Source organism: Suncus etruscus, chromosome 2 (genome assembly GCF_024139225.1).
Source record: "Suncus etruscus isolate mSunEtr1 chromosome 2, mSunEtr1.pri.cur, whole genome shotgun sequence".
NCBI classification, from domain to species: Eukaryota; Metazoa; Chordata; class Mammalia; order Eulipotyphla; family Soricidae; genus Suncus; species Suncus etruscus.
Genome location: NC_064849.1, coordinates 44510546 through 44582634, shown reverse-complemented (window position 1 = coordinate 44582634; position 72089 = coordinate 44510546). Strand labels below are relative to the sequence as shown.

Genomic DNA, 72089 nt, shown 5'->3' with positions numbered 1-72089 from the left:
GCCATGCACAGCTCTCCTTCCTTTAGGAGGAGTAGGTCCAGTTCTCAACTGTTGTGGAGAGCAACTTTAGCTAGGGATGCAACATGCTCTTCTAAGATCTCGATATATCATCTTAGATCAGCATCTACTTGTTGGGAGAGCTGTTTAAGTTGCATGTTTCCCTTGAGAAGGGAAACCACCCCCACACCAGTTGCTACAAGGGCTGGAATAAGAAGGGAAATAGCTTTATTCCTATAGGAATGAAAACTCTTCTCAACATGTTCCCATGCACCTCTCTTGCCAGGTATGACACCTCGGGTAGGCATATTACCATGATCCCAAACTAATCCGAGTTTGCAAAAACAGTGGCAAACACACAGGGGATCAGTCCTTTGGTACATGCTAACCATGTCCCACTTGGTCCCGAAAGGGGATTACTTCCCCATGCATCTGTATTTCAAATTTTATTCTATAGATAAACAGGTTATCATAAAATACATTTTCTCAAGAAGGAAAGGGGCAACTTAGGATAGAATAGATAGGTCAACTCTTCCAGTTTGATTAAAAATGATCTAAGAAAAAAGGTTACTTTGCAGTGTCCTTAAAGCAGGAATGAAGATTCATTCCTTTTAGCAGCATATAAACAGAACAATTTTTTGCCCATGAAAATATATATTCTACAGTTTTTTTGCCACACCCATTTGATGCTCAGGGGTTACTCCTGGCTATGCGCTCAGAAATCGCCCTTGGCTTGTGAGGACCATATAGGAAGCCAGAGGATCAAACTGTGGTCCATCCTAGGCTAGCACTTGCAAGGCAGATGCCTTACCTCTAGCGTTACCTCTCTGGCCCAATTCTACACTATTTTTATAGAAAAGTTGTAATTTTTCTTTAATATAAATATTGTTTTGTGGAATGTGTTTTAATTGAATAATATTTGCTTTTAAAAAGAATGATTTCTGTATGCATTGTTAAAAATAAACAAGAGAAAGAATACTAACTCTAGCAGATGCTCAAAGGTTTAAGATTAAAAACACATGTAAATATGATTTATTGTTGGTATTCTTAGCATCTGACAGTATTCCCAAATCACAGCTACAAAAATTTAGGAGTAAATGGATTAAACTGAGGAAAAAAAAACAATGTGCTTTCCCTGAAAATGAAGGGGGAATAGACAGCAAGAAGAAAATTTAGTTGACAAGACTTCACTAAGAAAAACAACACATAAGTAAGTGATGGGATTTCTACTGTTGCAAAATTAAACAGCCTTTAGCAAGGTGAAGTAAACTTCAACTGTCAGGAAGTTTATTTTAAAATGTAAAAGAGAGAAAAAGGGCCTGGGCTTTCAAATTACGGAAAGACATATTACCAACAGGATGAAAAGAAAAAAAAAATAACAGTGAACATGTTCCCTCAATTGAAAGAAAGAAAGCAACTTAATATACACCGATCAAGAGGTTACTTTTTTAATCCTTACTAATAGGACTTGTAGAGATGGTTCTGGAAATTAGATGAATGTAGGTAATGAATCATGATAGACATTGGTGAAGCACTTCTCTTATGTTTATCCTGGTTCTGTGCTTGTTATTTGATTTTACTGGGAAGTTTATGGTTAGTTTATTCTTCAGATAGTTTATTTTTAACTTCTCTTGTTATGAGGTAGAACAAACAATGAGAAAGGAGGCATTGATTCATGTTGTCTTTCTCTAGCACAGAAGTTCCAAAACTTAAGTGGCCATCTTCCCCTTTCCAGGCAAACTGAGTCAGTGCTTTCTTGGAAATCTACCTTTTTTTTTTTTTTTGGGCCACACCCGGCGGTGCTCAGGGATTACTCCTGGCTGTCTGCTCAGAAATAGCTCCTGGCAGGCATGGGGGATCATATGGGACACCGGGATTTGAACCAACCACCTTTGGTCCTGGATCAGCTACTTGCAAGGCAAACACCGCTGGGCTATATCTCCGGGCCCTGGAAATCTACCTTCGTTAAGAAAAACAGAGTATCTCAGATGCACCAGTGGCTACACTACTGCCCCTACTCCATTATCTAATTATTACTTCAGCACCCACCCACGAGGGGGTATTATTATCCATATAGTTAATGTTGCTTGAAAAAAATCGGCTTATCAATGGTAGCATAACATGAGCAACTTGAACCACTGCTCTGATTAGAATATGGTGGCTGCTATTATCTTCGTGATCATCACCATATTCTCTAATAATCTCTGAACATGCATTTTTCTGTTAGTTGGTCATAATATGCACAAAGAAAAAGAGTATTTACTATCCTAAAATGTTCTATTGTTCATAGTTCTTTATTTTTTGTCTTTAATGGTAATTTGAAAAAAGTGTTGCTTTTCTTAATAATATTACTGATATCATTCTGTGTTTATTCCTCTTCTGGCTGACTTTAATCAACATATCTTCTAGTTCCAACCAGATTGCGGCAAATTGAATGATTTCATTATTCCTTGCAGCTGCATAGTGTTATCTGTGTATATACTCCACATCTTCATAATCCATTCATCTATTGTTGGTTCCATATCATAGCTATTGTACTAAGTGCTTCAATGAATAATGGTGTGCATGTCTTTTTGAATGGATTTTAAAAAATTTGTATATTTTGGGGCTATACCCAGCAATGCTCAGGGCTAACTCCTGCCTTTGCACTCAGGGCCTACTCCTAGGGGGACCAGGTGACCATATGTGGTACTGGGGATTGAACCTGGGTCAGCCATTTACAAGATAGATACACTACCTATCCTGGCCCTTGAATGAATGTTTTTATTTGGTCTTGTATTGGGGTAAATTCTCTAAAGTGGAATTTTTAGGTCATACAGCAGCTTAATTTAAGTTACTGAGAACTCTCCATATTGTTTTTCACAGGGGTTGAACCAAACATTACCAACAGTAGTGGAAGAGAGTTCTTTTTTTATATATCCCTGGTAACATAGATTGTTCCTATTGTTTTTGATATGTGCAAGTCTCCCTGGCATGAGATGATATCTCATTGTTGTCTTAATTTGGAATTACCTCATGATAAGGAAATCTGAGCACTTTTTCATATGCCTACTGACAATCCACCTATTGATCTATGAGAAGTGTCTGTTCATTTCCTCACCCCATTTTCTTGATAGGGTTTTTGAAAAAATTGTTTTGAATAGCTTATATTCCTAATATTAAGTCTATATCTGTCCTGTCAAATGTAACCTACAATAGAAACCATAAAACTATCCCCTATTGCATAAATTATGTATAAGTGAGTCCAAATGAGCTATGTTGATTTGCTACCAGACATATATATATATATATATATATATATATATATATATAAAACTTACCTCTAATGAGATAAGGGCCTCACTATAAGACATAAAACTTTCTATGTATTTTGCATTATTGAAGCATTCAAAGAAGGAAAGTAGAACTATATAATTCATCCAAAAATAAAAAGCAATTTCCAGGAGTATTTTTTATTGTTTGACTAACAAAACATACAAAATTATGAGAGAAGACCCCGGGGAAATGATGGCCTTCACTGCTGTTTTCCCTTTAGTCCTTTCCTTTATCTTCTAATGACTTAACATATTTTATTTTTAATAATTGAACATTTATTGTATTACAAATGCAATTCAAAAATGAATAACTAAATGCATTATTATTATTATTTGTTTTAGGGTCACACCTTCCTGTGCTTGGGCTTTCTCCAGGCTCTGAGGGTCGGGATTACTCCTCATGTGTCTTGGAGGACTTTCACTTGTTTGGAGAGTACTGTTTCCTCTTTAAAGATACCTTTAGTCTCAATGTCATGGAGTGTTTGACCTACATGTTGTTCTATATACTTTATGGTTTCAGGTCTGATATCTAGGTTTTTAATCCATTTGGATTTTACCTTTGTACATGATGTTAAGTGGAGGTCTAAGTTTGTTTTTTTACAAGTGGCTAGCCAGTTGTGCCAACACCACTATTGAAGAGGGCTTCTCTGTTCTATTTAGGATTTCTTGCACCTTTATCAAAAATTAGGTGACAGTATATCTGGGGAACATTCTCTGAGTACTTAAGTCTGGAGGACTATATGCAGTGTGGGATTGAACTCTGCTTGGCTGTGTGCTAAGCAAGAGTCTATTGTACTATCTCTCTGGCCCAGTATACATATATTTTTATCTTTATTTTTTTCCTGTCACACCCAGTGGTAGTCAGGGCTTATTCCTGGCTCTCCATTTAAGGATCACTCCTAATGAGGTCTGGGGACTGGGGATCAAACTTAGGTTGCCACGTGCACAGCAGCTACTTTATCATATTGTCACCACTTACTCCCATATATTTTTCTTTTAACACACTCCACTTAATGTTTCCTTTAGTAGAAAAAAACAGTCCTTAAATGTTACTTCATAATTTATTTTGCCACAGTTATCTACTTATGTTTTTAAAATAGTCTAATTGTACCTTTCTGTCTTTTTTTAAAAATCTATAGTACATTATATTATGGAAAAAATTCTATTGATATTGTTGATAGTCTTCAAAAGCATGAATGATAACTAAGTTAAAGGCAACTCAATTCATTGGAAAATTGTTCAAAGGTAAATCTTGTCAATAATATATCAGATCTTTTATCAAAGTGAGATGAATTTCATCCACTAAAATATTTTTGTATGTTTTGGGGATACATTTTACAATGTTCTGAGGTAACTGTACTCATGAATCACTACCGTAGTGCTTGTGGGACCATATGGTATTCTGGAGGTCAAATCTGGGTCATTTGTATGCAAGGCAAACACCCTATTTGATCTACTATTGCTTTGACCCTCCATCCACTGTAATTAATTCAACTATGGCCACTGGTTCATTTATTGCTCTCAATGTGCTTCTGCTAAAGTACTGCTTCCTGGTAAAGTTTACAAGATCTTTTCCCTTTAATTTGAATGATACTTCAGTCAGTGCAAAAAAAACCAAAAAACAAAAAAAAAAACACACAAAAAATCACAGACCTCCCAAAAATGCATAGCTACCTCATAACTATGGGATACTGTAACTATTTTTATTTTCAGACTCAAAAGCTAGAAAATAGAAAAATTTATTGGAAAGTAGAAGAGAAAGGAAAAGGAATTCCTTATATGTGGAGGGACTTAGTATAGGACTAAGTTCCCTGTAGCTTTAATTTAATTTAATTAAAAATATTTTTGAATTCGACACCAGGTATCAGTCAAGGTCATCTGCTTCAGCTGTGTGTTAGGAGGGACTTCAGAGCATAAAAACCGGCTAACCTTTGCAAAAGCTGGCTCCCTGTGTGTGACACCAGGCGGGGAAAATCCGCAAAAGCACACCGGCCCAGTGGGGCTCAGCTGTGAAAGACTGTGAGTGTGACCTGTCTATGTCTGTCTACTGTCCTCTTGCGTGAAACTCTTGCGAGTGGGGCAAAAAGAGGCTCCAGCGGAGCACGGCCGCTCCGCTTCGCTACGCGGCCATGCACTCTTTCTAAGGAAAGAACACCATTGCAACAAAAAGGAAAAATCACACTAAGAACGGCGCTATATCACAGAAGCAAACATTTCTCTCTGGACTGTCTTCTCTGTTGCATGCTCGGGCCTAAGATTTGACCCAGTGTGAGGCTTCATCCACGGAGGACTCCCCTCCCTTAGAGGCAAGTCAGCCCATCCAGAAAGGGAGGAGCCAGAGGAGTGTGCTGCCTACATCATATAGACAATGAATACCACTACAACACGTAGAAAAACCCACAATACAAGTGTGACAATGGGGAAACAACGCAGGCCAGCATCAGACATAGAGAATGAAGATGACAATTCTGAGGACCAGATAATGACTGAACAACTAATCAACCTCTCAGATAAGGACTTTAGACTAGCAATATGGAAGGTGCTCAACAGACTCCAAGAAACCATGGATCGAGTTGAACAGAACACTAATAAGAACCAAGAAAATATGAAGGCAGAAATGACAAAACTCCAAACTGAAATAACATGTCAAATAACAGGACTGAAAAAGTCAGTAAACGAAGTGAATGACAAAATGGATAAGCTCTGGGACAGGGTATCAGAAGCTGAGAATAGACTTGGTGCTGTGGAAGATGAGATACATAACAATTCCATAGAGCAGGAGAGATTGGACAAAAAACTTAAAGCAAATGAGCAGACAATGGAAAAATTAGTCAAAGAATGGGAACAGACGAAAATAGAAGTCTATGATAAGATCAACAGAAACAACTTAAGAATCATTGGAGTCCCAGAGACCCAGGAAGAAAATTTCCAGGAAGAATCAATGGTCAAGAACATCATTAAAGAGAAACATCCAGAGCTAAAGAATATATGTGATCAAATCCTGCATGCCCGAAGAGTACCAACCAAAAGAGACCCCAGAAAAACCACCCCAAGACACATCCTAGTCACAATGACAAATCCCACAGATAGAGACAGAATTCTGAAAACAGCAAGATCAAAAGGGGAAATCATGTTCAAGCAAGCTTCCCTGAGATTTACAGCAGACCTGTCACCAGAAACGCTCAATGCCAGAAAGCAGTGGTGGGATATTGTGACAAGACTGAATGAAATGAATGCTTCACCCAGAATACTATACCCAGCAAAACTCACTTTCCGGTTTGATGGAAGAATACATGGTTTCACAGACAAAAAACAGCTCAGAAACTTCACAGACACAAAACCAGTCTTAAGAGAAAAACTGAAAGACCTAATCTAAGACAAGACTACCCAAAAGACACACCAAATTTTGAAATAAAGATGGCGTTAAATCCCAGGACAATTCTTTCTCTCAACGTCAATGGACTAAATGCACCAGTTAAGAGACACAGAGTGGCTAAATGGATCAAAAAACTCAATCCAACCTTCTGCTGCCTACAAGAAACGCACCTGAATAGTCAGAACAAACATAGACTCAAAATAAAAGGCTGGAGAAAAGTTATCCAAGCAAACAACACCCATAAAAAAGCTGGAGTGGCCATACTAATATCAGATAATGCAAACTTTATACTCAGGAAGGTTGTAAGGGACAAAGACGGACATTTTATATTAATCAAGGGGTACGTAGAGCAGGAAGAATTCACTCTCCTAAACATATATGCACCGAATGAGGGGCCAGCAAAATATTTAATACAACTGTTGACAAATCTGAAAAATAATATCAACAACAACACAATCATTGTGGGGGACCTTAACACGGCTTTGTCAACACTGGACAGGTCAACCAGACTGAAACCCAACAAGAATATACTAGACCTGAGGAGAGAAATGGAAGAAAGAGGCCTAGTGGATATATATAGGACACTCCATCCCCAGAAACCTGGATACACATTCTTCTCCAATGTACATGGGACATTCTCCAGGATAGACTACATGCTGGCACATAAAACATACCTCCATAAGATCAAGAGGATAGAAATTTTGCAGACTACCTTCGCTGACCACAAGGCTCTGAAATTATTTGTGAACTCCAAAGGGACTCAGAAGAAACACTTTAACACCTGGAAGTTAAACAGCCTCATGCTCAATAACCAGTGGGTCCGAGATGAAATCAAGGAGGAAATCAAAAGGTTCCTGGAAACAAATGACAATAAAGACACAAACTCTCAGAACTTATGGGACACAGCAAAAGCAGTACTGAGAGGAAAATTTATAGCTTTGCAAGCACACATCAGGAAGGAAGAAGGAGCTTACCTGAGTAGCTTAATGACACAGCTAATAGAACTAGAAAATGCTCAACAAAAGGACCCAAGAATAGGAAGACAGAAGGAAATAACAAAGCTGAGAGCAGAAATCAACGAAGTGGAAACTCAAAAAACAATCCGAAAGATCAACGAAAGCAGAAGTTGGTTCTTTGAAAAAATAAACAAGATTGATAGACCACTGGCAAACCTAACAAAGAAAGAGAGAGAGAGAGAAACTTGATAACTCGTATCAGGAATGAAAAAGGAGAGATCACTACTGATATGACAGAGATTCAAAGGGTAATCAGAAACTACTTTGAAAAACTCTACGCCACTAAAAATGAGAACCTGGAAGAAATGGATAAATTCTTGGACTCTTATAATCTTCCACGGTTGAAGGAAGAGGATGTAGCATATCTAAACACCACCATCACCATTGATGAAATTAAAACAGTAATCAAATGTCTGCCGAAAAACAAAAGCCCAGGTCCAGATGGATTCACTAATGAATTCTATCAAACTTTCCAAGAGGAACTACTGCCAATCTTGGCAAGACTCTTTCATGAAATTGAACAAACAGAAACACTTCCAAATAGCTTTTATGAAGCCAACATCACCTTGATACCTAAACCAGACAGAGACGCTACCAAAAAAGAAAATTACAGACCAATATCACTGATGAATGCAGATGCAAAGATCCTCAACAAAATCCTGGCAAATAGGATTCAATGCCTCGTTAAGAAGATCATCCACTACGATCAAGTAGGTTTCATCCCAGGAATGCAAGGCTGGTTTAACATCCGTAAATCTATCAACATAATACACAACATCAATAACAAGAAAAATAAAAACCACATGATCATATCAATAGATGCAGAGAAAGCATTTGATAAGGTCCAACACCCATTCTTGATCAAAACTCTCAGCAAGATGGGAATGGAGGGAACCTTTCTCAATATAGTGAAGGCCATCTACCACAAGCCAGTGGCAAATATTATCCTCAATGGAGAAAAACTGAAAGCCTTCCCTCTAAATTCTGGCACAAGACAAGGCTGTCCTCTCTCACCACTCCTATTCAACATAGCACTGGAAGTACTTGCTATAGCGATTAGGCAAGAAAAGGATATCAAGGGAATCCAGATAGGAAAGGAAGAAGTCAAGCTCTCACTGTTTGCAGATGACATGATACTCTACTTAGAAAACCCTAAAGACTCTATCAAAAAGCTTCTAGAAACAATAGACTCATATAGCAAGGTGGCAGGCTACAAAATTAACACACAAAAATCAATGGCCTTTCTATATACCAATAGTAATAAGGATAAAATGGACATTAAGAAAACAACCCCATTCACAATAGTACCACACAAACTCAAATATCTTGGAATCAACTTGACTAAATATGTGAAGGACCTATACAAAGAAAACTATAAAACTCTGCTCCAAGAAATAAGAGAGGACACACGGAAATGGAAACACATACCCTGCTCATGGATTGGCAGGATTAACATCATCAAAATGTCAATACTCCCCAAGGCATTATACAGATTTAATGCCATCCCTCTAAAGATACCCATGACATTCTTCAAAGAAGTGGATCAGACACTTTTGAAATTCATTTGGAACAATAAACACCCTCGAATAGCTAAAGCAATCATTGGGAAAAAGAATATGGGAGGAATTACTTTTCCCAACTTTAAACTGTACTACAAAGCAACAGTTATCAAAACAGCATGGTATTGGAATAAGGATAGGTCCTCAGATCAGTGGAATAGGCTTGAATACTCAGAAAATGTTCCCCAGAGATACAACCATCTAATTTTTGATAAAGGAGCAGGAAATCCTAAATGGAGCAGGGAAAGCCTCTTCAACAAGTGGTGTTGGCACAATTGGATAGCCACTTGCAAAAAATTAAACTTAGACCCCCAGCTAACATCATGTACAAAGGTAAAATCCAAATGGATTAAAGACCTCGATATCAGCCCCAAAACCATAAGATATATAGAACAGCACATAGGCAAAACACTACAGGACATTACAGGCATCTTCAAGGAGGAAACTGCACTCTCCAAGCAAGTGAAAGCAGAGATTAACAGATGGGAATATATTAAGCTGAGAAGCTTCTGCACCTCAAAGGAAATAGTGCCCAGGATACAAGAGCCACCCACTGAGTGGGAGAAACTATTCACCCAATACCCATCAGATAAGGGGCTAATCTCCAAAATATACAAGGCACTGACAGAACTTTACAAGAAAAAAACATCTAACCCCATCAAAAAATGGGGAGAAGAAATGAACAGACACTTTGACAAAGAAGAAATACGCATGGCCAAAAGACACATGAAAAAATGTTCCACATCACTAATCATCAGGGAGATGCAAATCAAAACAACGATGAGATACCACCTCACACCCCAGAGAATGGCACACATCACAAAGAATGAGAATAAACAGTGTTGGCGGGGATGTGGAGAGAAAGGAACTCTTATCCACTGCTGGTGGGAATGCTGTCTAGTTCAACCTTTATGGAAAGCGATATGGAGATTCCTCCAAAAACTGGAAATCGAGCTCCCATACGATCCAGCTATACCACTCCTAGGAATATACCCTAGGAACACAAAAATACAATACAAAAACCCCTTCCTTACACCTATATTCATTGCAGCTCTATTTACCATAGCAAGACTCTGGAAACAACCAAGATGCCCTTCAACAGACGAATGGCTAAAGAAACTGTGGTACATATACACAATGGAATATTATGCAGCTGTCAGGAGAGATGAAGTCATGAAATTTTCCTATACATGGATGTACATGGAATCTATTATGCTGAGTGAAATAAGTCAGAGAGAGAGAGAATAACGCAGAATGGTCTCACTCATCTATGGGTTTTAAGAAAAATGAAAGACACCCTTGTAATAATAATTTTCAGACACAAAAGAGAAAAGAGCTGGAAGTTCCAGCTCACCTCAGGAAGCTCACCACAAAGAGTGATGAGTTTAGTTAGAGAAATAACTACATTTTGAACTGTCCTAATATTGAGAATGTATGAGGGAAATGTAGAGCCTGTTTAGGGTACAGGCGGGGGTTGGGTGGGGAGGAGGGAGATTTGGGACTTGGGTGATGGGAATGTTGCACTGGTGATGGGTGGTGTTCCTTTTATGACTGAAACCCAAACACAATCATGTATGTAATCAAGGTGTTTAAATAAAAAAAAAATTAAAAAAAATATTTTTGGTTTATGGGTCACATCTGGCAGTACTCACATATTACTTCTGGCTCTGAGCTCAAAATTTACTCCTGGCAGTCTTGAGAGGACCATATGAGATGCTGCTGCGGATCAATTCTGGGTCAAGCCATGTGTAAGGCAAGTGCCCTACTCACTATGCTATCTCTCCCTCTGCCCCTCCCATAGCTTTTAAAAATTTTTTTAAATAAATTTTTATTTAAGCACCATGCTTACAAGAATGTTTGTAATAGGGTTTCAGTTACAAACAAAATACCCTCCTTCACCAGCGCAACCTTCCCACCATCAATGCCTCTCCCCCACCCTTTAACTGCAAGATAGCCTGTATTTATTCTCATTGAAGAATCTTAAAAATCTTTGCTTGAAAGATAGCACTCCTATAGTAACCATTATAAAAACACCACCCAATTATACACAGAATTCCAGAGGCCCGGCTCTGGCATATGTTCCTTTATCTTAATTTCATGATACTTCTTTAAGAGCAAGATAATGAATAGTTTTTTTACCTTGAATTTTTTCACTTATCTATAAAATTGAGAAAAATAAAAGAGGATGGGGGCCACGAGCCAAGTGGTTTCAGATGCATTGGTGGAGATAAAAAAAAAAAAAGGAAAGAATTAAATACTTAAGCCAAAGTCATCAACAATAGTATCAAGAGACCCGAACTGTAACAATCTAAACTTAAAATGGACCTGTTATATTGGCAGGCCAGGGGCTATGGGTGGAGGTATAGGATGCACGCTAGGAACTTTGGTGGAGGGAGGTAAACACGAGTGGAGGCAATGGCCCTAACTCACTGTCGCTGTATGCCTGAAATTTAACTAAAAAGAACTTGTAATTTGCAATGGTCTTAGTAAAAAAATTACTTAGAAAAAAAGTGAGAAAATTTAATTAAAATATTTTGTCAAAGTCATTGACTACTAAGACTCTATTTATGTTCACAGTAAAGAAAGTCAATCACTAGAGATTTATTTAAAATTTTTTTTAAATGTGGGGCCAGAGCAATAACACAGTGGCAGTGTGTTTGCCTTTCATGCTCTGACCTGAGATGAACTCGGGTTCAATACCCGGCATCCCATATGGTTCCTGAGCCTTCCAGGAGTGGTTTCTGAGTGCAGAACCAGGAGTAACCACTGAGCACCATCAGATGTGGCCCCAAAACAAAAGCAAAACAAATATTTTTAAAAAGAGCTCTCTAAGTTGTGAGTTTTATTAACCTGGGAAAAAATGAATAGTTTTTTTTTTTTTAAATCTGTGATAGTTCTTGTGCTAAAGAAAATATTGTAAATATTTTTTCTTTTCTTGGGTAGGTGGTTGGGTAGTTTTTGAACCTCACCTGATTGTGCAGTTTACTCCTGGATCTGTGCTCAATGATTCCTCCTATTGGTGCGGGAGAATCATATGTGGTGCCAGATATAGAAGATTGGTTGGCCTCATTGAAGGCAAATGTCTTAACTGCTGTACTATCTCTTCTACTATGTTGCAGATTTTTACTTGGGGCTGTACTGTTTTAATCTTTCCAGATAATTAATAACCACTTAACAAAATCTTAAAGTTCATGTGTCTGTGTATACATTTCTTTTTTTGTGAATCAATTTTTTTGTTTTTTACAAATTAACATTAAATAAATTTTTATTTTGCTAAAAGATAGTTAATATACTTCAAAGTTTTTCTTTGTTAAGCCTAACAAAGACAAAATGTAGGAAAATATAATGTTCATTCAATGGAATGATTTAATTTTCTGAGTAAATTATTTTTAAAGTCTCTAATATGTATTTCAACCATATCAAATTAAGTTTGTTATTTTCCCTGAAAGAGGAGAAAATAATTTAAATAACAAATTCTGTATCTAAAATAAAACAAATTCTACAAGACAGGTAATTTCTATTTAAATTATTTGACTTATCAAAATTATAATTTATACTAGTCTCATTAACCAAATTGCTTTGCTTTGGGACTACACGTGGTGATGCTCAAAGGTTACTTTTGACTCTGCACTCAGGAATTACTCCTGGTGATGCTCAAGGACCATTTGGGGTGATGTGGATTGAACTGGCGTCCAATGTATGTAGGACAAGAGCCCTAACTGCTGCAGTATAGTTCTGTGTCAAAGAATGAGGGTTTATTTATTGGAAAAATTTCACAATCTTAACTTTTCAATCTTGTTAATTATAATTATATAATAAGATGATATTTTCATCACATTAATTTTATCTTGAAAACTATCATTATCTGATAATCTGATATTTCAACAACATATAATTTTTGGGGGTGGAGGTTCACATATGGCTATCTACTCCTGGCTTGGCAGTTAGAAATTACTTTTAGCAGACTCTAGAGACCATATGAGATGCTGAGGATTGAACCTTTTCACATGCAAGGCAAATGCCCTACTCACTGTATTCGCTCTGGCCATTAAATACTTTTATCTATACTAAAAACTTTGATAACAAAACTAGATACTCTTCTTTCGAAAGTTAGTGTGTTGAAGCAAATCCTTTAAGGCAGAAGTATCAGTGAAGTAATGCTTTAGTGCCTGACCAGTTGATTGTTTGTCATGATGACTTTATCCTAAAAATAAGTCCAAGTGTTTGAGTTATATATTTCCAGTTCACTTAGATGTAAAAAGTAGTTGCCTTACTGAAGTCTTGTTGCCATGATATAAATTTGTTTTGAGGAAAAATGATAGTATACTGAAAGTTCATGTAATCTTTCACAACAGTTTTCTTTGGCGTCTGTTTGAAGACTGTATTGATCTGTGTAGTTTTAGGTTCTTATTTTTTTTTAGGTTCTTATTTTTTTTCATTTCTAAGGGATGTGGCATTGCAGGAAAAAAAGTTTGTGGCATTGCAGAAAAAATTTATTTTTATTTTTATTTATTTATTTATTTATTTTTACCAATTTTACAAGTTTATAAAAATTTACTTTATTATAAGGGCATGTATCACATTATTAACATAGTTGATCATAATACATTTGTTTCCAGATAAGTGAGAGAAAATTGTTAAAACGAAGAAGAGAAAGAAAAAAGAAGAGTAGAAGAAAATAAAGAAGTGCAGTGACAGACAAATTTGTGAAAATTATTATATCTTCAATGAGATCATTAAGTCATTGTCAGAAGGTTTAGTAAGCTCTTGTTGCTAGTTGATTATTCTGTTATTTAGTTTCTGAACATTAAGTGACATTAGCTACACACTGGCATCTAAACTAGTGTGAGATGACAATATTAAACAAATGAAGTTATTGAGACCATGCAACCCAGGACTTCCAACCACTATTTCTGATACTATGGATATTTTTGGGTGTGGTTATGACTGCCAGGTCTCCTGGAAGTACAAGAAGTCAGGGAGGGCAGGAAAGGTGCCTGCACTCACTCCAAAAACATCCTGGTGATATCAGTCCAAATACTGGCATACATGGAGTTTTGGTCAAATTGATATTTCTGAGAGAATCATAGAAAAGTGCAGAATCAGGGACATAGGCAAAGTAGTGATTTTGGGTGGTGGGTGCAACAAGTATTGCTTCTACAGGGTGAGGACTTAGCCCACCCTTTCCTCCTGAGATGGCCAGCTTCCAGCTGTGGACTGGTATATCAATTTTACATCTTGGTTTATATCTCTTTCAAAGATAAGAGTGAGTCTGTGGAGTTGGCCCAGTACAAACATGGCTACTGTGTTTTCCAATATTACAAGGTTTATGACAAAGTTTTGTGAATGATAGTTCCTTGATTAATAAGGAAAATCTTTGCTCTATTTTCTAATAGATATTCACCATATTTGATATACTTTCAATTGTATACTAGAATATAAACAAAGAATATGTGGATTTTTTTTGTCATTTTTCTGCTTTCTATTCATCTATTTAATTTTTCTAGTCACTAAAGGTAAGAAATAGATTTTTAAATGCTATGACAAATGACAAATTTGAGTTAGTCTAAAATGAATCAGTGGGTATCCTTAGAGACAGTCACTAGAAGAAACAGGAAGAAATGAGTGCCATTTGATAATGAAGGGAAGGTTCCTATGTGATGTATTTTCAATGAGAAAATGAATGACATCTTTATTCAATAAATGAAAGCTCTCACCTGGAAATATTTTTCATGTTGAGTAGTATAATGCAAAATTATCTGTTACAATTGTGATGTAGTTTGAGAATAGGTTATGATGTTCATTGAAGAACACCTCACTTATGGGTTCATATTATATAAAATATAAAGAAACCTGGTGCCCTAGAGTTTTAAAAGTCATTAATCATAGTGAGTTAAGACAGTTAATCAAGTCTTAGACATTGACAAAAAGATTGTCCCTGAAGATTTCTACCTTGAAAATCTTTAGAAAACGATGGTTTCTGCTTCTTCTTGACTGCCTCAGTAAGCCAATTCATTTTCTTCAAGGTCAATGATACAACTATGTCAGTTTTAAGTGATGGTCTCCCTCACACATGTAAGCTAGATTTTCATTGTCTTGATTGATGCTGAGAGTAGTACTGTCAAGAAAAAGACATCAGCACTCTAGGTGAAGAGAAAACTACTAATTTTACAAATAAATTTTTTCAAGTAAAAATATTTAATCAAACATATATCAATATGCAATTAAGTATTTAAAAATGACAAATACTAATTTCTACAAATAATGCATAAGAACTAGGTTAGACTATAGTGTATTAACTGGGGGAACCAAAGACTCTATCATGAAGTTATTTTCTGAACATTTTTTAACTTCTGTAGTTAGTTTCAAATAAAATTAATTTTTAATATAAAAATTCTTTATTTAAAGACCATCTATTACATAGTTGATCATAATAATTGTGTTTACAGGTAGGTGGGAGTGAAACAATTACAAAAAAGAAAAGAAAAGAAGGATAGGGCCTGGAGAGATAGCACAGCGGTGTTTGCCTTGCAAGCAGCCGATCTAGGACCAAAAGGTGGTTGGTTCGAATCCCGGTGTCCCATATGGTTCCCTGTGCCTGCCAGGAGCTATTTCTGAGCAGACAGCCAGGAGTAACCCTTGAGCACCACCGGGTGTGGCCTAAAAACCAAAAAAAAAAAAAAAAAAAGAAGGCTAATAAAAAGGAAGAAAGAAAAGTGCCAGCAACAAGAAAATTTGTGAAAAATATTGTAACTCACAATGACATTATTAACTCATTGTCAGATGGCTCTTGTTGCTAGTTGATCATTCTGTTCTTTTCTGCACATTAGGTGGCTTCAAATACACTTTGGTATCTAAATTGATGTGTTCCTATGGGATGACAGTATTAAAAAATTAAAAATGCCATGTGCCTGCATTTGCAGGATTTCCAAGCATTCTTACTGATACTATGGTTTTAATGGGGCACGGTTTTTCTTTCTAGGACTTCTGGAATTACAAGGCAGAGTAAGGGTGCCTGCACTCACTCCAGAAAAGTCCTGGTAATGTCAACCCAAATACTAGCATACCTGGAGTTTTGGTCAGATTGATGTCTCTGTAGATAGATGAGTGGTAAAATTGGGCCATTGTTGGAGTGGCAGTGTGGGTGGTAGGTCCAGCTGGTGTGGCTTTAGCAGGGCAGAGACTTGGCTCACCCTGCCCTTTCAATATTGCTGTTTCAGCGTGTAGCTAGCATACCCAGGATTTTTCATGCCTTGGCATATAATACGTTTCTGTCTAGAATAGTCTATGGATCTGGCCAAATGCAGACATGGCAAGTGAGTTTGTCTCAAATGAAATTTCTTTTTTTTTTTTTTTTTTTTTGGTTTTTGGGCCACACCCGGTTGACGCTCAGGGGTTACTCCTGGCTATGTGCTCAGAAATCGCCCCTGGCTTGGGGGGGGGGACCATATGGGACGCCGGGGGATCGAACCACGGTCCTTCCTTGGCTAGCGCTTGCAAGGCAGACACCTTACCTCCAGCGCCACCTACCCGGCCCCTCAAATGAAATTTCTTAATAGTTTTTCTCCTTTAATTCCTGAAGAATTCTTGGTAAAAATTAATTCTTCCCAAGTCACAAAAATGGATTTTTGAAGTCCTGGAAGAGGCAAATGTCTCATTAATGTTGATCTGAGAGACATCTATGATGATTTTGTATATCAGGCTAATTTCAGAGCCAATTTGAAACTGATTAAGTTCTTCTGAAGTAAGAAAGGTTGGAATGAAGGCTCCACGAGAATGAGGTGAACACATCTCAGTTTTCAGAAAATGACTGTATAATTCCAGAATTATAATAAAAATTTCAAGGCTTAAATAAAAAATATTCTTCCTATATAAATATATATGCCTTTAAATTTGAAGGTAAATTGGAAGTTTGAGTCAACTATTATTAAAATTCAAGTTCTTTTCTTTGGAGGGGGGTCACACCCGGCAGCACTCAGGGGTCACTCCTGACTCTATGTTCAGAAATTGCTCCTGGCAGGCTCGGGGGACCATATGGAATGTTGGGACTCAAACCACTGTCCCTCTGCATGCAAGGCAAACATTCTACCTCCATGCTATCTCCCCAGCCCCTACTGAATTTAGATAATTATAAAGTTTATTTTAATTTTTTATTTAGTTTTAAAGATATTTTCTCTGTCCTCTGATACAATATAGGCAAGTTATCTTTCCTAAGATGTTTTCCTATTTAAGGAAAAAAATTCTTGGAATTTGAAGTCAGATCATATTCAAAGAGAAATTTAAAATAGCCATCATTCTCCAGAAATATATGCTTAGAACAATATATATCAGAGCTTATTAATGGAATACATTTTACAACTAGTGGCAAAATAGAAAAGGGATAAAACTTTGCAGGTATTAACATAAAGTATTAAATAGAGTATTAAAATAGTGATATTTTGCTTTCATGATTACTTTTCTAAAGAATGATTGAAAGAAGATTCTTCTTTTTAAAATGAATTTTAAAAATTAAGCTGAGAAAAGAAAAACAACATATTGTTATTGAAAAAATAAATGATATTTTCTTATGAAGAATTCGAATTAGCTAGGATGAACTTTTCAGCTATTAACTTATTTTTTATTTTTATTATTTTTGGTTTTTGGGCCACACCCGCCAGTGCTCAGGGGTTACTCCTGGCTGTCTGCTCAGAAATAGCTCCTGGCAGGCATGGGGGACCATATAGGACACCGGGATTCGAACCAACCACCTTAGGTCCTGGATCGGCTGCTTGCAAGGCAAACGCCGCTGTGCTATCTTTCCAGGCCCAGCTATTAACTTATTTAATATCGAGATATTTCTCTGCCTTTCTCACTATACCTTGCTATAAGATAGACATTAATCCATATGCTTATTTTTATTCTTATATTTGTGGCAGTAATAAAAAAGTGTTAAGAACTACTTGAAATAAAATTTTAAAAAGGTGAAAAGTAAATTAACATGTATGTCCAATGAATAATATAAACCAAATTGTCAAATAGATTAGTTTTGGCTTTTATAATTTTGATTTTGTTGTATTAAAATTAACATGTAGAGAAATAAATTGATATTTAGTTACCATCAAGATCCAGACTAATAATAATTTAAGTATTCATACAAAAATATGTTGTGATCTTTCTATTTTGAAACTGAAGCAAGATAATTTATCTTACAAATTAGTAATATATTACAACAGTGCTAATTATGCTTATGCTGCTATAATTAAGCCATGCTATGATTAAGAATCTGTCTGCCTTCCCAATTATAAATAAATATTTTAAGCCATTATCTTAGGATTTCATGCTGTTTTCAGGGAAGAATGTTTTTCCATCTTACACTTTTCCATCTTAAACTTAAAATCAAACTTTATATTCTATGAACCAAAAATGTGTTATTTTCTGCAGTTTCTATTCTGGTGGTGCATGGAAATTAAGATGAGTGCTTATGTTCTTAATACCCTGTGTTAATCAGAATGTGACATAAATAAACATTTAAAGTAGTTTTTAAGATTATAAAATAACTTTAGGGACTGATTTTACTATTTATATTCCTTCATATTTAGTAAGCCTACTCTGCTTATTTTCTTTAACTTAGTTGTAAGGTTGATCTGCAAATACACTGAAACAAGAATTTCTGGCCAGAGCAATAGTGCACTCACATAGATGAGAGTAGTCTATATAAAAACTTTGGAAATAGTTCATGAGAAGGAGCCAGAGCGTCCTCTCCTGAGCGTGAAGCCGGTTCTAGGTGTCACTTCTGCTACTGCCTTTGGCCATTGATGATCATTAAAAAAAAAACCACAACAACAACAACAACAACAACAACAAAACTTTGGAAATAGAAAATAATGGTGAAGATGAGGAGAAAAGAATCTTTGGTACATTGTTGGTGGGAATATAAATTGGTGCATTATCTATGGAAAATAATATGGCTCTTTTGAAATCTTGCTCTATTTAAGATACACATTTTTGGTATAGAAGGGCTATAAAATTTTCCCTAGAGGGAAATATAATGCTCAGCATATAGGTTTTAGTCTTTCTGGTGAGTGGGTTATTTACAGATGAGTTCAGTCTCTCAAAATTTTGGGACCTTCTAATATTGATCCAAATGTTCTCTACCTAAAACTGCTCTCTTACAATAGTTACAATCTTCAAGTCTCTCTGTGTGTGTTTCATTCAATCATAAGTTTATCTGCAAATATATACTGAGAAGCTAATCTTTTTACTCTCAGAGTATAGATAAAGTGATCTTTTTTGTTATGACTCCTCAGCAGATATGTTTCTGCTGCAGATCCATAAACATATCTCAGGACTACCTATTTTTTCCTTTAACATTTACTGTCATATAAATTTTACATACATAGCCATTACCTAGATTTTTATCCTTTGCTAACTTTTCATTTCTGTGGTAATTACTTACCCAGTTTGAGAAGAACTCAAAAGGTTGAATGACTTTTTTTCTTTGGGTTCCAACAGTAAGTCTTGATTTTGTATTGCATCTTCACTGCTGGCTTTTGATTTTCAGATATCTAGACCTTTAGATTTGTAAGTACTAACACATGATGAGACCATGTATGTGACAATTTGACAATCAAGTCTATTCATTAGTGATGTATTGTATGAATACCATGGCAAATTTTTATTTTCTGTCTTAGATAATAATATCTTTCATCTTACTTGCTAATGTAGGTATATTTTCCCATGTTTGACATCTTATCTAAATGTCTAACATTTAGATGGATTTTCCTTCTGGCAGGCTCAGGAGACCATATGGAACATGGAGGATCTAATCCAGGTTAACTGCTTGCAAGACAAATGCCCTACCCACTGTGCTATCACTCCTGCCCCAAGTGGTGGAGTTTATATCTTCTGCCTTTGAATATAGTTTCATATTTGTGAATTACTTAACCAATGAAATATATAAAAAGACTTATGCAATAAAAATATGACACAAATATTTGCCTTTTGCAAATGTTTGCTGATAGAATGAGGCTGTGAAAAATCTCATACAGAAATGAAGAAGCTCTGTGGAGAAAATTAATTTCAAATCTGATTTCAAAGGCAGAAGACAGATCTCCATCTTAAAAACATGCATAGACTGCAAATGATCGCTTATTGTCATTCATTATTTTATTCAGATCTTAGTTTACTGAGACAAATTTACATTAGGAAGGTTTTCATCCAAAAGCAGATTTGCTTTTCTTAGTCTGCTGATTCAAATGTTAATCTCATGTAAAATTATTTTTACAGAGTAATGTTTAACCAAATATCTGAGCATTCTATGGCTCAGTCAAGCTAGCAAATAAAATTAACCATCATAGGGCCAGAGAGACAGTCAGCAGGCTGAGAACAAACTTTGTATTTAGAAACTCTTGATTTGTTTCCTTCACTAAATGATTCCTTGAGCACTTCCAGGAATGACCCTGAGAGCACAGAGTTGTGAACACTGAACACTGTTACATGAAGCCTCAAAATTTCAAAAAGAGAACTATAAAAAATAAAGAACTATTATAGACAATATTTGGGGTAAATTTGTAAGAGGGGGGAAGTGGACACTGGTGAAAGGTGTGGTGTTAGAATAATGTATGCTTGACCATTAGCTCTATTTTAAACCATCATACTTCAAATTAAAATATTAAATAAAAAATAGATCACTGAAATAGATGTCTACCTCTCTGATATTAAAAACTGTGAATTTTGTAAATGTAGTATTTGAAGTATAACAATGTTTATCTGTAAACTTAAAAACATCATTTCTCTGTCCATTTTATAGTATATTAATTCATTCATATTAATTACATTTTTGTATTTGAATTTCTCATGTAGAGAGAAAAGTGAGATAAAAGAATCAGAATGAATTTGTTCTTCCACAATGAAAGTCAAACTGGATGACAGAGAAGATATATTTCTATTGAATATTCTCAATATTTTTGGTCAAGCCACATCTCTACCCACTTTGCTCATTTTAATGATCTGTGTATGTGAGTGAGACCAATGGAGAAGCCAAATGATCCCTCATAGAATAATCTATATTCTCTCAACCCCTGTGATAGAGTCAGGTGACCATTTCTTAGCTGTAAAGGGCACTGATACAGGCCAGTCTTTGGTGGTAAGAACAGAACTTGTGTGCTACCACAAAAAATTGAAGCTTGGGAGTAGCCATGATGGCACAGCCATCCTGAGGAACATGGCTGCCCTCTAGACCTCTACATTGTACAGAGAACCCAAATGTGTTGAGTTAGGGAGACTTTGGTAATTTTTTTTTGTTGTACATAAATTATTCTGACTGTTGTAAATACTACCATTTAGACTTTCCAACTGGAGACCAATGGCCTCCAGGTTATACTTTGCTAGTGGACAAGCCCAACAATGGTGTGTCTTTATGTTTCTTTGTTTATACATACCATATTTTTCATACCATAAATGCACTGCCCCCCAAAAAAAAAGATGGGGGAAAATGTGTGTGTCTTATGGAGTGAATGCTGACTCTAGCAATGAGGAGTTCTTGGGGTTCTCAGAAAATTAGAAGAGTAATCGAAACTTAAACTTTCTCCATTTGCTAATGACAGTCATAATGATTTGTTTTGTTTTGTTTTGGTTTTTGTTTTTTGTTTTTGGTTACACACGGAGACACTCAGGGGCTACTCCTGGCTCTGCTCAGAAATAGCTCCTGACAGGCACAGGGGACCATATCGGATGCTGGGATTCTAACCACCATCCTTCTTGGATTGGCAAGACAAACGTCTGGCCCGTCATAATGATTCTTTATGTCACTTTGATTGCTGTTCACTTAACATGGTTTAAATATTATTCTGTTATAACTATTAAATATTTTAATACACCATTTGCTTTAGAGTTTTTTTTTCTTGTTTTCCTCTTCTAAAAACTATGTGCTTCTTATGGTCAGGTGCATCTTACAAAGTGAAAACTACGGTAAATGGAGGTTGCTATGTTAGAACCGTGTCAGCTCCATAGACTCATTCTTTTCTTGAATGAGATGTAAACCGACTTGTAATTTATGGCTGTGGTTTATGTGGTTAAGATTATGGCTACATCAGCCCACGTACCAGGAAGCTAGCCATCTTGGGGGTACAGTGTGGGCCAAGCCCCGCCCAGCCAAAGCCACACTTGATGCCTTCATCTTTCAGAATCACCATTTCCCCATGGCCTACCTCATCATGGACCCTTTGCTCTTCCCTTAGGGACACCCATCTGACCACACTTTAGGTGTGCCATTTTTTATGTTGGTATCAGCAGGGCTTTTTGGAGCAAGTGTGGGCACCCTCCCTCTTTATCTTCCTTGTTCTGGGAAGCCTGGCAGCTGTAATCATGACCACAAATGCAGTCATCATGATCAAATCAGGCCAGCTTCATAGACTCAGTCTTTTCTTGAATTAGATGTAAACTGAGATGTGAAAGATTATGGCTATGCCAGCCCATGCAACACAAAACTGGCCATCTCAGAAGGACAGGGAAGGCCAAGCCCCCATCCTGCTGAAGCCACACTTGTTACCTCCATCTCCCAGAGTCATCATTTCCCTGATGGCCCTGCTTCATCACTGACCCTCTATGATTCCCTTTGAGGACACCAACCTGACCACACTTCAGGTAAGATTTTTGGGCTTGTATCACCAGGGCTATTTGGAGCGAGTGCGGGCACCTTCCCCCATATCTTCTCTATTCTAGAAAGCCTGGCAGCTGAGTACCTGGCCTTAAAAGTCATAGTATCAACACTAATGCTTTGAATTTCTGGATAACTATTTGTTTGATGCTGTCATCCCTAAAGGAACACCCAATTTAAAAGAATAGACAGCTAACAACAAGAGCCTACTAAATCTTTTATCATTGTATTAACAAATTCATTGGATTTACAATAATTTTCACAAATATGCTACTTTATTTTTTCTTTTATATTTCTATATATTTTTTAATTCTCTTCTGTTTTATTTTATTTTATTTTTTTGGTTTTTGGGTTACACCTGGTGACACTCAGGGGTTACTCCTGGCTATGCGCTCAGAAGTTGCTCCTGACTTGGGGGACCATATGGGACGCCAGAGGGATCGAACCGTGGTCCATCCTAGGCTAGTGCTGGCAAGGCAGACACCTTACCTCTAGCACCACCGCACCAGCCCCCTGTTTTAATTTTTATTTCTATTTTCCCCAATAACTTTACTTCCACTTATCTGAAAACAAATATTTATGATCAACTGAGTCAACTAAGTGGAGCATTTTCTTTAAATAAGAAAAATCATAAATGGATAATCAGAGTAGTAAATGTTCCTGTGCTAAAGAGAGAGATCATGTCAAACAAAAAAATCAATCTCAGATGAAATAGTAATAGAAACGAGTAAAGAAAAATTAAAAAGTAAAGTTTTTCTTTTAAGCAAGGTCAATATGGTTTAATAATGAGAGACAGTGTTAACTACATCAACATTTATTTAATCTTTGCTGAAACTGACTTAAAACTGAACAAGCAAATTTCTCACCATAAGAGCCAAAAAAAGCATGTATAGGAGATTGATAGACAAATGAGAAACCCCAATCCAAGGTAGGAAAACAAGTTGCATTGGAGAGATTTTTAAGGTGCAGAACTATACCTTAACTTATTTACATTTAGGATATTCCTGGGATACTCCATACTAACAAAAGAAAACAATACCCATACTATCATATCAGTAGACTCAGAGAAAGCTTTGGACAAGACAACAACTCTCGAGATGCCATTTTCAGGGAGGGACTTCAGAGCATAAAAACCGGCTAACCTTTGCAAAAGCTGGCTCCCTGTGTGTGACACCAGGCGGGGAAAATCCGCGAAAGTACACCGGCCCAGTGGGGCTCAGCTGTGAAAGACTGTGAGTGTGACCTGTCTATGTCTGTCTACTGTCCTCTTGTGTGAAACTCTTGCGAGTGGGGCAAAAAGAGCCTCCAGAAACCTCGCTCGCCCAGACGCCATTTTCAGGGAGGGACTTCAGAGCATAAAAACCGGCTAACCTTTGCAAAAGCTGGCTCCCTGTGGGTGACACCAGGCGGGGAAAATCTGCGAAAGTACACCGGCCCAGTGGGGCTCAGCTGTGAAAGACTGTGAGTGTGACCTGTCTATGTCTGTCTACTGTCCTCTTGCGTGAAACTCTTGCGAGTGGGGCAAAAAGAGGCTCAGAGGAGCACGGCCGCTCCGCTTCGCTACACGGCCGTGCACTCTTTCTAAGGAAAGAACTCCATTGCAACAAGAAGGAAAAAGCACACTAAGAACGGCGCTATATCACAGAAGCAAACATTTCTCTCTGGACTGTCTTCTCTGTTGCATGCTCGGGCCTAAGATTTGACCCAGTGTGAGGCTTCATCCACGGAGGACTCCCCTCCCTTAGAGGCAAGTCAGCCCATCCAGAAAGGGAGGAGCCAGAGGAGTGTGCTGCCTACATCATATAGACAATGAATACCACTACAACACGTAGAAAAACCCACAATACAAGTGTGACAATGGGGAAACAACGCAGGCCAGCATCAGAGATAGAGAATGAAGATGACAATTCTGAGGACCAGATAATGACTGAACAACTAATCAATCTCTCAGATAAGGACTTTAGACTAGCAATATGGAAGGTGCTCAACAGACTCCAAGAAACCATGGATCGAGTTGAACAGAACACTAATAAGAACCAAGAAAATATGAAGGCAGAAATGACAAAACTCCAAACTGAAATAACATGTCAACTAACAGGACTGAAAAAGTCAGTAAACGAAGTGAATGACAAAATGGATAAGCTCTGGGACAGGGTATCAGAAGCTGAGAATAGACTTGGTGCTGTGGAAGATGAGATACATAACAATTCCATAGAGCAGGAGAGATTGGACAAAAAACTTAAAGCAAATGAGCAGACAATGGAAAAATTAGTCAAAGAATGGGAACAGACGAAAATAGAAGTCTATGATAAGATCAACAGAAACAACTTAAGAATCATTGGAGTCCCAGAGACCCAGGAAGAAAATTTCCAGGAAGAATCAATGGTCAAGAACATCATTAAAGAGAAACTTCCAGAGCTAAAGAATATATGTGATCAAATCCTGCATGCCCGAAGAGTACCAACCAAAAGAGACCCCAGAAAAACCACCCCAAGACACATCCTAGTCACAATGACAAATCCCACAGATAGAGACAGAATTCTGAAAACAGCAAGATCAAAAGGGGAAATCATGTTCAAGCAAGCTTCCCTGAGATTTACAGCAGACCTGTCACCAGAAACGCTCAATGCCAGAAAGCAGTGGTGGGATATTGTGACAAGACTGAATGAAATGAATGCTTCACCCAGAATACTATACCCAGCAAAACTCACTTTCCGGTTTGATGGAAGAATACATGGTTTCACAGACAAAAAACAGCTCAGAAACTTCACAGACACAAAACCAGTCTTAAGAGAAAAACTGAAAGACCTAATCTAAGACAAGACTACCCAAAAGACACACCAAATTTTGAAATAAAGATGGCGTTAAATCCCAGGACAATTCTTTCTCTCAACGTCAATGGACTAAATGCACCAGTTAAGAGACACAGAGTGGCTAAATGGATCAAAAAACTCAATCCAACCTTCTGCTGCCTACAAGAAACGCACCTGAATAGTCAGAACAAACATAGACTCAAAATAAAAGGCTGGAGAAAAGTTATCCAAGCAAACAACACCCATAAAAAAGCTGGAGTGGCCATACTAATATCAGATAATGCAAACTTTATACTCAGGAAGGTTGTAAGGGACAAAGACGGACATTTTATATTAATCAAGGGGTACGTAGAGCAGGAAGAATTCACTCTCCTAAACATATATGCACCGAATGAGGGGCCAGCAAAATATTTAATACAACTGTTGACAAATCTGAAAAATAATATCAACAACAACACAATCATTGTGGGGGACCTTAACACGGCTTTGTCAACACTGGACAGGTCAACCAGACTGAAACCCAACAAGAATATACTAGACCTGAGGAGAGAAATGGAAGAAAGAGGCCTAGTGGATATATATAGGACACTCCATCCCCAGAAACCTGGATACACATTCTTCTCCAATGTACATGGGACATTCTCCAGGATAAACTACATGCTGGCACATAAAGCATACCTCCATAAGATCAAGAGGATAGAAATTTTGCAGACTACCTTCGCTGACCACAAGGCTCTGAAATTATTTGTGAACTCCAAAGGGACTCAGAAGAAACACTTTAACACCTGGAAGTTAAACAGCCTCATGCTCAATAACCAGTGGGTCCGAGATGAAATCAAGGAGGAAATCAAAAGGTTCCTGGAAACAAATGACAATAAAGACACAAACTCTCAGAACTTATGGGACACAGCAAAAGCAGTACTGAGAGGAAAATTTATAGCTTTGCAAGCACACATCAGGAAGGAAGAAGGAGCTTACCTGAGTAGCTTAATGACACAGCTAATAGAACTAGAAAATGCTCAACAAAAGGACCCAAGAATAGGAAGACAGAAGGAAATAACAAAGCTGAGAGCAGAAATCAACGAAGTGGAAACTCAAAAAACAATCCGAAAGATCAACGAAAGCAGAAGTTGGTTCTTTGAAAAAATAAACAAGATTGATAGACCACTGGCAAACCTAACAAAGAAAGAGAGAGAGAGAAACTTGATAACTCGTATCAGGAATGAAAAAGGAGAGATCACTACTGATATGACAGAGATTCAAAGGGTAATCAGAAACTACTTTGAAAAACTCTACGCCACTAAAAATGAGAACCTGGAAGAAATGGATAAATTCTTGGACTCTTATAATCTTCCACGGTTGAAGGAAGAGGATGTAGCATATCTAAACACCACCATCACCATTGATGAAATTAAAACAGTAATCAAATGTCTGCCGAAAAACAAAAGCCCAGGTCCAGATGGATTCACTAATGAATTCTATCAAACTTTCCAAGAGGAACTACTGCCAATCTTGGCAAGACTCTTTCATGAAATTGAACAAACAGAAACACTTCCAAATAGCTTTTATGAAGCCAACATCACCTTGATACCTAAACCAGACAGAGACGCTACCAAAAAAGAAAATTACAGACCAATATCACTGATGAATGCAGATGCAAAGATCCTCAACAAAATCCTGGCAAATAGGATTCAATGCCTCGTTAAGAAGATCATCCACTACGATCAAGTAGGTTTCATCCCAGGAATGCAAGGCTGGTTTAACATCCGTAAATCTATCAACATAATACACAACATCAATAACAAGAAAAATAAAAACCACATGATCATATCAATAGATGCAGAGAAAGCATTTGATAAGGTCCAACACCCATTCTTGATCAAAACTCTCAGCAAGATGGGAATGGAGGGAACCTTTCTCAATATAGTGAAGGCCATCTACCACAAGCCAGTGGCAAATATTATCCTCAATGGAGAAAAACTGAAAGCCTTCCCTCTAAATTCTGGCACAAGACAAGGCTGTCCTCTCTCACCACTCCTATTCAACATAGCACTGGAAGTACTTGCTATAGCGATTAGGCAAGAAAAGGATATCAAGGGAATCCAGATAGGAAAGGAAGAAGTCAAGCTCTCACTGTTTGCAGATGACATGATACTCTACTTAGAAAACCCTAAAAACTCTATCAAAAAGCTTCTAGAAACAATAGACTCATATAGCAAGGTGGCAGGCTACAAAATTAACACACAAAAATCAATGGCCTTTCTATATACCAATAGTAATAAGGATGAAATGGACATTAAGAAAACAACCCCATTCACAATAGTACCACACAAACTCAAATATCTTGGAATCAACTTGACTAAATATGTGAAGGACCTATACAAAGAAAACTATAAAACTCTGCTCCAAGAAATAAGAGAGGACACACGGAAATGGAAACACATACCCTGCTCATGGATTGGCAGGATTAACATCATCAAAATGTCAATACTCCCCAAGGCATTATACAGATTTAATGCCATCCCTCTAAAGATACCCATGACATTCTTCAAAGAAGTGGATCAGACACTTTTGAAATTCATTTGGAACAATAAACACCCTCGAATAGCTAAAGCAATCATTGGGAAAAAAGAATATGGGAGGAATTACTTTTCCCAACTTTAAACTGTACTACAAAGCAACAGTTATGAAAACAGCATGGTATTGGAATAAGGATAGGTCCTCAGATCAGTGGAATAGGCTTGAATACTCAGAAAATGTTCCCCAGAGATACAACCATCTAATTTTTGATAAAGGAGCAGGAAATCCTAAATGGAGCAGGGAAAGCCTCTTCAACAAGTGGTGTTGGCACAATTGGATAGCCACTTGCAAAAAATTAAACTTAGACCCCCAGCTAACATCATGTACAAAGGTAAAATCCAAATGGATTAAAGACCTCGATATCAGCCCCAAAACCATAAGATATATAGAACAGCACATAGGCAAAACACTACAGGACATTACAGGCATCTTCAAGGAGGAAACTGCACTCTCCAAGCAAGTGAAAGCAGAGATTAACAGATGGGAATATATTAAGCTGAGAAGCTTCTGCACCTCAAAGGAAATAGTGCCCAGGATACAAGAGCCACCCACTGAGTGGGAGAAACTATTCACCCAATACCCATCAGATAAGGGGCTAATCTCCAAAATATACAAGGCACTGACAGAACTTTACAAGAAAAAAACATCTAACCCCATCAAAAAATGGGGAGAAGAAATGAACAGACACTTTGACAAAGAAGAAATACGCATGGCCAAAAGACACATGAAAAAATGTTCCACATCACTAATCATCAGGGAGATGCAAATCAAAACAACGATGAGATACCACCTCACACCCTAGAGAATGGCACACATCACAAAGAATGAGAATAAACAGTGTTGGCGGGGATGTGGAGAGAAAGGAACTCTTATCCACTGCTGGTGGGAATGCTGTCTAGTTCAACCTTTATGGAAAGCGATATGGAGATTCCTCCAAAAACTGGAAATCGAGCTCCCATACGATCCAGCTATACCACTCCTAGGAATATACCCTAGGAACACAAAAATACAATACAAAAACCCCTTCCTTACACCTATATTCATTGCAGCTCTATTTACCATAGCAAGACTCTGGAAACAACCAAGATGCCCTTCAACAGACGAATGGCTAAAGAAACTGTGGTACATATACACAATGGAATATTATGCAGCTGTAAGGAGAGATGAAGTCATGAAATTTTCCTATACATGGATGTACATGGAATCTATTATGCTGAGTGAAATAAGTCAGAGAGAGAGAGAAAAACGCAGAATGGTCTCACTCATCTATGGGTTTTAAGAAAAATGAAAGACACCCTTGTAATAATAATTTTCAGACACAAAAGAGAAAAGAGCTGGAAGTTCCAGCTCACCTCAGGAAGCTCACCACAAAGAGTGATGAGTTTAGTTAGAGAAATAACTACATTTTGAACTGTCCTAATATTGAGAATGTATGAGGGAAATGTAGAGCCTGTTTAGGGTACAGGCGGGGGTTGGGTGGGGAGGAGGGAGATTTGGGACTTGGGTGATGGGAATGTTGCACTGGTGATGGGTGGTGTTCCTTTTATGACTGAAACCCAAACACAATCATGTATGTAATCAAGGTGTTTAAATAAAAAAAATTATGCAAAAAAAAATAAATTAAAGTGACAAGAAAAAAAAAAGACAACAACTCTCAACAAAATAAGTATTGAAGAAATGTTTTCAATATAGAAAAGGCTGTTTATGCAAACCCAAAGAAAATATCACAATCACTGTTGAAGAGCTGAAAACTCCTCTAAGATGAAGTATAAGAAAAGGATGCCCACTCTCACCACTGTTAATTTGGTAAAACATTGAAAGTCGTAGCTGAAGAACTTAGAGGGGAAAAGAAAAAGACAGAGTGAAAACAAACTGAACTATAAAAGAAGTAAAAGTATCATTTTGCAAATGGCATGATATTTTTTTGGGGGGGAGGGCAGGATGGGAATACCCACTGTGATCAGGGCTTATTCCTGGCTTCACTCTCAGGGATCACTCCTAGCAGGTTCGGGGCCATTTGGGATGCCAGGGTTTCATCCCGGGTTGGCTACATGTAACACACGTATGCCTACCTGCTGTACTATTGCTACGATCCCAATGGCATTATATTATATATAGAAAAATAGCAGATTACTGAGGCAGGGTCCTGGTCACTGCTTTTCACCACCCCCTGCCAAATTAAATCATACATTCCATATGATTTAGCAATTCCACCCTTAGGCTTCTGCTTGAAGTACATAAGAAATCTAATTTGAAAAAAATATATAGGTAAGAAAAATCTGTTTACCTATGTAGCAATGCTATTTACTGTGATCAATACTTAGAAATAATACAATTGTTAACAATCAATGAATTTTTTTTAATCAATGAATTTTTAAATAAAATATAAAACACATATTTTATTTTATATGTATACACAATTGACTACTACTTAGCTATTAGAAAAGATGAAATCTTGCCTTTTCCTTCAACTCAAATAGATCTAGAGAGTGCTGTTAAATGGAATAAATTTGAAGGCATATGAAAATAATCTCACTTTATGTGGAATGCAAAGAAGTAAAGCATGAAACACTGCTGGGGGCTGGAGCTATAGAAGGTAGGACATTTGTCTTGCATGTGACCTACCTGGGTTTGATTCTCAGCAGCCCATATGGTCCCCTGAGCCTGCCAGAAGAGATTTCTGAGTGCAGAGCCAGGAGTAACCTCTGAGCACTGCTGGGCGTGCCTCCCAAACAACAACAAAAACAAACTACTAGACTCTAACTACAAAACTAAGGTCACCAAAGAACAGAAACATCGGAGAATGGATATGGAGACTACTCAGGGGATTATAGTCTGCAATTGTAGTGTGAGTTGTATTGGTAACATTGCAACCACCCCTCCAAATATAAACATTTAAAATCTTGAAACCAAGATGTGACTTAGAAATAGAATAAATGCCTTGCATACTTAAGGCCTGGATTTGATCTTTTGCACTGAAAAACTAACAAACAAAAGCATTTACAGTCTTATAAACCAAAAGATATTTAGACCTTAGGGAATGTAGGAGAAATTTTATCTATAAATCAAAAAGAGGTTGCTATTAAAAAAAGAAGATAAAGGGAAATCGCCTTTGGGAACAAAAAGTAAAGTGCAACGACTGAAATTAAAGTTTAAAAAGAACTATAAATAAGTTAGGACAATCCATAGAGTAGACACTAAGAATTCCATCTGTTTTCTGTAGATAGTTTAGGTCTTTCATTCACCTCTTTGTCTCTTTCACCCATCACCCTTAGTCTTTTCCCCTGATACAAAGACATATTCCTATAAACTGTGTTCAGTGTAAAATATGGAACGAGTCATGGATGAGAGAAAAAGATCAAACATGTCTTATCCCTAATACTTCACCAAAGTCTGATGTTGCACACTGATATTCTCTTAAAAATAACAGTTTGGCATGAACCAATAACATTGGCAGGATGCTTTGTTAAGAGCCCTTGGGCTTGTAAAAAGCAAGGGCTCAGCTTCTGAGCATTTAAATTTGTGGTGTCTTATATTATGCAGATATTGGTATCTACATAAAATTAAAATTAAAATCGACTGTAATTTTAGCTGCTTTTCATTTTAGATGAGGTAAACTCATTAGCAAATCAGACAGGGGGAGAGAGAGAGAGAGAGAGAGAGAGAGAGAGAGAGAGAGAGAGAGAGAGAGAGAGAGAGAGAGAGAGAGAGAGAGAGAGAGAGACTCATGATTCCCTACTGGACAATGTAAATACCTCTTTCATTCTTGAGAGAGACCTAACTGGAAGGGATGTAAAGGAAAATAAGAAGTTGCTATACTGATTATTGCTATAGCAAGTTTGATTTGGGTTCTGTGCTGCTTGAGAAAAGAGCCTGAAATTTTATGTGTTGTTTTGATGGGGAGGGTTGGGTTACTTCAGGTGGTGCTCAGTAAGTACTCCTGGTTCTCTGCTCAAAGGTCACTACTGGCAGTGCTTAGGGCTTCATATTTAAACTGTTGTAGTGTTTCACCTTCTTTTTTCCCCTTTGTCTCTCAAACCGAGGATGAGAGCCTCTAGAAAGACTCTGCCCATTGTCGGCGTAGTTGATTTTTACCCCATTTTATTACTTTTCTCTTCCTCAAACAAAACCACATAACTTGAACTATCTAGTCCCACATCCCAATTAGAGGGGGAAGTAATGGAGGTACCAAGACCAAACAGTTATAAGATCACTAAGTAATAAACTAGACATAGAGGGGACCACTCATTCTGCAGCCCCTGGGGTGAGGGTGGAGGATATGGGAGTCAGGAAGGGAACAGAGGTGGAGGGAGGACATTTTGGTGATGGGAATTTCCCTGATTCAATGTTAATATGTACCTGGAATATTACTGTGAACGATATGTAAGCCACTATGATTAAAATAAAAATTATATTAAAAAAAGTGCTGCTATAAACATAGGAATAGGGAATACAATGGGTTTGCCTGCATTGTGTTTTAGGTCTCTTAGGTTATATTCTTAGGAATGATATTGCTGGGTTATGTGGAAACTCAATTTCTAGATTTGAGGAAAATCTATATTGTTTTCCAAAAAAAAAAAAAAAAAAAAGGTTGGACTGGCCTATATTCATATCAGTAGTGAATGAGAGTCCATTTCTCCCTGCATCACACCATCACTGGCTTTTATTGTTCTTTGTGAGGTGTGCCAATCTCTATAGCGTGAGATGATACCTCATTGTTGTTTGTATTTACATCTCTTGATGATTAATAATGTGGAACATTTTTTTCATGTACCTTTTGGCCATCTATATTTCTTATTTGAGAAAATGTTTGTTCATTTCTTCTCCCCATTTTTTGATGGGGTTAGACATTTTTCTTATTAAGCTCTAACAGTGCCTTTTATATGTTAGATATTAACCCCTTATCAGATGAGTATTGGCGAGTAGTTTCTCCCATTCCACGGGCAGTGTTCATATTCAAGTCACTGTTTCCTTTGAGGTGCAGAAGCATTTTAATTTATTTATTTTCCACTTATAAAATATTGTTTGATCATATACTTGAGGGTCAGTCTCCTAATATTCGAGTGTATTGTATTGATCTGTGGGTCTGTCTTTATTTCAATACCAGGATGTTTAAATGACTACTGTTTTATAGTATAGTTTGAAGTTGGGGAAAGTTATGCCTTCTATCTTTTTTGTCCAAAGAATCATTTTAGCTATTTGTGGAAGGTTTTAGTTCTTTATGAATTTCAGGAGTGCTTGATCTATCTGTTTCTTTGAAAAATGTCATGGTGCCGCGCCTATCTGCCTGCCTGCGTTTATGAATCCCTGAAGATTTCCTCAGAGGCCTAGGGAGCGCACCCACAAAAAAACTGCATTTTGAAGCTGCCCAGTAAATACATTCTGGCTGTGGGGCTCGCTGTCCAATAAGCTGACGTCTCTGGCCTGTGGAGGCTCCGCTCTGCTGTGCCTTTGTTCACTCTGAGGACTGTCAACTAGAGGCAGCAGAAGAGTGGCTTCGCTTCGCAGCGTGCACTCTTTCTAATCAATGAATCCCACCACAACAAGCAGGAAAAACCACACTACCATCATAACAATGGGGAAACCTCGCTGGCAAACACCATCCAAAGAGAATAAATACGAAAGCTTGGATGATCTAGTAAATTCCAACCATCTGATTAACCTTTTAGATAAGGAGTTTAGAATAGAAATATGGAAGATGTTTGTAGAACTCAAAAAAAGCATAGATCGATCTGAACAGAACACAAAGACAGAAATCAGAAAACTCCAAACTGAAATAACAGATCTGAAAAACACGGTTGCTCAACTGAAAACCTCAATGGATAGCCTCACCAACAGGGTATCAGTAGCTGAGAAGAAAATTGGAGTACTGGAAGATGTGATGCAGAAAAACTCAACAAAACAGAAGAAATTGGAAAAGAACCTAAGACAAATGAACAGGCAATGGAAAAAGTACTCAAGGCATGCGAACAGATGAAAATAGAAGTCTTTGATAAACTCAACAGAAACAACATATGAATCATTGGAGTCCCAGTAACCCAGGAAGGAGATCTCCAGGAAGAATCAACTGTCAAAGACATCATCAAAGAGATACTCCCAGAGTTAAAGACTACATGCAATCAAATCCTGCATGCCCGAAGAGTACCAGCTAAAAGAGACCCAAAGAAAAACACCCCAAGACACATCCTCGTTACAATGACAAATCCCATAGATAGAGATAGAATACTGAAAGCAGCAAGATCAAAACGGGAAATTACATTCAAAGGAGGATCCCTAAGACTTACAGCAGACATGTCACAAGAAACTCTCAAGGCCAGAAGACAGTGGTGGGATATTGTGACAAGACTGAATGAAATGAATGTCTCACCAAGAATACTGTACCCAGCCGACTCACGTTCAGGTTTGAAGGAAGAATACATAGCTTCATGGATAAACAACAGCTCAGAAACTTCACAGATGAAAAATAAGCCTTAAAAGAAAAACTGACAGGTCTACTCTAAGACAAGAGAGACCAACAAACACAGCAAACTTATCTACAAAGATGACATTAAATCCTATGACAATCATCTGCCTCAATGTCAATGGGCTAAATTCACCAATTAAAAGACACAGAGTGGCAAAATGGGTCAAAAAGATGAATCCAACCTTCTGCTGCCCACAAGAAACACATCTGAATAGTCAGAACAAACATAGACTCAAAATTAAAGGCTGGAGGAAAATCATCCAATCAAACAACACCCTTAAAAAGCTGGGGTGGCCATATTAATATCTGATGACACCAACTTTATACTCAGAAAAGTGGTAAGGGACAAAGATGGACACTATATACTAATCAAGGGATATATGCAATAGGAAGAAATCAGACTATTAAACATATATCACCCAATGAGAAACCAACAAATTATCTAATACAATTACTGACAAATCTGAAAGAAGAAATCAATAATAACACAATAATTGTGGGAGACCTCAACACGGCCCTATCAACACTTGATAGGTCAACCAGATTTAAACCCAATAGAAACATACTAGCCCTGAAAAGAGTTATGGAAGAAAGAGGACTAGTAGATATATACAGGACATTCCATCCCAAAAAACCTGGATACACATTCTTTTCCAATGTACATGGGTCATTCTCCAGAATAGACTACATGCAGACACATAAAACATACCTCCATAAAATCAAGAGAATAGAAATCTTGCAGGCTACCTTTGCTGACCACAAGGCTCTGAAATTAGATGTGAACTACAATCCAAAAGAGCAACGAAAGCAGAAGTTGGTTCTTTGAAAAAATAAAGAAGATTGATAGACCATTGGCAAAACTCACAAAGAAAGAGAAACAAAAAAATCTGATAAGCCATATTAGGAATGAAAAGGGGGAGATCACGACAGATATTGCAGAGATCCAAAGGGTAATCAGAGACTACTTTGAGAAACTTTATGCTACTAAACATGAGAACCTAGAAGAAATGGAAAAATTCTTGGACACTTATAACTTCCACATTTAAGTAAGGAGGATGTAGCATGGGGTGTTCTTTACATGACTGAAACCGAATCACAATCATTTATGTAATTAAGATGTTTAAATGAAGAAAATAAAGAATTAAAAAAAGAAATAATTAAAAAAAAGATAATTAAAAAAAATAACCGACACTGAAGAAGCATAACTGCTAGAACCACAAAGAAAGACTTCATAAACTCCATTCCCTGAGCTGCACAGCCACCAAGATCTCTAGAAACAGAGGTCTGATTTTACCATCCAAGTCAAAGCAGAAGTCTTCTACACACCATGAAAGCAGCAAGGGGAGAGTAAATGATCATGCAAGGAGTCTAAAATTAATCCCATGACAGTATACTGCAGGGGTGAAGAAACCCTGTCTCCTAGGTCAAGGGAATCCCTTCTACAATATCCCCAATAGTTACTGTGCCTATGCAGGGGGATAAAGAAAAGGAGAGGAAAAAAAACACAAAACAATCATTTTTCCACATGTTTATTTATCGATTGAACGATTTTTTTGACATCTTTATTTTGGTGTGGAGACTACAATTGATGTCTCCAATATTATTTTATTTTATTTTAATTTGTCTTTCTCTTTCTGCACTCGAGCATGATTTGATTTCAGAACTGAGACTATTGTGTGGTGCCTGTCTTTATTGCTGTAGTGCTCACTGGTTATTTAATTCGATACTTTTTTCTGTATCTCAATTACCTTTTTCACGTCCTCTCTCAAACTGAGGTTGGAGACCTCTAGAGGGACTCTGCCCATTTTCAGTGTATTTGACTTTTTTTTTTTGGTTTTTGGGCCACACCCGTTTGACGCTCAGGGGTTACTCCTGGCTATGTGCTCAGAAATCGCCCCTGGCTTGGGGGGGACCATATGGGACGCCGGGGGATCGAACCACGGTCCTTCCTTGGCTAGCGCTTGCAAGGCAGACACCTTACCTCCAGCGCCACCTACCCGGCCCCTGTATTTGACTTTTGACTTCATTTTTTTCCTCTTATTTTGTACCCCAATCTATTGCTTTTCTTTCCTTCAGACAAAACCACATACCTCGATTTTTCTAGCTCTGCCTCTTAAATGGATGGGGAAACAAGGGAGGGTTCCAGGACCAAACAGATATGTGATCACTAATGGTAAGCCAGACAAAGAGGGGTCAACCTACTCTAGCAGCCCAGGGGGTAATGGTAGGGTATATGGGTTGTAGAAAGGGAACTGGAATGGGTGGAGGACATAGTTGGTGATGGGTATTCCCCTGATTCAATGTTAATATGTACCTAAAATACTACTGTGTAATATATGTAAGCCATTATGGAAAAAAGTTGTGTTTTTAATCAGAAACTTTCTTTGACTTACATGTATTATTATTGTATCAATTATATTATATGTTATGTTATGTCACTATATTATGTTCTGTTAGTTTACCTCATTATGTTAATCAATTTTGTCTCTTGAATAAATTCTTACAATAAAAAAACATTAAGTGTGGTTTTAACTTATTGTATTATTACTTAACTTAACTTTTGGGAGATATGTAAGTATCATAGTTACACCATATGTACAAATAATAATAACCTATATTGATCATTATGTGTCATTATATGTATATCATCAATACAAAAAATGGATACTACTTTCCCTAATAGGAAAAAATTCTAAAGTATAAAATTTAAAATATTTGCTGATAAAGTGTAAAAAGCAATTTGGAATGAGCAGTGTCTAGTTTTTTTAAAAAAAGAAAAATGTCATGGTATCTGTATAGGTTTGCATTAAATTTGTACAATGCTTAGGGAAATATTGTTATTTTAATGAGGCTAATCTAATCCTTGAACAGGGGGTGTATATCCATTTTCTTGTGTCTTCTTTTATTTCTTGAAGTAGTGTTTTTTGGGGGGAGTTTGGCAGGGGAGGGGTGGACCACACCTGGTGGTGCTCAGAGTTTACTCCTGGCTTTGTGTTCAGAATTCGCCCCTGGTAGGCTTAGGGACTATATAGGATGTTGGGAATTGAACTTGGGTTGGTCTAGTGTCAGCCTCATGCAAGGCAAATACCTTACCTGCAGTTCTATCACTCTGCCCTTGAAATATTGCTTTGTAGTTTTCTTTGTACAGGACTTTTACTTCTTTAGTTAAGTTGACTCTTAGGTATTTGATTTTTCAAGGCACAATTATGAATGGGATTTAAAAAAATATCTATTCTTTTAAATGATTTTTATAAAGGAAATGCATGGATTTTTGTATACTATTTTTTAGCCTGTCATTTTACTATACAAATCTATTGTTTCTAAAAGCTTTTTTAAAATCTTTAGAATTTTGTAAATATATTGTCATGTCATCTTCAGAGATCTTGCCTTCTTCCTTTTCTATGTAGATGACCTTGGTTTCTTTATCTTGCCTAATTGCTATGACAAGTTTTTCCAGTACTATATTGAATGTTAGTGCAAGAGTGGGAAACCCTGTATCTGCCAGACTTTTAAGGGAAGGCTTTTAATTTTTATTCATTGAGTATAATGTTTTCCATGAACTTGTGGTAAATGGCTTTGACTATGTTGAGGAAAGCTCCTTGAGATCCCATCTTGTTGAAAGTTTTTATCATGAATTGTTGCTGGATCTTGTCAAATGCTTTCTCTAAATTTATTTTTATAATCATATGATTTATATATTTTGTTTTAAGATATTGTGTATTGTTTAAATAATGAATGATGGTGCTGGATGGAGATGGATGGATAGAGGGGCCTTTCTCTGCAGTCCCAGGCCACGTGGCTCCAACTCCATTAGCCCGCGGGTCTGCAAACTCAGGTGGTCGAGGTGGGTAGAAAACTCATCCAGAGACAGGCATCAGGAAATATCAGTTTTATTTGCCCTGGCCATCAAGTGTGGCCTATATCATGAACCTATTTAAGCACATGCCATTCTTAGCTTGCCCTGCGTCTTAGCTTCCATTCAGCCATCTCGCCTCTACCCTCCATCCAGAAAAATTCTCCTTGCCCTTCCGGTCAAAGGCCTTATCTAACCTTTCCAAGACCCCTCCCAGGAATGGGAGGGTCTTGCAGGTAGTTGCACATAAATCCAGGGTGTGGCAACAGTGTATAATGTTCATTTATTTGCATATGTTAAACCATCCTTGCATCTATGGGATGAATCCTTTTTTTTTTTTTTTTGCAATTCTCTACTACGACAAATTATGTAGTCGAGTTTTCCACATTTGGGAAAATCACAAGGGTCAGCATATCCGGAGTGCAATGAATGAGCTTTGTCCTGGGAAAATCACCTTTATGATCATGGTATCTCCCCATCCAGGAAAGTATGGTGTATAAATTTTTTTTTTTTGGTTTTTCAGGCCACACCCGTTTGATGCTCAGAGGTTACTCCTGGCTAAGCGCTCAGAAATTGCCCCTGGCTTGGGGGGACCATATGGGATGCTGGGGTCAAACCGTGGTCCTTCCTTGGCTAGCGCTTGCAAGGCAGACACCTTACCTCTAGCGCCACCTCGCCGGTCCCGGTGTATAAACTTCTTGATGAGATGTTCTATTTGCTATTATTTTGTTGAGGATCTTTGTGTTTATCAAGTATATAAGATTGTAATACTCTTTTTTTTGTGGTGTCTTGGTCTACTTTTGATATCAGGGTGATGTTAGTTTTATAGAATCTGGGAGTGTTTCTGTTTCTTCAGTTAATGGAAGAGTGAAAGAATTGGCAGTTGGTTCTCACTAAAAGTTTGAAAGAATTCACTAGTAAATCAATCCTGGGATTTTGTTTTTGGGATGCTTTTTGTTTACCATTTTAATTACCTTGAAAGTGGTAGATTCTATCCCTGTCTATGGTTTTTATCATATTGTGACTTGGGTTGCTTTTATTTGGGTCCCTTTAGCTTTTACTCTTCGGGCATCCAAGATGTGGCTTGCACTCTTTTGCTCTTGGAATGATTTAGTTTTTTTTGACTGCTGTTTCTTCATAGGGATTTTCTTCATGGCTTTCTTGAAAACTATATAATATAAGTTATATAACTATAACTAAACTATAAATTATTTTCATATTGTTTCTATTAAATTTATCTCAAAGTTCTATTTTCTTTTCATTTATTTTGATAATTTTTAATCTTCTGTTTGTTTAAGATTTTTACATCTTCAGCTGTTGGCAAGTGATATTATGCAGCTCATCTTCAACCTCATTGATTCTGTTCTCAACAGCTATTCCTCTGCATTTGAGGCCTTCCCATGAGTTTTTCATTTGCCTATCAAAATTTTTAGTTTTGTCATATCTGTTTGAAGTTTTCTCATTTTATTCTTATATCATTTTGAGTCTTATTGGCTGTCCATTCATGGTTTCTTTAAGTTCCTTAAGCATCCTCAACATTTACTCTCTAAAGTCCTTATTGAGAGGGTAGGGAAAGTATACAAATGGCTGATACTTTTTGGATCTTCAGCATTACCATTTTCATGACTAATTGTGGTTGGGTTCTGCATTGCTTTCTCATTATGACGTTTGCAGTTTGGTGTTTATTTATTTATTTATTTATTTAATCGTGTTGTGGTGGAGCTCATTGAAAGAAATGCAAATCTGATCCCCTTTGCTCTCTGGTTGTGCTTTTCTCAGGGCAAAATAACCTGAGATGAAATGGATGGGGTGAAAATGGCTCTTTCAAATCAAAGAGGACCCTGCTACTGGTCTTTCTGCTTCCATTATTTGGAATTGATTATCTGGGCAGAGCTTACTTGGGTGGCTAGAAGATACCACCCCTTTTTGTTGTGATCCTCTTTCCTTGGATGAACATTGACTTGGGGTGAAATGGTTCTTCTGAGTCACAAAACAACCCCCCAAATGGTACTTCTATCTGTCTTCATTTCTTGGGATAGTGTGCATGGCTATAACTTTTATTCCAGAGATCTTGTCAGCCTGGGTTAGGAGTCAGCATGCTAATTTCTTTTCAATTTTTACACATTATACCAAGGAATTCTATTTTTTCCATTGGATAATAACCTGTTTCAGGAACCAAATGTCAAGTGGCAGGTCCAAATCACAAGAAATCAAAAATAATATTTTCTCACTGTTTGAGGTTATTATTTTTTGTTCCATTTGGGGGAGATTTTTTGAAAGACTGATTTTATAGTAAGGAACATTTTAATGAGTAAAAGGAAGACTTAGTCTTTTAAGAATACTTTTTGGGAAGGGCTACACCAGTTTGTGGTGAGGTTTTAATCTTGGCTCTTTGCTCAGGGATCACTTCTCATATTACCAAGGGGACTATGAGTCAAATATGATGCTGGAGATCTAGATACTATCTGATGTATTGTATTTCTGACCCCAAAAGAAATCTTCTCAATGATTAACAGTATTTTATGTTTTAAATTGCTATAATATAGAATGGATTTCTTTTTCTTTTATTTTTTCTTTTTATTTATTATTATTATTATTATTATTATTATTATTATTATTATTGGTTTTTCAGGCCACACCCGTTTGATGCTCAGGGGTTACTCCTGGCTAAGCACTCAGAAATTGCCCCTGGCTTGGGGGGACCATATGGGATGCCGGAGGATCGAACCGCGGTCCTTCCTTGGCTAGCGCTTGCAAGGCAGACACCTTACCTCTAGCACCACCTCGCCGGCCCCTATTTTTCCTTTTTTATGTCACTCATGTCACATTTTCCTATGCCTGGACAACTGCCCTACCATCTTTCATGGAAACACTGAGTGGTTCTGCATTTTCCCAGAGCAACTAGACTCTTGGGCTGGGTTAACTACAGACATTTAGTCTAAAAAACAGAAATGTTTTTCTTTTATTTTCTTCAGGCTATAACATCTCTGGGGTGCCATGAAGCAGATGGAGAAATAATGCCTGCTGCTTCTGCTTATGAGCAGTTTGCCTTAGTGATTCAAAATTGAGATCAAAGGGCTGCATAGATTTGTAAGATAGACACATTGAGATTCAATATTTTAGAGTTGCCAATTTTCTATAAATCAGCAGAAAGGCACCCTAATCAAAAGAAATACAGGCACCATATTTATTAAAGAAGAAATAGAAAGCAATTTTCCTAGGTATAGAATTGTGTCCATTTTCTTAGGCATAGATTTGCAATCAATTTCATTTCGTAAGTTCATTCAGAAGCTTATCAAAATAATGGTATTTCATTAATGAATGAAAATAATAAAGAATTTTTTTTATTCCTAGAATGGAACTTTGGTTCCAAATATGCAAGAGATGTGCTGGACCACTGTACTACATTCCTTGCCAGAAAATACATTTTTTGTTTGTTTGTGTTTTAGGGTCACACCTAATGATGCTCAGTGCTTACTCTTGATTCTCTCAGAAATCACTCCCTATGGTGATTTGGAGACCACCAAGTTCCAGGGATAAAACTTGGGTCAACTGCATTCAAGGAAAATACTCGTGTCCTAGTAAATATGTTTTGAAACATGAGTTCTAGTTTTTGTTGTTGTTATGAAGTCATACTCAGCTGTTTAGTACTCAGAGATCATTCCTCCTGGACTTATGGGTTGCCTCAGATTGAATCCTTGTCAGCTGCATGCAAGACAGCTTTACTTGCTGTACTATCTTTCTGACCCAAACCTTATCTGTCCTTTTTTTTTTTTTTTTTTGGTTTTTGGGTCACACCCGGCAGTGCTCAGGGGTTATTCCTGGCTCCAGGCTCAGAAATTGCTCCTGGCAGGCACAGGGGACCATATGGGGCGCCGGGATTCGAACCAATGACCTCCTGCATGAAAGGCAAACGCCTTACCTCCATGCTATCTCTCCGACCCCTTGTCTGTCCTTTCTTGAATGACTAAGGATCGAAAATGACAATTTTGCTTGAATACATGATATGTAAGCTGCATTGGACCTGGAGAAGTTGGAAACTAGGTAGTAGAGTAGTAGAGAAAATGACTTGTAAGATTTGAAAAATTCAAAACCATATGATTGATCATATGTTTAAGCTATTTTGCTTAATTAAAATATTTAAATAAAACTGTTTGGCTAGCTTTTAAACTGACATGGCACTGAGAGGTGTAACTATTGAAAAAACTGTTCTAGGAACTCATGGTATGTCTATAGGATCATTCTTGAAACAAAGCTAAGTTCTGGGAGTTACTGAAAATGACTAAAACTTTGAAAGGAAGCTTAAATTTATAGTGATCGGGCCCGGAGAGATAGCACAGTGGTGTTTGCCTTGCAAGCAGCCGATCCAGGACCAAAGGTGGTTGGTTCGAATCCCGGTGTCCCATATGGTCCCCAGTGCCTGCCAGGAGCTGTTTCTGAGCAGACAGCCAGGAGTATCCCCTGAGCACCGCTGGGTGTGGCCCAAAAAAAACCAAAAAAAAAAAATTTATAGTGATAATCTAGTTCATCAGGGAGGACATGCGTAAGAACAGGTATTCCTCACTAGTCTTTGACATGTGAAAAAGTACTAATGTACTCCTATATTTTTAAATCTTACATTCTATTCAACAAGTTATTGAACATTAATTTTGTTCTAGATAGCATGGCTGGCTAAAGGAAAGCAACACAAAAGTGCCCAAGAATCTTCTTCACATAATCAGACAGATTTTGCAGGAGCAGAGAAGAGTTGACTGAGGAAGAGAAAGCATGTATTCTAGAAATTTTGGTCCACTCATTTCTGTACCTCATGACTGCTGAACTCTTGGGCTAAATGGCTGCTTAATACAGATTAAAGAACACTTATGAATTAAATTTTTATTTTTGTTTTTGGGCCACACCTGGCAGCACTTGGGAGTTGTTTTGGTGGTGCCAGTGTTTCATTTTGGTGCTGAATATTGTGAAGGTTGGACTTCTACATGCAAAGCATGACCTCCAGCTCAATGAACCATTTCCCTAGGCCCTGACAAGTTTTTTTTTTTTTTAATTGAAGGGAGGAATCTCCTCTGTGAGTGAGCAGTTCTAGACAACAGAAAAACATTTACTCAAGACCTATGCTGTTCAGTTTATATTCTTTACAGTTTTTTGTCTCAATCTTAATGACTCAGGTTTTTTAGGTTTACTTTTGGTTTATTTCTTAAAGGAAAGAATAATTCCATATGATATAATTTAAGGTCTGTCATAGCAGCAAGCAATGTTATATTGAAAAAAATGACAAAATAATTAATTTAAAAATAATCAGAAAGATTAATGATTATTAAGCTCCCTTTTATGTATGTATTGGTGCTTGGTCATCTATTTGAAACTGGTGTTCAATCAGAAAATACTGGATGCAGGCATAGTCTCCAGTTGCTTTTCAATCACAGAACTGTAGGAAACAATTCAGGAAGGACTTGAGATGAAATTAAAAAATACTCTGGTCTTGAATGTATCTTTTTTTTCTTTTTCACACCCGGCAGCACTCAGAGTGCTCCTGGCTACGCACTCAGAATATGGCTTCTGGCAGGCACTGGGGACCATATGGGATGCTGGGATCTGAACCACTGTCCTTTCCTTCATTAATACAAGAGATTTACAAAAACAACTATGTCACAAAGTATGGCCAGATAATAATTTCTATCAGATCATACATATTATTTGTTAGATGTTCAAGTCTTACTAATTAAGTTTTTTTTCCACAGAAGCAGTAAAGATTAAAAAAATGTAAAATTTACATCCTCTAGAATCTGTAAAACTGGCTCATAGTAGAACTTTTTGTTTAGGAACACAAATATTATACACTATTATAAAATGAAACAATCAATAGACTGTAGCTAATCTGCATTAAATTATAGTTTGATGGGTAGATAGACATAGAGGTGAGAAGAGGACAATTATTTTTTTCCTCTGGGGCCAGAGTGAGTCCTTTCCCCAGACCTCCCTTCATCCACCATCTCTTTGAGTGTGGGTCAAGATTCTAAAGATGAAGTGACAGGGTACTAATTTATCCTCTATTCACAGCTTATCCTGAACTTAATTGAATCTATCAGTGCAGGCGTTGGTGGGGTGTCAGCTTTGAAAAAGGTAGACAGATAAAGAAAAATTCCTTATATATATTATATATATTGACCTCTCCCCAACAAGGGAGCCACTTTCTTTTATATTTGTTTAAATGGGACAATGGATCAAGCTAGTTATTGGAGTTGTGTTGCTTGGGCCCTATGGATCTGAGGACCAGCAAGGCTACAGCACCAAACTACAATGCTCAGGCTCTGGCCAGTGATATTAAGGAGGTCAACTTGAATCTAATGTACTTTCTCCCAGCCTCAAATTTCCAAGAATTTTTATGCAAATATTCACTTAAACTTAGCTTCCTTCAATGCCATTGTTTTATTTTATTTTATTTTTTTTATTTTTACATGTTTCTGAATTAGAACTTTAGATTTGAAATTTTCCACTTTGATAAAGACATTTATATTTAATAGGTGGGGTCAGATATAAAATAAGGTGGTTGGACACTAGATGAAGATCTTGGGACTTCAGAATGCTTATTAGTTTAGAAAGAAAATTTAGCATAAGACTTGAAAAAAAATGACATCTAACAAACAATGAATTAGGTCAACATTTCTAAAAAATCTGATATGAGATGCATATTGTCCCATGTGTATGTAGAGATGCTTACAGTTTTGTGTAATTTGAATACTCTTGTTTACATTAATTTACCTCAACTCTTAGAGTCTATGACAGGCCTAGTGAATAGATGTAGCCTCTGCATCTATCCTGGGCCAGGAAGGTGCAATAACTTTTGTTTGTTTGTTTGCTTGTTTTGGGGCAATCATCTGGTGGTATTCAGGGGTTACTCCTGGCTTTATATTCAGAAATTACTCCTGTCAGGCTTGGGACCATATGGTATGCTGGAGATTGAACTTGTGTTGGCTGCATGCAAAATAAAAGCCCTATCACTCTGCTATAGATTCGCTCCCAGAAGGTACAATGACACTTTTAAAAGGGGCAATTACTGTGACTCATGACCTCTGTGTGATTTTTTTAAAGGGTGTCTCTCTGGATGATCCAGAGTCAATTTTTTCATTTTAGTTTTGTTTGTTTGTTTGTTTTTGGGTCACACCCGGCAGCGTTCAGGGGTTACTCCTGGCTCTATGCTCAGAAATCGCCCCTTGCAGGCACGGGGGACCATATGGGATGCTGGTATTCAAACCACCGTCCTTCTGCATGAAAGGCAAACACCTTACCTCACCTCCATGCTATCTCTCTGGTCCCTAAATTTAGTTTTTTAATTTAAGTACTGCGGTTACAAGTTTTTTCATAATAGTTGTTTTTTTTTTTTTCCCCACAGATAAAGTTGTTCATGATTGAGTTACAGTCATACAAAGTGCAAACACCTTCATTCACAGTGCACATTTCCCACCACTGATGTCCCCAGTTTTCCTCTCATCCTCTTTGATGCCCTCCCCTTCCTGTTTCTGGGGTAAATAATTTTCTTTTCTTTCTCTCTCTTCCTTTATTTTCCTTTTAGACACTTTGATTTGCATTACAGAGGACATTTCCTACTACCTATGTCTCCAGTTTCCCTCCAAATTACCCTTCCCTGTCTGCCTCTAGGCAGGAATTTTACTTCTTTCTTCTTTTTGGATACTGTGGTGTGCACTATTGCTAATTAAGGGGTACCATGTGTATTACTTTATTCTCTTTCAGCACCTAGTTCTTACCCAGAGAGATAAGTTTCAACTATCACTGTACCATTTACCACCCTAACTACATTCACCAATCTGTGACAGGCTTCCTACCATGGACTGGTTCTTCTGATCCTCATCTCTACTATCTCTGGGTATTATTATTATCATATTACCTATCATTTTTCTTATACCCCACAAATGAGTGAGTTAATTCTATGTATCTCCCTTTTTACCTATTTCACTTAGCATAATAATCTCCATATACAACCATGTATAAGAAAATTTCATGACTTCATTTTTCCTAATAGCTGTGTAGTTTTCTATTGTGTAGATGTATCATGGTATCTTTTTTTTTTAATTTAAGCACTATGGTTACAGATATGCTTTTAATTGAATTTCAGTCATCGAAAGTACACCACACTACATTAGTGTAACTTTCTTGCCATCAATGGTGCCCATTTTCCTCCTCCCTCACCCTATGCCTGTCTTTGGGACAGGCATTCTATTTCTCTCTCTATCATTGTTATGGCAGCTGTCAGTGCAATTAGTGCTCTAACTGCTCTCACCACTCTTTTTTGGTAAGCTTCATATCATAGGCTGACCTTCCAATCCTATCTTTATTGTCTCTGGATATTAATACCATACACTTCTTTTCTTATATTCCACAGATGAATAAAACTATTCTGTTTATTTCTCTCCCTTTGACTTATTTTACTCAGTATAATAGTCTCCATGTCCAACCATGTATATGCAAATTTCATGACTTCATTTTTCCTAACAGTAATCCATCTGTATCACAATTTCTTTAACTACTCATCTGTTCTTGGGCACTTGGGTTGTTTCCCAATTATGGTTATTGTCAATAGTGCTGTGTTGAACATAATGCAGAGGACCTTTCTGTATGGCTTTTTTTGGGGTTCTTAGGTTAAATACATAGGAGTATTGCTGGATCATATAAAAGTTGAATTTCTAGGTTTTTTTTTTTTTGAGGAATATTCATATTGTTTTCCAAAAAAGGCTGGGCCAGTCTATATTTCCACCAGCAGTAAATGCAAATCCCTTTCTCCTTGCATCTGTGCCAGAGCAAGTTGTTTTTTTTTCCTCTTTGTGATGTGTGCCAGTCTCTGTGGTCTGAGATGATATCTCATTGTTTTGATTTACATTTCCCTTATGACTAGTGTTGTAGAACATTTTTCTTTTGCCTTTGGCCATCTGCATTTCTTTTTTTTTTATATTTTTTTGGTTTTTTGGGCCACAATTGTTTGATGCTCAGGGGTTACTCCTGGCTAAGCGCTCAGAAATTGCCCCTGGCTTAGGAGACCATATGGAACGCTGGGGGATCGAACTGCGGTCATTATCTTTCCTTGGCTAGTGCTTGCAAGGCAGACACCTTACCTCTAGTGCCACCTTGCCTGCCCGGGCAACTGCATTTCTTCTTTGAGAAAATATCTATTCATTTCTTCGCCCCATTTTTGCATGTGTTTTCCTTCTTGCTAAGTTCTATCAATTTCCTGTATATCTTAGATATTAATCTTTATCTCATGAGAATTGGCTAAATAGTTTCTCCCATTCGATGTGTAGACTGTAACCTATTTCTTTTGAAGTCCAGAAGCTTCTCAGTTTAATGTAGTCCCATTTATTTATTTTTGCTTCCATTTGCTTGAACTCTGGTGTTTCATCCTTGAAGATGTTTTTAGCTTCAATGCCATAAAGTGTTCTGCCTACATTCTTTTCCGAAGTACTTTATGGTTTCAGGTCTGATATCACTGTTTTTATCTATTTTGTTTGACCTGTGTGATTCTTCTCTTCACTCCCAAAGAATGCATACAACGCTATAATTTTCTTTTTAATACAACTTTTGATGTTTCTCACAAATTCTGATAATTTGTGTCTTAATTCTCAATTGTTTTCAGAAATATTTGATTCCCTCTCTGACCCACTGATTATTCAGTAGTGAATTGTTTAATTTTCAGGTGTTAAAGTAATTCATTTCTATTTTTAGTGTATCATGGTTTGAGAAGATAGTTGATACAATTTATATCTTCTTGATTTTATGGAGGTATGTTTTCTGGCTAAGCATGTGATCTTTCTTTCAGCATATCCCATATGGTTTGGAGAATAATGAGTATACAGCTTTCTGGGGATAAAGAGCCACATTTATACTTGCTAAGTTTTAGCCCAGTTGTTCCATCAAAAGATGACAGGGCTGTGTTGAAGTCTCCCACTATTCTGTTGCTATTGATGTCTTTCTTTAAGTCTATTAGTAGTTTTTCTTTATGTTTGTTTTTGAGCAACACCTAGCATTACTCAGAAGTTACTGTGTTCAAAAATCTCCCCTAGCAAGCTCAGGGACCCATATGAAATGCCAGAAATCAACCAAATGCAAGGCAAACAGCCTACTACTGTGCTATTGCTCCAGCCCCTATTAATAGTTGTTTTAAGCATTTTGCTGGCCCCTCATTGGGTGCATATATTTAGGAGTGTGATTTTTCTGGGGTACAATTCCTTATTTATTAAGAATTGCCCATCTCTGTCTCTTGTAACTTTTTTAAGCCTAAACTATACCATCTGATATTAGTATGGTCACCTCAGTATTTTTTTTTATTTTAATTATGACAACAAAGATGCAAAGAAAGAGGACAGGGTAAAGTTACAGTGGAAGCTCAATCACCCATAAACAGAATTCTCAGTAGTCCCATCGATGATATCCCAGCCTTGAACTTTCAGCCAAAGAACATTAAGAAAAACAAAACTGAACCCATGTACAATACAATTACTTTGTCCCTCAAATCCACAGTTGTAGTACATACTATTTCTTAGCAGCACACAATATAATCTAAAGACATTAGACTTATGTAACTCCTTAAACATTGAGGGCAAAGTACATTTCTCTAGTTCCATGCACATGCTTACTAGTTTAAGTTAACCTCAAAAGTTTTAGTGGGTTGTTTTTCTTAAGGATTGGAGTCAAGGGAACATAGTAAAAAACGGTATTAAAGTGGCATTTGTTTGCATAGGCCCACCAAAACATAAGGGACATGGAAAGACAAATTATGGTCTAAATACAAGGAGACCCTACCCCTGAAGTTTCCTGGCACAGGACTGACTCTAGGCTCCAGGCAAACTAGTTTGTCCAATTCAAGTCATCGTCTGTAGTGGCAATACACCTCCATTCCTCACATAGACTCTGTTGTTGGTATCATGCTTCTGTATTAAAGATCCTGGAGTCTGCATATCCCATGTTGCAGTCAGGATGGTGCAGAGCATCCTCTCGTTTCACCTCACACTTAAGGGGCAATAGAGAGAACCATGTCCTGTAGAGCAGGTCATTGTTGTTGTCAAGTCTTCTCAGTGTACACGGAAGTCTCTTTTTAGGAGGTCGATGTCAGACCCTTGGTAGTGTCTTTCCTGGTAGAGGACTGCTTACAGCTGTTGCTATATAAGACCTTGGATGTTTCGTAGATAGCTTGCCTGGTTCTGGCGTGAATGGAGGATGCCCATTCTTCTGAGGCCTGTGCCAGGTTATTATATCAATGTTCAGGGTGTAAGGTACATTGTACTGAGATTTATTAGATAAGAACTTATCTGTATGTATGGTGTTTTCCCATTTTAATGTGTCTATGCAAACAAGGATCAATGCCTTGAAGTGTTATTGGTGCATCTGGAGGCAATAGGAACAATACCAGCAATTTCCATGACATAGTTCAATCATAGGCATCAAACTGAGGGACAGTTCCAACAACAATCCTTACTGAACAGCTTACAAAGAAAAGACAAGATGAAAAGTGGATAGAAACATCATGGTAGAAGAATATATAGAGAGTTATATCAGAATATCATAAAATATTCAAAAGATATATGTGTTCAATATGTGTTCAATTTGTGTCCTTCTAAATAGTTCTAGGATTTGTTAGATCTATTGTATGTCTTAGGTCAGAGATTAGAACTGTGTGTTACTGAACTTAAGAAGGGTAAATTTGGGGTACTGATGGTTGGGAGGAGCATATGTTCGCGTGAGGGCTAGCGGTTTGCAAAATGTAGACTGGTATGAAATTGCCAGTGACAGCCTGAGTATAGCTGAGCAGCTATCTGCCACCCACCAGATCAAACTCCACCCCCTAAAAATGCCGGCTAAAAATCCTGCTCCAGGATGGGAGAGAGACCCTCCCAAGCCCGAAGGACAGGGATTTAAGCCACACCCTAGGCCAGTCTCCGGACCCGGCCTGGGAGTGGGGAAAACCCAGGGTGCCCCATCAGCTCTTTCCAGGAACCCACCTGGAGATCCGGAGGAATGGGGGAGAGGGGGGTCGGGTGACCCAGGTCCGGGCCCCCCTACCCTAGGCTGGGCCAAGAGGCTGCTGGCACATGCGGAGGCCTGCCAGCTGCCCGCCAGTGCTGGCAACCTCAGTATTTTTAAGAGAATTGTTGCTTGAAGTACTGCTCTCTAACTATTGACTTTGAGTCAATAATTTGCTCTGACTATTCAGATATGTTTCTTTCAAGCAGAAAAATGTTAGATTCAATTTTTGATCCATTTTGCTACTCTCTGTCTCTTAATTAGTGCATTTACTCCATTGAAATTTAGAGGTATTAATGTCATGGGATTTTATGTCATCGCTTTTGTAAAAGTTTGGTGTATTTGTTGGGTCTGCCTTGCCTTTAATAAACCCTTTGATTATTTTTTAAGGTTGTTTTTGAGTCTGTGAAGTTTCTGAGCTGTTGTTTATTCTTGAAATTGTGTATCCTTCCTTCAAATGTGAATGGATAAAGTGCTTTTGTTGAAAAATCATTTATTTTTATTTTTAAAATTTTTTTATTGTAAGAATTTATTCAAGAGACAAAATTGATTAACACAATGAGGAAACTAACATAACATAATATAGTAACATAACATAACATATACTATAATTAATATAATAATACATGTAAGTCAAAGAAAGTTTCTGATTAAAACACAAAATATTTTTTCATAATGGCTTACATATCTTTCACAGTAGTATTTTAGGTACATATTAACGTTGAATCAGGGGAATACTCATTACCAAATATGTTCTCTCCCTCATTCCAGTTCCCTTTCAACAACCCATATACCCTACCATCACCTCCTGGGCTGCTAGAGTAGGTGGACCCCTCTTTGTCTGGCTTACTATTAGTGATCATATATCTGTTTGGTCCTGGAACCCTCCCTTATTTCCCCCTCTATTTAAGAGGCAGAGCAAGATAAATCGAGGTATGTGGGTTTGTTTGAAGGAAAGAAAAGCAATAGATTGGGGTACAAAATAAGAGAGAAAAAAAGAAGTCAAATATGCTGAAAATGGGCGGAGTCCCTCTAGAGGTTTCCAACCTCAGCTTGAGAGAGGATGTGAAAAAGGTAATTGAAACACCACAACAATACAGAAAGAAATATCAAATTAAATAACCAGTGAGCACTACAGCAATAAAGACAAGCACCACACAATAGTCTTGGTTCTGAAATTAAATCATGCTCGAGTGCAAAAAAAAAAAAAGAGAAAGATAAGATAAAATAAAATAATATTGGAGACATCAACTTCAATCTCTACACCAAAATAAAGACGTCAAAAAATCGATCAATCGATAAATAAATATGTGGAAAAATGGTAGTTTTGTGCTTTTTTCCCCCCCTTTCTTTTTCCCCCTGCATAGGCACAGTAACTATTGGGGATATTATAGAGGAAATTCCCTTGGCCTAGGAGATATAGGGTTTCTCCACCACTGAAATATACTGTCATGGGATTAACTATAGACTCCTTGCATGATCATTTACTCTCCCCTTGTTGCTTTCATGGTGTATGGAAGACTTCAGCTTTGTCTTGGATGGTAAAATTAGACCTCTGTATCTAGAGATCTTGGTGGCTGTGCAGCTCAGGGAATGGAGCTTATGAAGTCTTTCTTTGTGGTTCTAGCAGTTATGCTTCTTCAGTGTCGTTTTAATCCATCTTCTGTAGTTGGTGGTCTTGGTCATTATGTTGTTCCTAGGATGGAGCCTGGGGTAAAGTCTTCCATTATGTTTCTGGAAGACCCATTCAGTTGCGGTTGTCTCAGTCAGACCTCTGGAATTTGAGATCTTTTTTGTTGAACAGATCGTAGACCAAAAGCTAGGCAAGAGCTTTTTGTTGCTGTTATTGTTGTTGTTGGTCCCTGGATGCATACTGTCCAGTCTTGGTTGCAACAACCAGTCATCTGTATATAGCGATCTTGTCTTTTGCACAGATCAAAGGGTGACATGTTTTCTGATTTTGTCTTATTGATAGCTGATGAGGAAGGACAACTTGCTCTTAGATCAAGTTGTTCACATTTCCTTATTGTCAGGTTATCAATTTAGAACTGGCACATGTTGGTGTCAGAGCAGCATTGTAAATGCCCTGGAGGGGATTTGGTTCCTGGAGCTGTTGTGGAGAACTCTGTTGTTTCTATGTCTGGGATCCAGGAGTCAAGGCTGGACGGTCAGTATCTAGTTCCCTGGAGTCTAAGTTCTTTCCACATGACATACATTCAGGGTGGGAGATATCCCTGTGTTGTAAACAAGTATGAGTTCTTATCCCTAGTAGATAAGAGCTTGTTTTTATACATACAATTTTCCCTTTGTGTAATATGTTTTTGCAAGAGGAAGTGGTGCTACATTATATTGCTGGTAAATTTGGGGGTGTAAAGAAAAGAAAATAGACTCCCGACAAAAAACTAGGAATATATATGCTCACACATATCTAAAGAAAAAAAAGTTTCTTAAAAAAAAAAAGATCAAATAAAAAACGTAATTAAAGGGATAAATTGGGGCTGGGAGAGATGGCATGGAGACCAGGACGTTGGCTTAGAACCCGGCATCCCACATGGTCCCCGTGCCCCCCAGGAACGTTCTCCAAGCATAGAGCCAGGAGCACCCTCTGAGTGCCGCCAGGAGTGACACAAAAGAAGCAAAAACAAATCAAATCAAATAACAAAAACTAAAACAAAACAAACAAAAGAAACTAACAAGAATAAAAAAGAAAAAAAGGGAGAAAGTGATACAGGGGATCACTTTACATTTGGGGAGAATCAGGATAAGAGGTAGTGTTATATAGGTCTTCACTTATGATGAAAGTATAGGCTTCCCCATTGTCTTTTGAGATTTTCTTGTGAGGTGTGGGGTCCAGGCAGGGAGATCTTGGGTAGAGTTCTTGCAGTGGGGGCCCTTTGGAGCTAGTTCTGGTATCAAGCCACAGTCCACATTAGGGAGAGGTGATTAAGAGGGCCACACTGCATGAGTCTTTTGGGGTGTTGGTTGTATTTTCTTGCCAGGAACAAGGTGAGAGCTTGAGTGGGTGTCTCTTAACTTGGGTAGTGGGTACTGGCTCGTTGGGGTAGGAGGTCTGTCTAACGGATGCCTAATGGATTAAGAACTGAGGATGAAGAATTATAGTGTGGTGGGGATATTGGGGGTGGGATTGAGGGGTGAAGGAATAGTCGGATTTCTGGAGGAGGGAGAGGGAATAGTATATGGGAGGGGTTATATAGGGTATAGGTATGGGTTGTTTGTGGTTTAAGTTTGTCCCTTAAGGAGGATTCCTATCTCTGTGTGCTCCTGCACACATATAAACATATAGAAGTTAGCTTAGGTGTATATTAATATAGAGAGGTGTGGAGTGCAAGAGGTGCCCTGAGTACTAAGTATAGTACTTGTAAAGAAAGGAAACTAATAGATCAACTTTTGGGTATGTATAGGTTTCGTGTCTCAAGTACTGACCATTGTGTTAGTGAGGTCTATATAGGTGTTTACCCTTTTTAGTTTTGTTCACAGCACCCTATATGTCAGCTTTCCTTTCCTATAGAGGAGGTAACCATGTGGTTTCTATTTGACATAGATTGAGTTGATGATAGTGAGGAGGAGAAGTTGGAAGAAGAGGGAGACTAGAAGAGAGAATAGGAAAAACAAAACAAAACAAACCAACAATCAAACACCACCAACAACAAAAATATGAAGTAATGAGAAGATAGGGTATAAGAGCAAGGGCATGTTAGTTTGGTTGAAAGGGTTCGATGCTTGGGCCCTGTGGTAAAAATCTGTAGGTCTCGGTTGTTGCTTTGGTGATCTGGCTGGTCATGTGCTTCAGGTCCTTAAAAAAGGCATAATCTAGAGATAAAGTGTATGTTAAAGAGTTTTATCCAGCCATTTTCATGATTCAAGCAGAGTATGGTGCCTCGTGTGACTGAGCACCGAGGTACCACCATAGGATGTTCACACTTTGTATCCAGGAACCCCTATGAACAGAAAAACTGAGGGGTTATTTTAAATGTGGTAAGGTTAAGGCATTCAAGTATAATGTTTTAAAGTGTTTCCATTGGACTCAGTAAGTTCCCATTTTAATCTTTACCTGTAATCCTGTATAAGATCCCTAGTAAATTATTATGGGCCTTTGTAGTAAAACTATGATTACATATCTGCTCTCTCTATGGTGCTATTTCTGTTGTTGCTCATTTCTTTATAATATAATGTGTAGTCAGGCTTTGTGTTGTTTCTCTCCCCTTTGTTTTGGGCTCTTCTCCCCAGTATATGGTGATTATTACTGTGTTTGAGGTTTTTATCCTGTTACATCCTGTTATTTAATTGCAGGGTATTGGTTGTATATCTGGTGTATATTTTAGGTACTTCAGAATAGTGCTATTATTCTGTGTTTATCTTTCATCTTTGGCTTTCTTCATTTAACATAATATGTTCTAGGTCCATCCACATTGCTGCAAAGTCTGTGATTGTGTCATTTCTGACTGCGATGTAGTATTCCATTGTGTATAGATACCACATCTTAATGATCCACTCACCTGTTGTTGGATATCAACGTTGGTTCTAAGACTTGGCTATTATACTGAGTGCTGCGGTAAATAGTGGGGTGCACACATACTTTGGGATGAATGTCCTTCTGACTTGGGGGTAGATACCTAGGAGAGCAATTGATGGGTCAAATGGGAGCTCCATTCTGAGTTCCTTGAGCACTCTCCAGACTATTCTCCATAGGTGTTGGACTAGGGGGCATTCCCACCAGCGGTGGATGAGAGTGCCTTTCATACCACATCCCCGCCAACACAGATAGTTTCCATTATTTTTGATGTGAGCCATCCTCACTGGTGTAAGGTGGTACCTCATTGTTTTCTTGATTTGGATTTCCCTAATGATGAGTGAAGGTGAGCATGTTTTCATGTGTTTGTTGACCATCTTTCAGTCTTCCTTAGAGAAGTGTCTATTCATTTCATCTTCCCATTTTTCTATGGCTATATTTGGTTTTGGGGGGACTCAGCTTTCTGAGTGCTTTGTATATTCTGGTTATCAGACCTTTATCTGATGTGTTGAGTGTGAAAATTTTTTCCCATTCCGTTAGCTGTCTTCTTGTTTTAAGTTGGGTTTCCTTTGCCATGCAGAAGCTTCTTAGTTTGACGTAATCCCATTTGTTTATGTTTCATGCTAAAATCCTTGCCATTGGTGTTCTATCCTTAAAGACTTTTTAATATATAGGCTTTCGAGTGTTCTGCCTGTTTTTTCCTCAATAAATTTTATAGATTCTGGTCTAATTTCAAGGTCTTTAATCCATTTTGAGTTGACTTTTGTATAAGGAGTGAGGTATAGGTCAATTTTCAGTTTCTTACAGACGGTTTTCCAATTGTACCAACACCATTTGTTAAAGAGACTTTCTTTATTCCATTTCAAGTTCTGGCTTTATTGTCAAATATTAATTGACTGTATATCTGGGGATTTATGTCCGGAAATTCTGTTCTAACCCACTGGTTTGAGGCTCTGTTTTTGTCCAGTACCATGCTGTTTTGATCACTATGGCTTTATAGTATAGCTTCAGGTTAGGTAAAGAGATGCCACCCAGCTTCTTGTTTTTCAGTAGTTGTTTGGCTATCGTGGGTCTTTTATGGTTTCAGATTAATTTTATGATTGATTGTTCTAAATCTTGAAAGAATGATGCCTGTATTTGGATGGGGATTGCATTGAATCTATATAGAAGTTTGGGTAGGATAGTCATTTTGATTATGTTGATTCTACCTACCCATGAGCATGGGATGTTCTTCCATTTCCTTAAGTCCTCTTCAATTTCTTTCTGAAGTGTTTTGAAATTTCCCTGGTATAGGTCCTTCACTTCTCTTGTAAGGTTGATTCCTAGGTACCTGATTGCTTCAGATGCCAGCGCCTCTAAGCAGGTTCTTCATGGAGTCCGGGAAACCTTCACAGGGAGAGAGTGGGTACACGAAATGGTGAAAAGACGGAACAATATTGTAGAAATGAATTACCACACACAATGCATGGGGACTTGCGCCTAGAAAGACGAAGACAAATTTATTTTTTGAGCTGGGTAGCTTTTAAGGGTTGAGCTTTGGAATGCGGGGTGTAATATTTGACATCAAAGAAAGTGGGAGATGGTCAGGGAAACAGACTGAAAGACCATGGCAAGAATCTGCATATTAAAGAACCGATACTGAAGTTGAAAAGACAGTTTCTGTTATGGGTTAGCTTTGTTTTGGGTAAGCAGGAGAAACCAGGTAATTTTCAGGGAAGTGGAAAGAGAGAGAAATGTTTTAGAGTTTTGGGGAAAACTGAAAATTGCTTTACTCATGAGCTAAGTTTTTGGAAAAACATGATCTTGGCGCCAAAGTAGCAGAGATCATAGGGAGCAGGTCAGTGGGAGACTTTTGGCGGGATTTGATACTGTGCTTCTTTGTTAAAAAGAAATATTGAGGCCTGATTTCCAATAATGGTCAAAAATAAAGAGAGAGATAATTACAGTCACGTTTGGAATTATAGTCAAACAATCCATGTGAAGGGTCAAGTGATTTTGACTACTCTAAGCGGGCCTTTTTGGCAAATAATTCCTTTTCAGGAGAGCACTACACCTAAGAAGGCTGAAAAAGCGCTTCTGATGTGTGCCCCTCCTGAGTGGGGTGTAACACCTGATATTTTTGAAACTATTTTAAATGGAATTGTATTTTTAATCTCTCTCTCCTCCACTTTGTTATTTGTATAGAGAAACACTACTGTCTTTTGTGGATTGACTTTGTAGCCAGCCACTTTGCTGTAATGGTTAATTGTTTCTAGGAGTTTTACTGTGGACTCTTTAGGGTTTTCGATGTATATCATCATATCATCTGCAAAAAGAGATAGTTTGAGTTACTCTTTCCCAATTTGGATTCCTTTGATTCCCTTTTATTGTCGGATTGCTATTGCAAGGATTTCTAAGATTATATTGTATAAGAGTGGAGAGAGTGGACAGTCTTGCCTAGTTCCTGACCTTAGTAGAAATGCGTCTAGTTTTTCGCCATTAAGGGTAATGTTGGCTGTGGGTTTTTCATAGATTGCTGTAACTATCTTGAGGAAAGTTCCTTCTAACCCTATTTTGCTGAGTGTCTTCAACATGAAAGGGTGTTGGATTTTGTCAAACGCCTTCTCTGCATCGATTGATATGATCATGTAGTTTTTGTCTTTCTCGTTGTTGATATAATGTATGATGTTGATTGATTTGCGTATGTTGAATGAACCTTGCATTCCTGGGATAAAACCCACTTGGTCATGGTGTATGATCTTTTTGATGAGGTGCTGGATTCAGTTTGCTAAGATTTTGTTGAGTATCTTTGCATCTATATTCGTTAGTGAGATTGGTCTTTAGTTTTCTTTCTTAGTGGTATCTTTGCCATCTTTGGGAATGAGTGTGATGTTAGCCTCATAAAAGGAGTTGGGGGAGAATTCCTGTTTTGTTGATGGTTTGAAAGAGCCTGTGGAAAAGTGGTAGTAAGTCTTCTCAGAATGTTTGATAGAATTCACCTGTAAATCCATCTGGGCCTGGACTTTTGTTCTTAGGGAGTTTCTTAATTACATCTTCAATTTCCTCTGAAGTGATTGGTCTGTTTAGGCTTTCTAGGTCTTCCTTTTCCAGTCTCGAAAGATGGTATTTTTCCAGGAATCTATAAATTTCTACTGGGTTCTCTAGCCTGAGTATAGTTTTTCATAATATCATCTCATGATATGTTGTACCTCTTGGGGTTCTGTTGTAATCTCTCCCCTTTCATTTGTGATCCTACTGATTTGGATATTTTTCCTCTTTTTTTTTGGTGAGTTTTGCCAGTGGTTTGTCTATCTTGTTTATTTTTTCGAAAAACCAGCTCTTGGTCTCATTGATTTTTTGTATTGTTTTCTTAGTTTCTATGTTGTTTATTTCTGCTCTGGTTTTTACTATTTCTTGCCTTCTGGTTGTGGTTGGATCTCTTTGCTGCTGTTGCTCCAATTCCTTGGGATGATCCTTTAAACTGTTGATTTTGTCATTTTCCTCTTTCTTGACATAGGCCTGTATTGCTTGAGTTTCCCACTAATTACTGCTTTCGCTATGTCCCACACATTTTGACAAGTTGTCTCTTCATTATCATTTGTCTCAAGGAATCTTTTTATTTCTTCCTTAAGTTGCTCTTTGATCCAGCTGTTGTTAAGCAGCATGTTGTTTAATCTCCAGGTATTAGTTTTTCTCCATTGCTTCTTCTTGCAGTTAATTTTGACTTCTTTTGCATAGTGATCTGATAGGGTGCTTCTAATGGTCCTTACATTTGTGGTCTTATATAGGTTAGATTTGCATCCTAAGACATGGTCTATTCTGGAGAAGGTTCCATGTGGGCTTTAGAAGAATGTGTATTCTGTTTTCTGGGGGTGGAGGGGCCTATATAAGTCTATTAGCCCTAGATCTTCTAATTTTTCATTTAAGGCTCTTATTTCTTTGCTATTTTCTGTCTGCTTGATCTGTCCAGTGGTGATAGTGGGGTATTGAAATCGCCTACTATTATCACATTTCCCTTCATGTGTTTCTCCAGATTAGTGAGCAACTGCCTCACATATTTTGCTGACTCTACATTAGGTGCATAAATATTGATCAGTGTTAGTACCTCTTAATCTATTGTTCCCCTGATTAGTATGTAGTGACCCTCTTTGTCTCTGATCACTTTCTTGAGGTTGAATGAAATTTGGTCTGATATAAGAATGGCTGTCCCTGATCTTTTTTGTTTTTCATTGGCTTGAAAGATTGATTTCCATCCTTTTATTCTAATTCTATGCCTGTCCTGTACTTGTAGGTGTGTTTCTTGCAGGCAGCAGTAGTCCGGTTTATGTTTTTTAATCTAGTTCTCTACTATGTGTATTTTAATGGGAGAGTTTTGTCTGTTAACATTTAGGGAGATTATGGACAGAGAGGCTGTTGTGCCGTTGTGTTGTGTAGGGTGGTTGTTTTTACAATCGGGGATTTGGATTGTGTAGTTCATCTCTGAGTAGGTCGTTTAGGAATGGTTTTGTTTGCACAAATACTGCAAGTTCATTTTTGTTTGTGAATGTTTTTAGGCTACCATCCCATATGAATGACAGTTTTTCTGGGTATTGTACCCTAGGCTTGAAATTTATTTCATTCAGTTTTTAAATATTTCATTCCACTGTCTTTGTGCTTGAATTGTTTCTACTGGGAGATCTGGTTTAATTCTTATGTCCCTTCCTTTGTACTTAAGGTTCCTTTTTTCCCTTATTGCTTTAAGGAGTTCATCTTCCTCTTTTTTTTTTTTTTTTGCCATTTGGATTATTATATGTCTTGGTGTTGATTTATTAAGGTCTATTTTATTAGGGACTCTTTTCACTTCCTGGATTTGCACGGAGTCTTCTTTCCAAAGGGTGGGAAAGTTTTCTGCTATTATTTCCCTAACTACTTGTTCTTCCCCTTTTCCTGTTTCCTCTCCTTCTGGTATACCTACAATTCTTAGATTATTTCTTTTGTCTTTGTTCATTAAGTACTGGACTTTTCCTTCCAGTGCCTTGCCTCTTAATTCCTTGTTGGTTTCCTGGTCATTTTTGGTTTGCAGTTTTCCTTCAAGTACTACTATGTGCTTCTCCATCTCTGATTCTGCTCGTCTGGCTTTTTACAGTGTCTGTTAATTCCTTTAATAGCTTTTGTATGGAGTCTCTCATATTCTGTATCAGATCTTCTTTAATTTGGCTAATTTGTTCCTCCATGGATTTCTTGTACTTGGTGGCTAGTAATTTTTCTCATTTCCTGTACCATCGCTTGCATTTCCTTTCTCATGGCTGCCTTTAAATCTTTATCTCTTGGATCTGTGCATTTTGGTGGACTTGGGAACTTAGTAGGAGTTATCCCTGTATCTCCAGTTGTTAGGGTTCTCCTCAGTTTACCCATGTTTTTTATGCATTTATTGGTGTGGCTTGGAGAGCAGTGCCTTCCGATTTCAGCCCGCTTTTGCTCCCTGAGATGTGGGGCTGGGTCCCTTCCCTAGATTGCAGCTCTGGGTGGGACTGTTGGGTTGGCTGGCTGAAGTTTGTCCTCTAGCGTGCCCTATAGTGGGCGCCTGATTAGTGTTCCCCCTCTTGCTGCTACCCAGTGCAGTACCGCACCTGGCCACAATTGTGGGGGGCACTGTTGAGACTGGCTCCTTTGCCCTCCTTCCCTACCTGGAAGTCAGTAGAGCTCCGCCTCCTCCAGGCCTCTGTCGGAAAACCCTCTCCTCTATGGTTTCTATCCTGTCCCAGCCGGGGTGGGGGGGGTGCCGGATATCTCGGAGATGTGGTTGGGAGCAAGGCGGAGAGAGTGGAAAGTCCCCTGGCGAATGCAGCACGGGAAACCTCAAAGACGCGGCTGGGAGAGGGGCATAGGAAGCGTATGGTTTCCTACCTTGTGCCGCCCTGGGAAAGCTCACAGATGCGATGGGGAAGGGGCAGAGGCAAAGGAAGGTCTCTTACCTTGTGCCACCCTGGGGCACCTCACAGAGGCGACGGGGGGGGGGGGGTGTAGGCAAAGTGTCATCCCGGGAGACCTCACAACCTACCTTGTGCCGTGCCAGGAAACCTCACAGATGTGACGGGTTTGGGGGGCAGAGGCAAAGAAGGGTCCCCTGGCGAGTGCCACCCGAGAAACCTCACAGACTCGATTGGAGGGTGGAGGCAAAGGAGGGTCACAGACTCGATTGGGGGGTGGAGGCAAAGGAGGGTCCCCTGGCTAGTGTCGCTTGAGAAACCTCACAGACAAGATGGAGGGGGCAGAGGCAAAGGAAGGTCCACTTGGGAGTGCTGCCCAGGAGACCTCACAACCTACCTTGTGCCGCCCAGGGAAAGCTCACAGACTGAGGAATTTATTTTAATTTTTTTTACTTGTGATAAATCTACTGTAAATCTTAAGTATGCTTCCTTGTATTTAATTTCCCTTTTGATATTGCTGCTTTTGTATTCTATATCTGTGGTTTTCATCATCGTGACTAGTCTGTGCCTTTGAGTGCCTTTGAGTGGTTTTCATCATTGTGACTAGTCTGTGCCTTTGAGATGTATAATTATTCATAAAAAATTCAAGGAGATGAAAAAGTGTTGCAACACAGCTTTTATTTGAATCTCTTTTAGTTGGTACGCTTTGGGTATCCAAGGTGTGGGTGCAAGCATTCTTCAGCTCCTGGAATGTATCAATAGTTATACCTTTGATTTTTGCTTCGTCATAGGTGTTTTTCCCCCTGGCCATTGGGATCCCAATCATTCTTATGTTGTTCCTGTGAAATTATCCAAAATGCTTATTTTGAAGATTTTTTTTTATCTTCTCTTCATTTATTTTAATAGTTTCCCCCTGATTCTTCTGCTGAATGGAGGTTTTATGCAGCTTGTCTTCTAGCTTACTGATTTTGTCCTCAGAAGCAATTGCTCTGCTTGTGAGGCTTACCAGTAAGGTTTTCATTTCACTTACCATGTTTTTTAGCCCTGATATTTCTGTTTTTGTTTTTGTTTTTTTGGTCACACCCGGCTTTGCCCAGGGGTTACTCCTGGCTCTGTGCTCAGAAATAGCCCCTGGCAGGCACGAGGGACCTTATGGAATGCCGGGATTCGAACCACTGTTCTTCTGTATGAAAAGCAAATGCCTTACCTCCATGCTATCTCTCCGGCCCCAACACTGATATTTCTGTTTGAAGTTTTCTCACTTACTACTCTCATATACTCTGAGTTTTATGGGCTGAGTTTATGTTTATGACTTCTTTGACTTCTTTAAACAGCTGTAATATTTCCTCTCTAAAGTTCTGATCAGAGAGGTTATGAAGGTGGTTGATGTTTGTTGGGTTTTCAGACCAAAGATCTTTAGTTACAAGGTGTGTGTGGGGCTCTGCATTGTTTTCCTATTGTGACCTTAGTAGTGTGGTTCTGTTTCTTTATGTTTTGTGATGGGGATTCTTGACTAAAAGAAATTCGTAACCAAGTAGTGAAGTGAAGTGCCTGCAATCTTTGGCTGAGCTCACACACCTCAGTTCAATTTAAAGTAGTGTTTTTTTATGATCCTGAGTCTTAAAGAGCAATGTGCAAGCTAGATTTTTACCTGTATTTATCTCTACAATGAGGATCCACTTGAGTGGCCTGATTTTAATAGAGAGCTTTGAAGAGAAACCTTCATAGCTGCCTCAGAAAGCACTTGCCTTTAACTGAATTTCTAAGTGTTAGGTTTATGCCTACCTTTTCCTCTCAAAATAAGTGTTTAATCCATGAGTATATGAACAGCTGACAAATAGGTGAGACCTTCGATTAGAAGAATGTTACTTTTCTGTTTTTCCAACCATATTAAAGAATGGGGATTTCTCACTTGTGATAGGACAATTAGATTGTCTTGAAGTGTCTAGCCCTATAGTTTTTATCATTGGCTATTATGATTAATGTTCCTTGTTGACATATATGATGTGCTACCCAACTGCCTTTGTAAGGTCCTATAAGTCTTAATTGACTTAAGAGACTATGTTAAGCATTTCAGTATTTTATTAATCATAATACAGCCAAGCCACTCTGGAGATGTATAATTATTCATAAAAAATTCAAGGAGATGAAAAAGTGTTGCAACACAGAAAAATGGGAAACAAGGAGAGGCAAAGAAAGGGAAGAACTTATATCTGCAGAGATAAATTGGATGTAACTGTCCCAGTAATGACACTTAGTAGACTCTTTACCATTCTATGCACCACTGAATATCTTTTCTGAGCAGCAGAAAGCATCCACCCTCTATTTTTAGCAAAGATGTTCCCTGAATCCTTAGTATTTAGGTCATCAGAACAGTCATTTGTTGATAAAATAGTGCTCTCTTGTTATTGATTACATTCATGACAAACATATGAATACGAAGTACCTTACAAGGTACATACAAGGTACAAACATTACCTTACAAGGTAAGGGATATTTTAGATATAGCCCAAAGCATCTTTATTTTGAACAGTTTTACTTTGAATTCAAACTGGATTCTGATTTGGTGCCAAAAAAGAAAATTATTGCAATTCTTCAATGCTTGAAACTAGAGGTATGAATCTTAGTTTAGAACCATATGTCTTTCCCCCTGCTTTTTAGTATCTGCTATAGTTTTGTCTGAACTCTGTTGGTGAATCAAGTGCATAGAAAATCTTACATACAGATTTGTCATCATATACTACAGATTCAAGAGCTACTATATTTTGTCTTGGAGACAGAGATAAAACACTACCAAAGTTTTTAAATTTATGTCTGATATGTTTTTAAGAAATTTCTAATCGGGGCAGGCTAGGTGGCGCTAGATGTAAGGTGTCTGCCTTGCAAGCTCTAGCCAAGGAAGGACTGTGGTCGGATCCCCCGGTGTCCCATATGGTCCCCCCAAGCCAGGGGCAATTTCTGAGCCCTTAGCCAGGAGTTACCCCTGAGCATCAAAAGAGTGTGGCCCGAAAAACAAAACAAAACAAACAAACAAAAAAAAAAGAAATTTCTAATCATTCGGGTACATTTATTTGAGTTATTTTTGTCTGCATGGAATCTTGACAGGAGTTGGAATCTAGTGAATTAATGTCATGTGAAATGCTTTTCTTAGAGACCCGAATTTTAAAGTACTCAGGACTTATTCCTGGTTCTGTGTTCAGGGATCAGTCTAGAGCCCTAGTAGGTCTCAGGGTAGCAGATGGAGTACCAGGGATCGAACCTGAGTTGATCCTTTCCATTGTATTAAATCTCTAGTCCAGAGGGTTTTTTTTTTTTTTTTTTTTTTTTTTGGTTTTTGGGTCATACCCGGCGGTGCTCAGGGGTTACTCCTGGCTGTCTGCTCAGAAATAGCTCCTGGCAGTCACGGGGACTATATGGGACACCGGGATTTGAACCAACCACCTTTGGTCCTGGATTGGCTGCTTGCAAGGCAAACGCCGCTATGCTATCTCTCCGGGCCCCAGAGGTGGTTTTTTAAAAATTTTTCTTTGGTTTGGTAATAAGGTTTGGGAAAGGGGACAATGAGACAAAGAAAGCTAAGTGCCTTTTATCAAATTTTGATTTGCGCTTGAGGATTGTTCCAGGCTTTGTGATCAGGAATCACTACTCACAGTGCTTGGAGGACCATTCACAATTCTGGGATTCAAACTAGGGTCCACCTTGAATAAGGGAAATTATTTAACTTCTATACTTTGCTCTCAGGCTCCCTTGAAATTCTTTTAAAAATGTTTACACTATGTATAACCTTTATGAAAATAAAATAAATGAAAAGAAAGTATCTTTACTTATTTAGATTTGTTCAGGATCAGATGTATGCATTGCAAAATGTAGGCTATGTAGAAAACAGGTATTTTTCTTAACCAAATGTTTTTTTATTCTTGAATGTGATCTCAATTTAAGAATAGCTATATTCTAAAAACTCAGACTGTCATCTTCATTTCTTGGTGAGGGACTATAGAAAGTTAATGCTGAGGATACTTGGGTGAAAAAATTGTGCACAGAAACAATTGAAGGGGTGAGAACCCTGTGGGCAACCTATTTGCTAGACCATTAAAAGAATGCTTAGGTCCCATTTGGTTAATCAGCAATTTCTCTTCTCAGCAGAAGGAATTTGAACAAATTGTATTTAGGCACAGAAATAAAAATGACTTGGGGTGAGACTATTAAGTCTCGAGTTCTAACATTTGAGATTTAATAATGACTTTCGGCTCTTTCCTACAGGAAAGTGCCATGCTGACTAGCTTACATCAGCACAGATGCATGCCCTCATTAGCTTAGGGGCTGTCAAGATTGTGACTTGTAAATTCTCACCCTTTACCCGGGTGTGAAAGGCCATGCACTCATGTCACAAAGAGCATATGGAAGTATTTCTTTTCCAGAAAGTTTAAGTGATTGCAATATTGGATTTAACAAATTTCTTTTAAGCTGTTTCTCTGAACAAGAAACTCAAAAAAATTTAAGACTAGGATAAATTTGAGTGAGCTTTCCCTGAGTGGAAAATGAGAAAACTTAATAAAGCTAGTTAACTTAGAGAAAGCACAATGAAAAACTGAAAAAAAAATTAGCAAGATAAGCTGACTGGTTTTAAATATTACTTTTATTATTTTTAATTAAAATATAATCTCAAATTCTTTGTTCTAATATATTAAGAAATCACATACATTTATGAAAAGGTGGTTTAAATATGTAAAAATAGTTTTTTCCTTTGGGACCATTCTCTCAGATAATGATAACAATAGATATCAGAAAAGAATTATTATTGAAACAACATTAAAAGATTTCTGAGATAATTATCTTTGTATATATATATATAGAATAGACATGGCAGAAACAATTTTTTGATTATTTTTTGTCTTTCTATGACTAGGAAAGAACCTTTTTTTGTTTGTTTGTTTTTGGGTCATAACCAGTGGTTTTCAGGGCTCACACCTGCCTCTATGTTCAGGGATCATGTTGGAGGGGCTACAGGGACCAGATGAAGTCCTGGATATCAAACACACTATTCTATCACTCAAACCTTTAGGAGATAATTATTGATAATATTCCCTGTAATATATAAATCAATAATTTTTTGGAGAATTTTATAAAGCAAGCATTATAACATATATAACTTTATAACAGTTGTACATAACAGGGTTGTTCTAATCTCCTGAGAACAAATGAGAACTAATCCAGGACATGTTGAGAACAGGAAAGAAAAGAGGGAGGTCTAGGTGTTAGGTGCTAAGTATTACAGAAAATCGACCAAACAACAGCAAACACTATTTGTCAGTATATGATTGAGTGTGGGCCGGTAAGCTGTGTGCAAGTGTCTAATGATGAAAACTCCATCAGGAGGCAGGCTAATATTGGTTACAAATTAAATGTTATTCCATTGTGCAAACTTAAGTTTAGAACCTGGGCCAAGATTCCAAGAGATTTTCTTTGAAACTTGTTCTTAATTTATCAGGCCAACCTATTTTCTAGAAGAAAATGTTCCCAAAGGAAGTTCGTGCTGCGGTATTGTGGGGAAAATGTAGTGGAATGAAAATGTGAAAGGCCTGGATTTCTGTTTCAATATGTCATGAATTAGGTCAAATGATGCATAAAGGCATTTTTGAGTTTCAGTCTTTGCATCAGTAAAATAATATGTGACTCTTACAGGCTGGAGAGATAGCGAGATAACGGGTTTATTTTGCACGCAGCCAACGCAGGATGAACCCGGTTCGAATCCATGCATCCCCATGGTTCCCCAAGACTGCCAGGAGGAACTTTGAGTACCTCTGGGTGTGACCCCAACCCCCCCAAAAAAAAGTGACCCTTGAAAACCAAATCCTATGATAGTTACCTAGAAGTCCCCAAGTTCTTGTGACAAGTAGAGGGATACATAAAGTGTGGCTTCCTATAAATACACATTCTATCATCTATCTATCTATCTATCTATCTATCTATCTATCTATCTATCTATCTATCTATCTATCTATCTATCTATCTATCTATCTATCTATCATCTATCTATCTATCTATCTATCAATCATCTATCTATCTATCTATCTATCTATCTATCTATCTGTCTGTCTGTCTGTCTGTCTGTCTGTCTGTCTGTCTGTCTGTCCGTCCATCATTACACCAGTTTGTTTGGTGTGACTCCTGACTTCGTACTTGGAGGGCCCCAAGTGGTGCTCAGGGACATGAGATACAGGGAATTGAACCCAGAACCTCACAAATGAAAAACAGCTGCTCTATCACCAAATCACACCCCATACATCTCCTTTGTCTGTCATATTGTTAATATTTCTGTGAGTGTTCTGTTCTGTAAGTTTGGATCGTGAAGGAAGCAGTGATGTTGGTAATTTTAGGAGTGAAATAAGAATGAAGAGTATACAAAGGCTCTGTCTGTTTGTAGCAAACCCATAGACTCAGCCTGCTGCCGTTTGTCTGTGAGCCTTTCTATTTGCCCCTCGTTCACCTCAGCTTTCAGAGCAGGGATTGCTACACTCCAGGATCTTCTGACAGTTCTGGATGATTTAAATTTTTTTTTTTTTTTTTTTTTTTTTTTTTTTACAAAGTCTGCTTCCTTGGCTCTAAAGCAAAAGATACATTTCCTCTGACATTGGTGAAGTGAATCTGTTGGCACTTTTCCGATCTTCTGCTGCTATGTGAGGGGAAATGGAGGGTTGGTTTAACACGGACGCAGTGAAGCACCATGCAGACTTGCATGATATGGGCTTCCCAGTGTGCCCGCAGGGCTTGGCCCACATGCACACGCTGGGTCCTGTGGACTGCCTGGACCTGTATGTCCCAAGGTGAGTTGTCCTGTCAGAACCCTCCTTCTAAGGATTTAGTTTTTGGAGTGTCTCTCTATCTTGGTTAACACTACTTTGCATCTTGATTAAGACATTTCACAGCCTTGCAAAGTTACTTGAGAAGGGGCTGGTATCAGTAAATGATGTATCTCAATAAATGCACGATATTCTGCATGATGACTGTATTTTAAGCAGGACATACCTGTGACGCAGAACTTCCGCCCGTGCACTGGTGGCATGGCGGCTGATGATCACTAGTCTGCCCAGTCCTCCGCATGTTGACCTCCGATTTCCTGCTGCCAGCTGTTGGTGACAGACTGATCACTTGAGCCCCATCACAAGACTTCGCCTGTGGCCGAGCCCCTGCCAGGTTCTTATCCCCTTTTGAGAGGTCCTGGTACAGGACCCTCTCATTTCTGGCTCTGTGGTTGGTTTCCCCAGACAGGAAGAGCCTCAGTCTTCCTCCTGCTTTCCCAGAATCTTTCATCAACATTGAACATCTTCCATTAGAAGAAGAATACAACCCAGCCTGAGTCTGACTTCAAGCCTTCCGCGTTCTTCTTGCTAATATAGATGTGCTGATGCACAAGTCTCCTTTACGAAGAAGGGCCAGAGTGTCCTGGGAGCATATCAGGGGCCTTCCCAGGTTCAAGAACGGTTCCTCTCTTTTTTCCTAATTGCACTATACTTGTTCTAGCTTCAGTCTGGAGATATTTAAGACCTCCATGGGGTCATGATTCATAGACTTAGCAAGTCTTGCCTTACCTATGGAGCTTGACAGGGAGAGATGTGACCATTGTCTCATATCCATAGTTTTCATTCCCTCTTTATGTTGTTAATTTCCTCAGATTGTGTTAATATGAACCATTTTATTTTTTATTTACCAAAGTACTTCACTTGGCTATTTGTAGTGTTTTCAAAACCAAATGTTTCTTTTGTGTGTGTGTTTTTAATCTTCAATACTTGGTGCAATAGAAGCTGCAAAGATGTGCCACTTTATCTATGAAACAGAATTTTGTATACCAATAAATTCTAGTTTAAAGAAAAAAAAAGAATGAAGAGTATAAATTTAAAGGAAGTCAGAGGAGGCTTAAGATGTGATATTTCTATGACCTGACCACAATGAACATTTAGAGTTGGTGTCTGCTCAGTCATTTCTTTTTATTATTATTATTATTATTATTATTTTGGTTTTTGGGTCACACCCAGCGGTGCTCAGGGGTTACTCCTGGCTGTCTGCTCAGAAATAGCTCCTGGCAGGCACGGGGGACCATATGGGACACCGGGATTCGAACCAACCATCTTTGGTCCTGCATCGGCTGCTTGCAAGGCAAACGCCGCTGTGCTATCTCTCCGGGCCCAGTTCAGTCATTTCTTATTCTTAAAAATAAATCTGCTTTTATTTTTTTTTTACTTTCTTTTTTTCTTCTTTTTTTTTTTTTAAATAAAATATTTACTAAGAACCACTATTACAAACATGATTATAGTTGGGTTTCAGTCATAAACAGAACCCCCCCCCCACCTTCACCAGTGCAACATTCCCCCAATCTTCTGCATTTAAAACAGTAGGAGCATTCTGCTTGTTCACTTTTCTCTGCAGAGCTTCTCCCTATTAAGACTTTATGGAATGCTTCCACTAGGTGGTGCCAGTGGTGTGTTGTCTAGATGAAGCATCTTCCAAAACTGGCCATTTTGCTGCTGCAGAATTGGCATGGGGGTCACAGTGGGAAATTCTAGTTCTAGGATCGCTGGCTACTCCAGGAGCAAATGATTTAACACTGAAGGAGTCAACATTAGAGCAAATTATTTTTATTCAGCAATTTTCTATTGAATGTTGAGAAAATGATTTGTTGAGCTCATTTCCTGTACAACTGTAAAGTTAACAGCATACCTCGAAGTCAAAGACTGGTGTGTAAATAAATTGCCTTTGTGGGTGTCATTTCGGAGAAATGAGTATTGTGGAAGTTCTTTTATTCCCTGTAATATTACCATAGGGAAGAGAAACTCATAGGTTATTAGGGAATGATTTCCTTGAAATATAGTTGAACTTTAATTTTATTTAGAATACGAAATCTTAAAGTCTTTTAGAATATTAATGATTGCATAATATTTGAAATATTTTTTGAATATGTTCTTATTGAATTTATCTGTTGCTTGAATCTATATTTTTCCCAGTTGTCAACTTGGGGCTTCTGACCTCATAGAAAGGACATAGCCAGGTTAGAATAGATACATGCTGCAAATGCCTTTGAATTATGTGTTCAAAATAAAAAAGCAAGTGCTTCATCAGAAACTGAATAGAGCAAGACCCCCCTACTATAAAGAACATGCTTTTGAGTAGGAAAACAGGAAGGGGACAGGCATCTGGAATTCAGGACAAGAGGGAACCAGAATCTATTGTGTTATAAGAACTGCTGATTCTAGAGAAAGGGAGTGGTTACCTCTACCATGCAGGTTTATAAAGCACATGTGTTATCATGTAAGATTTGTCTCCTGCAGTTGTGGGTTATACATGGTGGAGAACAGTATAACTGAAGATCAGAGGAAATGGAGGTTAGAGTGGCAAGCCATAGTCAGGAGCTGGACCACTTTACTTAAATTTTCATAACATAGAACCTAGTGACATAACATTTCAATGACTTTGAATAAGAGTAACTTTATTTTCTATTAGTCCTTAGCATGGAAGTTTGAAGTAAAAGAGCTGCTGTACAAAATAGATTTATGTTCCTTTTAAACATGCTTATGTTGAATGGAATTTTATTCTTTGTTGAGAAAGTTATTCTTTGTAATTAATCAATCAGGAAATCCTGGAATACTCTAATCCTTTCATGTTTGGTTAAAACAAAATGGCCTTTTTGCTCAGTGGAAGTGGAAGTGATCTCTTTATAAATTTTATCTTTAATATTTATTTATTTATTGGCACACCCAGTGACGCTCAGGGTTACTCCTGGCTATGCGCTGAGAAATTGCTCCTGGCTAGGGGGGCCATATGGGATGCCAGGTCCATCCTGGATCTGCCACATGCAAGGCAAATGCCCTACCCCTGTGCTATCACTCCAGCTCCTCTTTATTATTTATTTCTAAATAAACTTTTATTGATTTATCATGGCTTAAAGTACTACAATTTTTTTTTGTTTGTTTTTGGGTCCTACCCAGCGACCCTCAGGGTTACTCCTGACTCTGTCACCTCAGAAAATTGCCACAAGGCCAGGGCCGGTGAGGTAGCCCTAGAGGTAAGGTGTCTGCCTTGCAAGCACGTCTCCCCAAGCCAGGGGCAATTTCTTGAGCGCTTAGCCAGGAGTAACCCCTGAGCATCAAACGGGTGTGGCCTGAAAAAGCAAAAAAAAAAAAAAAAAAAAAAAAAAAATTGCCCCAGGTAGGCTTAGGGCACAATATGGGATGCTGGGAATCTAACCACTGTAGGTCCTGGGTTGGGCTCTTGCAAGGCAAACGCCCCTACCACACTGTGCTATCTCTTCGGTCCACTATATAAATTTTGAAGTACAATTTTACACCTCATTGTATGTATAGATTTCCTCTATCCACCTTCATAGTGTTATTGCCATGAGACTACCAAAAACTTTTCTTTTCTTTCTTTTTCTTTTGGGGGGGGGGGGTTTGACCCACACCCTTGTGGTGCTCTGGGGTTACTCCTGGCTGTCTGCTCAGAAAACAGCTCCTGGCAGGCACGGGGGACCATATGGGACACCGGGATTCCAACCAACCACGTTTGGTCCTCGGATCGGCTGCTTTCAAGGCAAACGCCACTGTGCTATCTCTCGGGCCCTAAAACTTTTCTTTTTCTTTCTTTTCTTTTCTTTTCTTTTTTTTTTTTTTTTTTTTTTTTTGGTTTTTGGGCCACACCCGCGCAGTGCTCAGGGGGTCACTCTTGGCTGTTTGCTCAACCGGGATTCGAACCAACCACGTTCGCTCCTGGTGATCGGCTGCTTGCAAGGCAAACGCCACTATGCTATCTCTCGGGCCCTAAAACTTCTTTCGGGCCCGGAGAGATAGCACAGCGGCGTTTGCCTTGCAAGCAGCCGATCAGAACCCAAACGTGGTTGGTTGGAATCCCGGTGTCCCATATGGTCCCCCCCGTGCCTGCCAGGAGCTATTTCTGAGCAGACAGCCAGGAGTAACCCCTGACCATCGCTGGTGTGGCCACCCCCAAAAAAACAAAAAACAAACAAAAAACCCTTCTTTCTCTTTCTT

General features: G+C 38.1%; 1 pseudogene; it reads right to left on the bottom strand.

The window, feature by feature from the left end:
- Nucleotides 1–38922: 38922 nt before the first annotated feature.
- LOC126002865 (uncharacterized) lies at nt 38923–39098 on the bottom strand (annotated as a pseudogene).
- Nucleotides 39099–72089: the final 32991 nt, after the last annotated feature.